The following is a 72,089-nucleotide window of genomic DNA, read 5'->3' as shown; positions in this document are numbered from 1 at the left end:
AATGCAAGCTATGCTGAATTCTTTCCCGCCAAGTTAAGGCTTGCAGATTGTACACAGAGATCCTTGTTCCTAGTTCATATACGCTAATCACTCCTCTTTCGCTGAGATCCATTGTATCACTTTCCTCGTTGCGAACGCAGTAGCCAAGAAGCTTGATAAATCCTGGATGGCTGAGTTGCTCCAACATAAGAATTTCCTTCATAAGTTTCATATTAGAGAACATGAAGCACTTAGCGCGGTGACTTAGGAACTCCGTATCCGAGTGGTTGAGTTTTTCGATACAATGCCGTACTTCTCTTTGGTGCCTCGTTACCATTTTAACGGCTACAGGCATCCCTCTAAAATCTCCCAAGAGAGTTTGTTTGGAAACGCCATGGCCTATTTTTCTCTTGAGATCTATTTCGTGGATATTTTTACAATTAATAATGTACTTACTAGTAGGTGTGTACACTCGTTTTTTAATTGGATACGCGCCACTTACAACATAGTCTTCATTCAACAATACTGGTTCTATATCTACTTCTGATTTGATATTATGCTCACGAAGCATTTTCAGTAAACTGTAATCACCTGAGTTTAGATTGTTTCTTTGGTGCAATAGCTTGTTGATAAGAAATGTGACATTTTCCAGTTGGATTTCAAATTTCCCGTCGAAGCGATAATTTTTAATCGACGCACCCGTTTGCGCAATATCCTGGAAAACATATTCCAACATGCGATATGTCAAGCAGGCGTACAGCAACAAGACAACGAGGATGTACGATTTGCTGATTCTCTTGACTAACACAAACCCAATCATACTTGACACTGAAAAAGACAGAGCGGAAAATTATAATTTTGAATACAACGTATTTGTCTCCCGTATTCGATGCTGAAATACAATACAATCAACACCATGCACAAATGAATTGATTTTTCTTTTTTCTGATTTAAGAGGATCAGCTTAAGCTCACTTTTTTCAAAATCAATTTACCTTAATTAAGACAAAATCATTGAAAATGTATAACACACTTTGAATGAAAATAAATTGATAATTAAAAACATAAATACAATTGTGAACACAATTATCAACTCTTAAACAGAACTGCGAATCATTCGAAACAGCGACCGAAGCCAGCTTTAACTTGGTAATATTATTCCTATATATCTAATGTTATGAGGCATGATATAATGTTTATATAAGGACAGTAAGCATTAATAGCAGCGAATGTAACATTATTCGGATTACCTTTGAAGTCAGTTTATTAGTTAGAGATGACAATGTAACAAAAAACATAATATAAATATGTAAATTGTAGACACAAATAGCAACAACACCAAACACAAATGTACAATTCCTCTTTTGTTGTTTTTTATTATAGTGTTTTACAAATTATTTGTGCTATGGAACATAACGGCACGCAAAAACACGTCGCACGTCACGCAACATATTAAAAGAACTATGTCTTTAAAATGGCCTAAACGGGTCAACTTCTCACAGAATCTCTATTTGAAAACAGTTATAACGGCATATAATCTCGCTAAGCAGTGTATATTTAATTAAGACAAGTTTATGAAAAAACAGATACAAGTTATTTTATAATATTGGACCTATTTGCTTTGCTCTTTGATGTGTACATTTTGTGAGTACTGTATACATCCCAGAAGGTAAAATTAATGTTTATGAGGTCGATACCCGTTAAGTCTCGGTATGAAATTTTCAAATTATTGTGTATCATATTTGATTATCTTATTAAATATGTTTTAATGAAGCGCATTTCTATAAAAAAATATATAATTTCAATTTCCTTGGTTCCTTCTTGCCGTAGCCCCTTAAATTATGTTAAGAATGCAGAGACGCAGTGATTATATATCATAAATGTGGATATAAAGGTATGATAAACAAAAAAAAGCCTCGCCGTTATTTGATACGAAATCTCGTCTGATATATAACAAAACGAAAGCGGAGTAACCTGTTTTTCTATACGCTCCATACATAATTTTATATCATTTGCGGTGTATTACACATATAAATAAAAAAGTATTTTGTCAAAGACACTTCGAAAGTTTATCAGGGGTTAATATATATATATATATATAATAAAGTTAATTACATAAGAATATATGACAATATTAATTGAAAGAACCTTTAAAGCTAAGGTTCAAAACAATTTTAGCACACCATATTTTATAATATACTTATACTACTACTTCTAATAATTATAATCATAATAATCATACAATAAATAATAATAATAATAATAACAATGATAATCATAATCATACAATAATAATAGTAATATTATTATTATTATTATCATTATTATAATAGTATTAATAATAACAATAATTAAAATAATTCTAATTAAAAAATATAAAACATAATAATAATAAAATAAATACCTATTCATAAAATCGTCCAGAATTCTATGAAGGACTAAACGACCACTTATGTCCAGGTTTACGAAACGATTGACCGTCGTATCCAGCTAAAGTTGTCCAATATTGAAATAGCTGAAAGGCTTCCTAAGGACAGAGCTATTTGTTCTCGTCCATTGCCGCAGCGCGGTAATATTGAATTAAAAGTGGAAGTATATGGCGAATACAAATGACTTCAATCTGTCTACAGAGACAGTTTCTGGTACTTGATGATGTGTCTGGCTTTACATTGTATGGATTGTATGGATTTTGTGAGAGAATGATAGGAAGAAAACATGAGCTGAGGAGTAACAACACTACTAAGTAGAAATGAGTAAATATATTATGTTGAACAGGTCGATCCATGAAAACATTATAACAATGTCCAGATAGGTATTGTCTTTTAAATGTAATCACCGAACAATATCTTGATATTTAAATATGTAATACGAAATGTTATGTCTTTTTATACCAACTTAAGCTAGTGATGCAACAGAACGTTCATGTTACGATATACGTTGTTTTTATTAAAACAAAATGTAAGAGTGTTATAAATGATTATGACCATAAATCTTATTTTCGGTTTATACACATTTTACAATCTATATATTAAAATATGTATGCATAGTTTACGAGTTACGGTAACATATTTATGTTGAACTTTAAGCTACTGATTTCTAAATTGTTTTTACTGCGTAGTTAATTCAAAAATAAAACAAAAAACACTTACTTTAAAGAAAACAACCACACACACACACAAACACACAAGAATGAATCTTTTTAATAAAATATGCAATAGCACGGTACCAATTTTGCACCAAGTCCACAACGCCACATCTTAAAAGTTAATTATGAAAAGCTTTCGCACCTATACAGTGTATAAACATGATTATTTCCCAACCTAGAAGGCATTACGTAAATGATTGTGAAATAAGTGTGTTTTAAATACGCAATATTTTACAAAGTTAAAACATAAAACGACTACTTCCAGTGAAGGGCCATACATTACATCTTGTGCCTGTGATCAATCGGTGACCTCTACGTAATAATAACGTTCAAACACAAACTGCATACGTATGGTTGAAATTTGATAACAATTGTTGCTTGCCTGCAAAAGTATTAAAATGTTTCAAATCGTTAATTCTTATATAAATATCACGATCTTACACAAACTGTGCATTTGGTAGTCAAGATTGAAAATAAAATGTATGTCCTTAATGCGATAATCGTGAAAGTGTTGACTGTTGCTGGATGCCGGGCAAATTTAATTCCACCAGGTTGAATACGTTTACGCATAAAATTTGTGATCAAATTGAAACACACACGCAGCCTCAAGTGTAGTACTTGAATCAATAAACAACAAAATTCAACAAAATTCAATTAAGTATTGCAACTGACTAGAATTCATGGAATCCAATTTAAAATGTGTCTATCATCCAAAATCTCATTTAGAGTTCCAAATCTAATTTGCAGCTGTATTTAATTATCCCAACCCAAGGAAATGCAATAAGACAACCCGACCGTATAGTTGAGGAAATGGAATATAAATTACAACATGTTAACAAGCCGGTTTAGGTTTTTTCTTGACCTTTTTAGATTCGAGTGTGTGTATTTTTCTGATTGTACTGCATTAAAAACGCTAGCATATCAATAAAAAACAAGTTGGTCATGATAAGCTATAGAGTGTGATCAAATACTACATAATGAGTCGAAAAGGGTATTTGTAACAATGAAGAAACAAGAGGTTTGTTTATTTACAAAGATTATAGGTGGTTCACTTGTTCATGCAAACTCAAAGTCAAACTCTTATGGTCATCCACAAGCTGCAGACGATTGGCCAAGATTAAATGTGAAATAAATCTTGCATGTTGCTTTAAGTCCATATTTATTTTTGTATCGTCCGTTAGGGGAACTACGCTGCTGTTCATATTTCGATCTTATCCATTAACAAAAGAGTACCGCATTTAACAGTCATACACAAACTTGTTGGTGTGGTGACGTTCGGTGACGAAGTCAAGACCGTATGGTCTTTATTTATTTTTGTTGTAAGACTGTTGCTTGTTGTTAGATTGTTAGCCAAAGACGAACGACATAAGCCACATTTTGAAAATGAAGATACCACTATTTGATAAGCAAATTTCTAAAGACACACCTGCACTTAACATACATATTCTTTTCAAACGGATTGGCAAACCTTCTCCTTAAAATACATCTTTGGTGGTTATACATATTAAGTTCAATGCGTGTATTAAAATTCCAATATTTTTAAGGTCGACTCCTAGAGAATGATTTCTCTCCGCAACACTGTTATACATCTCATGCACAAGTGTAACTTCTGTCTCAAGAGATCGGCTTCGCATCGATTGGACGTGGAAAGGTGACAAATCTCATTACTGTGAGTTTCGCCTGTCGAAAGTGGAGAACACTAATTCGCTTTTAATTCCTTATAAACGGTCGATGTTAAATTTTTCTTAAGGCATTTTGTTCAAATCGAATGAATCTTCTTTCAACATATACAAAATAAGCCCAATGAAGATGAATGTAGTACAATAGTTGTACAGCTTAATCATTCGCAGTTATTGTTCATCATTCTTGTTTACGTATTGCATATACACATCTACCATATCAAGTTGCAAATAATAACTATATATGCAAATGATTTGACAACTGTTTTGCGTGTAAATGCGATACGACACTAGAAGGTCACGACAGCTTTAAAAGTATGATTGGGTCATGGGACGGGGAGAGTTGCTCATGTACTTTTTGCCAATAAATCTCTGTTGTCTCTTTCTAGTCCTGAACTTCTTGTGATCCATGTCGTGCATGTACATTGCATTTATTATGTATTTATTTTGCTTACACTCCTGCAGTTGCTAGTCATGGCATGAGTTATGTCATTAGTTCAAAATCCTTTGTTTTTGCATGGCATTATTCCTTATTGCGTATAATTTGCTATATATGTCAAACTATGTTGCCTTTTTGTGACATGTATGATGTGATGTTGTTTCTTTATGGTGTGAAATCTGCTTTTGCTTTGCATGGCATTATCCGTATTGCATATACTTTGCTATATGTTTACAAACTATGTTGCCTCTTTGTGACATGTATGATGTGATGTTGTTTTTATGGTGTGAAAGCTGCTGATCAGTTCCCTTCAAATCTGATTTGAGGTGATAAGTTCTTTAAACCTATTTTAAGTGTCGCACTTTTGTGTCTTTTTTTCTTTGTCAGTTTTTTACCCTCTCTCCTTTTATGGCATTTTTTAGACCCTGGGTCAAGGGTCAAGATCAGCAGCTTTAACACAGCTCTTACATAAGCTAATTTATTACCCCCTTGAGGTATTTTTAGAATATTTCTTTTATGTATGCTTCTCACTGTGATTCTACAACGTGCTTTTATAAATTAACTTATAATTTGCATGTCCATGTAATTTCTTAACTTTGTGTTCATATGCTTATTTGTTATATTGTTATGTTTGTAATCTGTCGGTCAAAAGCTATTCATAGCTTATGTTATAATGTTTGTATACTATACCGACAATAAAAAAATATTGATTTGATTTGATGATGGCCTAAACAGCTACCTGAGTACTGAAAAAGTTGCAGAATAAACTATTGTGAAGAAAAACGTTGGACTGCAATTACCTTTATGATTGCACAAAAGCTATTATATTTCATAAGCTGCGTGACTTCTATTAAAATGCGATAAAAGTGAAAGTACCAAAGTCCTGTGTTTATGTTATTATTTATGCTACTGATGCAGACAAATGCTTGAAATAGGTTTAGTATTTAAACAATATAAATACATAGAAGTGACGAATTTGTGCAATAAATTTAATTACCACATTAAATAAGCATTGGCATACTGACATGACATGATCTCGCAGTTTAGAAGGAGTAGGGTATAACTTCTTAATTGTATAGGACAAATAATATATTATAAAATACACGACAATACACATAAGGATTTAAGATTAAACATTAAATGTTCTTGAAAAAGACAATAGGCGTTAAAGTGAGACTGCACGATTTTTATATGTGTTAAGTTGTAACATATTGATAAAAATATGTTACAATAACACAAACTAACCAAGAACAAATATACATTGAAGACGAATATCATAAAATGCAACAAATACAAATTAGCGCCCCGAGCCGATTGTGACGAAGATATTTCGTACATATTTTCCTACAATAACCGAAGCATTCGTCTTTAATTAGAATCGGGGTTAGTGTTCGTGTGTCGTACGAATAGATATCGTTGCAGGAAATTAAAATGATCCGTAAAACAAAATTGTGTCTTGGTATCGTATGAACGAATCTGCACTAAAACTTAATTTAGATACACATCGTACATTCATGATATACATGCTGGCGAATTCGACTGTACTGACATTTTCGATTTCAGAATTAAATTTCTGGCCTGTTTCGCATTTTTTCGACACATGTTCTTCTTAACTTTTATTTTAATTTATAATGAAATATATGTAATTAAATGTTTACACATTTTATATAAATTCATAAATATTTGACAAAATCGGGCAGTCTCACTTCAACATTACTATTTAGACTCAATCGGAGTTAAAGTGAAATTATGGGCATTTTTCACTGTTGAATTGAGCTGAAAAGAATTAACAGGTCAAAAGAGTTAGTTAAAATGTGGTAAGTGACCAATTATCTACAACTCATCTTGCTACCAGTTATTTTATAAAAAAGATATATTATATTCGATATTTTACATGACTCCCAGTCTTCTAAGCCGAGCGGAACTGTCTTTTTATGAGAATCGGAGTTAGTGTTCGTGTGAATAGATTTCGCTGCAGGAAATTAAAATGATCCGTAAGAAAAATTGTGTCATTGTGTCGTATGAACGAATCTGCACTTAAACAAAATTTAGATTCCCATCGTACATGCATAATATACATGCTGGCGAATGCGACTGTTGATATTCAAATGCATTATTTCGCTCTGTCCGGGATATTGTTTTAGTATGTTGATGCTGCATTAACAAATATAAGTGTATATAAAGTGAAAACACCAAAATTAAACAACGGTTGCAATTGACACCTATAAACATAGCATATACTGTTAGATGCGTCTAATGTCACTGTCAATGGCATATCAAAAACACTTATTTTTTTATCTCATTAAAACTAAATGGTTTTAATTTTATTGCGATGTGTATCCACGTTATTTCCCTTATATTGCAAGCTAGCAAAATGATCAGTTTCTTTTAACCGCATCAATAGTACAACTTAAGATAATCAGTGTTAAAACGCATCTGTTCCACTAAATAAAACGGCAATCGTGCACATTGTTTTTTAAACGAAAAGTGTAAAAGACCAAAACTAAACTTTTAGTGTTTTGCCTTACAGTCTTCCAAACGTCCGAACATAGAGATAGGCCAACCAAGACCAAAAAGGAAGGAGCGACTTGAACGAACACGAAGCAGACCCGTGTTCTTCACCAGGACGTCATTATGCTACCTGTTTGGTACAGGTGGTTCCACTCATGATATGAGAAATAGGCCATATTGATAACTATGTTTTGGCTGTTCTTGTACGGCACTTCTAGTAACTTACCATTTTATAGTTGCACATGTCAAAAAGACTTAATTCTACTGAAAGGCAATAATGAGCTCATCGTGCACATAAATTATGATCGACTTTGAGCTGCTGTGTCAACATAGTCAGTGTTATACGTGCCATGTATATCGACCAAATGAAACACTTACACGTTTGCAAATTATGTTCGGTTGAGTGCAGGTTACATATGTGCTTATAATTTTGCTTTAACCGCCTTAGTAAAACAAGTTTGCCCGTTTTAATGCTCAGAAAGTATGAACAATAATCATTGGTATATGTTGAACAAGTGTCAGTAAGTTTGCATTCCACACATTAATAGAATTTGATAAATTCGATTTGTATTTAATGTTCCCACTTCATACATTATCGCTTAAAATGAAGGTCAAACGTAAGCTTAGAAAAAAAAATAAAGCCTCTATAAAGACACCGTTCAATGGTTGACCGGCGAAGTTGGAAAAATACATGAGGAAAACAATAATACTATACAGAAAATATTCATACTGATGATACTGTAAAAAATGCATAAACCATAAAAACATGTTCGCTAAATAAAAGATACAGGACCAGTTTTGAAGCGTTTGAATCTCTATTCATTTGACATATTGGACTTACGCTTATCGTATAATTAAAACAAATTGTTTTATAATAATTTGTATGTTAACTTTTTTTAGCTTGTACGGCATGTGTTCATGGTCTGTAAAAATGACTTTGATTCCAAAAACAGTTAGCGAATTATTAACGCAAGCCAAAACAAAAGTAAGATAAATACTAAACATATCGTTTCGTTTCTGGTTTATCATCATCCGAAATAGAATGATGAATAATAAAGCGCTTTCAACGCTTCCCATCAATAATTTGGATTTTGTTTACACCTATTGATATCAGAGCGTGTAAAATACGTGTTTGCTAAAAGCAAGGGTGGTCATTTTGGAAACGCGGTATTTTTTGTTGGTTCTAAAATTCCGGGCTCAACACCGGTTAAGAATTTTTTATTTATCTTTCCTCTTTCAAATTTCATTCTTTAAGACTAAATCAAATAACATACATTTGCCATTAATATTATGTTTTGGCATAAAAAAAAGTTTAAAACAGAATCGGTGAACAAGTATTTCATTAAAGTGATATAAACAAAAATACATCAACCGTTGAATTTTTATTTAAACCAACTAACCATCCAGCATTACTAAAATAGTGATACACAGAAAACCGAAAATACCTTACATAATAATGATTATTAAATACCGTAATGGTTTAATCACTAAAGTTCACTAAGAGATGTAGATCTGCATTATTCACTTCAATAAACGTAATAGCAAACAATGTTATTAGAATTCTTGTATACATAAAAGCAACGAATACGACTTTAAATAATCACCACATTGTTCACAACAAACTGACACAATTTAAAGACAAGAACCGAAGCTGAAATATTCTTGTATGCCATTGGCACAATTGCACATGTAATTATTTTTAGATATATCAACATATATTAAACGTAAATCAAATCGCAGTGGTGTAGTGGATATGGTGTGCGCCTAGCGATCGGCGGGTCACGGGTTCGATCCCCATTGTGGGAGCGTTCTTCCGATTTCCCCCATAGACACCAAGTACTGGTTCTAGTCCCAGGAAACGGACTCGACAGCGTGTCAATCGAGCTTAATTAGATAGGTTGTAACTAAAGCTATGACTGCCATATATCATGCTTCCTAAAACTTAACGTAAATTTAATTTTAGGCAAAACTTCATTGATAAATGATCATCGTCATGCAAACATTTGTATTATGTCCTATGTTGCCAGTGAAGCTCCAGCACAGCATTGGCAATCAAGCAGTCTTGTATAAAGTCTCTCAGGGGTTCGTGGTCTCATTAGGGTTGCACCTGACCAGACTGCAAGGATGCACGTGCTGGTCTGGAGCTAGGCTGGCAACATACGACCCATTTCGTTTGACTCGCCTCATATATTGATCACTCAGGGGCAATATACAAGGGTGTGTATACTATAGGTACCTGTGTTGATACAACACTTGAAAGTTCAGAATAGAAACAGATTCTATTAGTAGACAAATGACATTGTCAGTAAATAAAACGCGTAAAAGACATTGCACACTTTATTGTGTAGGTCCGAAAGACTTTTTGTATATTATCACATATATACCAAAATTGATCAAATGATATACTTAAATTACGAGCAATATAGTAAGTAAAATATATTTAGGAAAAAAAATGAACAATAAGAAAAGATCATAATAAATTTATCTAGACGCATTCACAGTATACACATGATTCCCTTAGTAACAAGACTATTGCAAAGCAATATAAGTCCCCTACCGGTGAAACTCTACCATTTTCATTTTTTTATATTTGTTGCCATACCAACCGGAATTTTTAACGTAGGAACAAAATGAACTGACGTGCATGCTGTCCATATTGCCATATATTCTATTTTTCAAGTTCCATGAAAAAAATATGAAAAACTTTTAAAGTTATCGTAGGATCCAGAAAATTGTGACGGACTGACAGACATACTGATAAACAGAGCGCAAACCATAAGTCCCCTTCGGTTTCTCCGGTAGGGAACAATAATGCATTATATTGTATATTGACTTGACGTCTGAACTTTCTGATTATTGCACTTTCAACGTATAAATGATTCATGACCGCAGAACATATCACCAAGCTATGCCATTATAACATACAGAACAGAACATAATGTTTATTTACGACTTAAGCATATACAGCTCATCGTCACAACAATATGAACAGAAAAAAACAAATTCACATGCGTCAACAATACATGTCATTGTATACAGTACATCAGTTATATACTAGCATGGCTTAATGTGAGAATGCCAGAACAATATGAGATGGCTCTTAATTTGCAAAGAGTATTAAAATGTAATACTTAAACAATTCACATCTAAATAATTGAATATATATATATATATATATATATATATATATATATATATATATATATATATATATATATATATATATATATATATATATATATATATATACTTTTGAAAAGATCCTTTCACATCGAAAAATAATATAACATATTTATATATTGTCAGCCCTTAGTTTAAAAGCTTTGATGCAAAAATTTGCTAGACGAATTAATACCGTTTTTTTTTGTTTCAATAATTGCACAAATTTAAACATACTTGGTCTTCTTTTGTAAAAGTTAGGTAAATAAGTATTTCTCAAATTGTCATTAAGAACATATCAGTACCAAATGGTATTCATCTTCAATTTCGTACTTCTTTTAAAGGGTTTCGAAAGATTGGAATATAGGTGTTTATATGAACAAATTCTGGATATAACCAAACGTCGTTAAAACCAGTTTCTTGTAAAAGGTTACCAACTTTGCATGCCAAAGATTTATAACGTGTAATGCTTTTTGCTTCTTCACAATGTTTCAGGATAATATTGTTTAAAATAAAATTTGCAGATTCAAAGTCGAAAAGTCTAAAAAAATATTTTACTATTCGCAAATAACGGCAAATATACAACGGATATCTTTCAACTTCGGAACACAATGCCTTTGATTGTGTAGATGATTTTACATTAAGCAGCCATTTGCAGAATTTACGCTGTACGCGTTCAATATTAACCGCCTTAGTAAATCCCAAGTCTCGAAACGATAATTAAGAATCGAAGTAACATATGCATCAAACAAATTTAACATCATTTTGATCGGTATATTTAGCGATTTCGTAATACTAAATAATGAGTTCATCGCCCGAAGCGCTTTTGCCGACAGTGTTTGTGTAGCCTGTATATGGGCGCCGCTACTCGGCAGTACTATACAAAGGTAATTGAATTTTTTTACGACTTCAATTGGATTGTTATTATAAAACCAACTGTACCCGGCTGGCAAACGACCTTTATGAAAATTGAGAATTTTGTCTTGTCAACATTAACAGTTATATTCCACTTATTGCAATATTCGTTCAAATTATTCAACGACGATTGTAATCCCTCCGCTGATTCAGAGAATAATACTGCATCATCGGCAAATAACAAAAGATAAATTGAATTGATCAATGGTTATGCCGGCATTTGTATCACTTTGTAAATGCATTTCAATATCATTTAAGAACAGAGAAAACATAATTGGTGACCATGTTTCCCCTTGCAATAAACTTATGTCGGATTTAAAGAAATCTGAGATACTATTCAAGTGTTTTACACCTAATTTAATTTGGTCGCACGCAATACGTTAAATCTTAAGCCTTTAAGTAATCGACAAAACAGCAGAATAGTTTTTCCTTTCATCTAAGCGACTCTCAATCAATGATTGTAAAACAAATATTGCGTCCACTGTACTGTTTCCCGGTTTGAAAACGAACTGTGCATCTGTTAAAATATCATTTTCAAGAGCCCACTTTTGCAAACGCTCGTTCAAGATACTTGTGAATAACTTTGCAAAACAACTCACAAGAGTAATACCCCCGATAGTTCTTTGGGACTGAAGGGTCTCCCTTTTTATAAAGGGGGATAATCAGGCATGTGGACCAGCTAGTGTGAAATTTGCCGGAAACGAGTATGTAATTAAATAGCAGTTCCAATGCAGGTCCTATAACATGAACAATCTCTTTAAAATATTCATATATGATGTCATCCGACGAAAATGCCTTATTGTTACCCAAACGTGTGTTGGCAAATAAAATCTCTTCCATCGAAATATGTCTATCTGGTTCAGGATAAAAACTTGCCCTTTCGTTACAACTGTCAAAATTCTTAACAAAATTAAACTGTTTTCATTATCACGAAGAGTCCCACTATTTGCAAAAGTTCTAGAATGGTCGACAAACTCGTTAAAATTAATTGTTTAACCCTTTCTGATTCGTTGGAGGTTTACGAAACAATTTCCGAAATTCTTTAGGTGCTTTAGATTTCAAAGTACCCATATTGCGTCCAAATGTGCGATTATAATCTGCCTTGCATTTGCGACATAAATATTTGAAAGATTTTCTTTCCGCAAGTACAATTTGTCGGACGTTTTCGCCCTTGTTTAAATTAAAATTGTAGAGAACCTTTTTATATTCTTTACGTTTCTGTTTACAGTCCTCATTGTACCACTTTTGTTTGTTTTTATCATGTGTCTCAAATGTATATGTCTTGGAGTTTACAGTGTGCATGAAAAAAGGGTTGCCTTTTGTTGTTAAATACTCGGTAAACATTAACACCGAATCATCCGTGTTATTACTATTTTATAATACCATTCATTAACTGGGACTCGAGACTTGCAATGTCCATTGATATTTCTGAAATAAAAGCATTACAGTGTTCTGTATTCCATTTAAAAAAGGTTTTTGCCCTAGGGAAAGACACGCTATATTTTACATAAGTTTTGAGATTAAATGGATGTGGTGCGTGATTGGAAAATTCATTAAAATCGTTTATTTCAAAGTGCACAATATTTTCAAAATTTGTAATATGCGTTAAAGGTAATCTACTACACTTTGCCCGTTGTGAGTGAAACAGGTTAGTTTGCCAATGTTCTTATCGTTATGCAATCTACCGTTAACAACTCGAAAATTTGTAGCTATACATAAATCTAATATTGAGTCCCCAAAGCGGTTTGACTTCGTATCACAAGTTGCCCTAGGCAGTGGGTAATCAATATCAATATAATCATGATTATTTAAACAACGTGCTATATAATCCTTTTTTAAGCCTATTCTTGAATTCATATCCCCTGTTACAGAAACAATTCCAAGCTTTTTAAAGTCATTTATATCAGATTCTAGCATCTTTAAAATGTCACCATCAAGCCTGTTATGTATAGGTGAATTTTCGGGCGCTATATATGTAAATCCAATGTATGCATCATTTTCAATTTTAAACAAGGGACAAAATTGTCAAAAAGCCAGGTTTTCAATTAGAAAAAAAAGTATGATAAAGGGAGACAACTTAAAGGGACTGTCAACCGCAATTAACGAAAAAAGAAAAGTTCTAAAATACCGTATTTTTTTACAATTATTAGTTTATATTGATTAAAATATCACGACTGGTATATTACATTACCTTCAGTTACAGATCTTAAAACAGTCATGACATCTATTTAGTTGTTGTTAACACTTCTTTTCAGAACAGTTTTATTACTGTCACCATATTGATATCAAATGAAATAGTTCAACTCATGACATTAGCACCAAAAAAGTTATCAAAACCCTCTTTCCAAATACTTCAATGATCTTACTATTTACACACTAAATAAAATCTTCAATAGCTTCATAATCAATGTTTGTATCAAAAGTTGCCAACAACAATCCACCCAAAATACCATCAATGATCATAAAGGAACCCGGCCCCCGGAAGCTCCTGGATTCGACGCATTAAAAGGGTGTCTGTACCTGTTCTGGTGATTCTATTTTCTTAAAAAAAACAACATACACATATATTTGAAAATCTTCATGTATTTGATAAGGAACACACAAAATTTAGTCAAAAGGCAATTCATTCACATGCACCCACTGTCTGGCATGGACTCGACTACAGGTGTTGCTTTTGAAGAACCCGGTCAAACCTGTAACAGTCGTTACAAATTATTATATTTTTCACACATACTTTAAAAAGTCAATAATACATGTTTAATAAATGCAGAATCAAATGTTTGTCACCATTTATATTCACAGAATCATGCTTCCAGAAGCCTCCACATTCACCTAAGAAAATTTGGTATGGTGGCTTCTGCTCAACAGTTAAAATTGAAAATTTCAGCATGGGTTCCCCTAGTTTTTATCCCAATCGTTTTGTTTGAATGCTAAATAATTGTATCCCGGTGTGACCCAAATTCGACGATGTAATGGTTACATGAAGCAATATTTAGCAAATAATTAAAGAAATAATGAAATGTTAAATAGCACAAAATAATAATTTTAAACTCGGCTGTATTACTTTGAAATGATTCCAAGACAATAATCATCCATTTAATCGATAAAAATAGAACATCGTCGAATTTGGGTTACGGTAGGTTGCCCATATTTGTTTTACAAAAAGTAAAAAAAAACATTTCTTGCTGCTGGGCTCATATGTTGGGGACAATAAAACATTTTATTTAACTAAAAAAGACCTGTCCCAGTCAGCAAAAATGGCGTATTTGATCGTATTTTCAATTACTGTAAAAATTCTTTTCCTTTTTTATGCTTTATTCAAAGGTCAAAATATTTTAAAAGCTCACAATCAATGAATCAAACGTTATTAATAAAAAAAATTGGCAAATTTGCTAGATCTATCTTGCTGATTTTTGATGCAAAAAAACTAAACAATAAACTTTAGCAACAGAAAATACGACCAAATTCGGGGTGTTAGTTTAAAAAAAATAAAAACCCTACCTGGTTGGTCTTGAGGGTTCTTATATTCTTTATGTGATTAGGGTCCTCTGCGTGGAAACGAAATGCCTTCTTCCCACAAGACTGATAATTTAGGGTTTTCTTACAAACTTCTCAAATCGCTTTTTCACAAGCTTCCACTTTTATCAACCATTTCCCTCACGCCCGAAGACTACAGCGTAGTCGTTCTCGTGTAACCATTCCCAGCGCCACTTATTTTATGCACCTTCAAGATCTTTCACCTTATATCCAACAGGCAAGTATCTCGTTGCCATTTTTGTCAACTTGAGTCTAAACACAGCTTCCCATTCGGCATTAAATATATGCAAAAAGTACTCAAATTGATTTAAATCGGCAGCAATCTTTAATCTTTAATCAGATGTAATTGTTTATTTAAGCCGCTACGATGTACAATTTGTTTTCACATCAGTAATTTGTCTCGATGGCCGGTGTGTATGCCGACTGCGTATCAATTTTTCACCTCAATAACACGGCGATGTATTGAAGCACAGTCTACAGCTTAAAGCGGTTAATATCTGGGACTGCATGTCAGGAAAAAAATCAATACCGATAGTTCGCATTGTTCAATAATTAAACAACGATTAATAACACTTATCCTTTATGGATTTTCATGAAATAAAAACCATAATAAAGAAAATTTTATTCTCTTTAATCTGATTTTTAAATTATTATAATACACTTAGTGAAAAACAATTAATTATGCTGTTAAAGGTTTTTCTATTATTTGACCTTGTGACCTAGTTTTTGACCCCAGATGACCCATATACAATTTCAACTCAGATTTCATCAAGACAAACATTCTGACCAAATTTCATAAAGATTGGATGTAAAATGTAACCTCTATTGTCCACACAAGGTTTTTCTATTATTTGACCTAGTGATCTAGTTTTTGACCCCAGATGACCCAAATACAATCCCAACCCAGATTTCTTCAAGATAAACATTCTGACCAAATTTCATACAGATTGCATGAAAAATGTGGAAGATTTTTTAAAGTTTTCACAAAATAGGCAAAAACGAATAAACATGCAAAGTTCAACGAGCTCCTGCGGCCATGTTTTTTGACGAATCAAATTTCTTTGAACAACTTTTTCAGGGGAGCCTTCAAAGGTCATCCCTGTGAAATTTTTTGAAAATCTGATGAGCGGTTTCTGACAAGAAGATTTTTTAAGGCTTTTACCATATATGGTCATGGTGGCCATCTTGGTTATGTGATCAAATTTTTTTAAACAATTCTTTTGTCCCATGACCTAGGGATGCTCCACATGAAATTTAGTTGAAATTGGCTCAATGGTTTAGTAGAAGAAGATGTTTACAAATTGTTTACAGACAGACAGACAGACGGACGGACGCCGGACGCTGAGTGATCACAATAGCTCACGCCGAGCTATCGCTCAGGTGAGCTAAAAATAAATAAATAGAATTACATTCAATTCAAAATCCAACACCTAGATAACGACAAACAAACTGTAATGACAATCAACAGTATACCAATACAGGACAGTAACAAATATAAGCAAGGTATTTCTAAAGCACTTGACAAACAGTAACATGTAAAGAAAATGACATACACTAAAAGGCTTTGCCAATGCAACTTTTATAATTTTGCAAATTGTTGTTTGAATACATTTTCTAATAATGTGTATTACGATTTTTAATCTGGAACACTCAGACATCTCTTTTGGGAAATATTGATGTAAATTTTAAGGGAAATTTTCAGATATTTTCTTTTAGAAATCCAATAGTTTCTGCTTGGAAAAATCATGCAATCGTTGTCATTTATGCAATTTTTTAATCTCTTAAAACATTTAATATAAAAAAGCCTTAATACAAAATAGCCAGAGACTCCGGGAATGTTATCAACTGAAGGACTTTCCTTTAGTTCTTCCTATGGAGCCATGTCAATATGGGCAAAGGACCGTGTGCGGGTATGGTTTCTTCTTGCTGCACATCCAGATGGAAGTATGCATACAATAAATATGTTATTTCCATATAATTCTTTGTTTTAAAGAAAATATGATCCAATAAACATATATGTCACATACTTGATTAAAAAGTGTATGTGTGCGAATATGATTTTGCCTGGGCGATCAGCCATGTATTTGAAAGTAAGCTGGTATTGCACCTACCACACATGCAAACATCAGTTTCACATCACACATATTGAATGTTTGCTCTGAAATTTATATTACCCCATCATATAATTAGAAAAACATTTTGTTACAAGCTTAACATACATGTAGTTGTAAAGACACGACATTAAACCCTTTGTATCGTACGGGTATGAATGAACATTCAATCAACATTCAGCTGATATTATGGGTTCCCAATGAGATGAATGTGTCAGTCCGTCACCACAGCAATTAGTTGTCATAGATGATACTGAGCAACCATGAATGGACACTTAATTAATATATGTTTGATAGAGATTGGCTGTTTGATGATTTTCATTGAAAGTAACTATATTTTAATTGTGTCATTGTGTGGGATTTTATGTTAGAGTGATATATATCTCATTTAGTGATAATTTATCATGGATACATTCTTATATATTTTCCAACAGATTTTACAATATGGTTAATTTGTTTATATTAAAAACTTTGACAAAATCAGTTGCTAAATAATTGAGGAAAATGGGAAAATGTAAAGCATTCGAAGTGCCTTTAAAAGAACAACATCAATTTAAACATTAATTAAACAACACCTAATACCATACATAATCAGTAGCAAACAGTGCAATGCTGGTATAATAATGGATTGCTTTCTGACATAACAATACAATAATTAACAATAAAAGGTGACATCTTACAGTCCTGACGCTTAGTAAACTTTACAGCACGCTTCACACAGTATTCACTTCATGCATGACACACTTCAGAAAATTTGCCATTGAGACATAACACAAATCACACAATATTAGAACATATCCCTACTCTTTACACAGAAAGGTAACAACTTAAACGTCTAACATACTGAAAGCATAACAGTTTTTAATATAAACATGTTATACAAACATAACACACTTTTTGCATACCATATTATACATGCATTCTAACACTTCACACAAAACACAGTTGACATTTATATAAAATAATGCACATCACAATTGACTCACATAATCACTCTTCATTCCTAATACATTTCACTAAGAACAGCCTTAACAGAAATCGATGCAAATATCTACAGATCACCTTTTCTTCATTGACTTTGATAAAAATATTCCTTTAAGAATTGATTAGTCATATTCTCCATTGGTGTATGGTATGCTGGGGGAAAATAAAGCATAATTTGAAATAACGTCACATCGCTTTTGACAAATGAAAAACAATGTCATTGTTTGAGAACTCGTTTAAAGTTCATATCTGTTTGACGTGTTTAAATTCATATCTGCGCAAATCAATGTCATTGTTTGACAACTTGCATAAAAAAGTAGAATACACATGCATTTTTAAAATGCATACAATGAGGGTTCATCATGGAATAAAAAAATGTCATGCAGTCTGGTAATCCTATCAGAATGTAGTGTTGACATGAACAATAAGAAAGCTGCAATAATATTGAAGACATTGTAAACATTTGCTTAATTAATCTTTGTGATATAATAAATAGTGAAGTTCATTCTAATGTTACATGTGAGTTGTCAGTTTAACAAGATGTGTTTGAGAAACACAATGTCCCCTATATATGACCTTGACCTTGTGAAGGATGACCTTGACCTTGTGAAAGATGACCTTGACCTTTCACCACTCAAAATGTGCAGCTCCAGGAGATACACATGCACTCCATGAGATACACATGCATGCCAAATATCAAGTTGCTATCTTCAATATTGCAAAAGTATTCATAAAATAAGCGATTTGGGCCACATATATTTGACCTCTGACCTTGAAGCATGACCTTGACCTTTCAACACTCAAAATGTGCAGCTCCATAAGATACACATGCATGCCAAATATCAAGTTGCTATCTTCAATATTGCAAAAGTATTCATAAAATAAGCGATTTGGGCCACATATATTTGACCTCTGACCTTGAAGGATGACCTTGACCTTTCAACACTCAAAATGTGCAGCTCCATAAGATACACATGCATGCCAAATATCAAATTGCTATCTTCAATATTGCAAAAGTATTCATAAAATGAGCGATTTTGGCCACATATATTTGACCTCTGACCTTGAAGAATGACCTTGACCTTTCAACACTCAAAATGTGCAGCTTCATAAGATACACATGCATGCCAAATATGAAGTTGCTATCTTCAATATATCAAAAGTTATTGCAAAATGTTAAAGTTGGCGCAAACAGACCAACAGACCAACAGACAGGGCAAAAACAATATGTCCCCCACTACTATAGTGGGGGACATAAAAATCATTATGCTTCCAGTTTACAACATGCCAAATGATGAAAATGCATTCAATTTTTGAAAGTTAAAAGTTTACAAATATCTTGATTTTTTTAACTGAAGAAAATGTTTCCATTACTACAAAATTTATACAAATGGCACCTGGCTTTATGATAACAGTGAAAAAACCCTGAAATTTCATAGCAATAATGAAACAATTTTTTATACAAGAATGTTAAAAAGTGTACACCTCGACTTCATCGAGTTTTGCACCAACAATTATCCTTTGCCTTTCTGAATCAACAAACAAACAAGTTGCTTGCTTAACACCAGAAAGAAAGGCCCTATTAAAAAATGGTGGAATTTGAGAAACCATCACTTGTTGAACAACATCAGTGTATGCACTACAAACATAGACATTCCCATTTGTATCTACATCAACATATGGTGCTAGCTGATCTGTCGACAAAACCCATTTCTGCTTTCCAATCCAATCGTCCGACTGAGGATCGAAGTGATGACCTGCAATGACCCTACCTGCTGATATAAGGGTTGACCCAGAAACTAAAATAACCTTTGAATCTGAGAGGTTTAACTTTTTCTCCTTAATTAATTTCCCATTATGTCCACGCAAACTTATTACAACAGTATCTTCAGGTAATCCATCGGAATAATTGTGTCTTTTTCTGTCCGATGCCAGGACCAGTAAACTTTCATCAACCATTCTGATGCATATTGGATATAAACTAATAGAAAAGCTTCCTGCTTTTGTCATTGCCGTTGGTGTGACCTTATAATGTAAAATCTGTTTGCTATTTGCAAAGCTTATGAATATCTTTGAAGTGTCACCATCCATCTTTGATTGACTGCAAATACTAACTGGTCTGTCATTAAACTCTAACATCATTTTAATGACAAAATCTTGGGAACAAAGCTTTAGCGACTTATTATCATAGTCAAGAAATGCCATCTGTCCATCAGACAGCATAGTGCAATCAATTATGTAACATGTTCCAACATTTGTTTTATATCTTATATTGAAGGACTTCTTTTCAAGACACTTATTCATGAACAAATTTGGATCTGGAGATGTTTTCTCCGTAGGTTCTAAATCTCTAGGTATATATGAGGAAATGTTACCAGTACTTTTCTTATTGGTCTGAATGTGTGTGGTTTGTTGCTTTGAGGAACCTTGACTGCCAGCGCCTTTGTTCTTTTTTCTTGACACCTTTTTGGTGGGATTGGCTTTATTCTCTGTTTCTTCTTTTGGAACTTCATCATTTGTTTTATTGGGCTTCTTTTTGACATGCATACCTTCTTTTTTCTCTTTTTCTTTCTTTAGATGTTTGACATCAGGACCGCATGCATCAGGAAAAATATCACTACTGTTTTGCGTCTGCTCTAAAGATTCATTCATAAGTGTCAAAGTAGCCAAGGAAGTTATTTTTTTTTTGTCAAATGTTTGTGTCAGTTTTATATGTCTTTGTTCCTTACCATCTGATTGATCTAGTTCTTCAGCACATTTTTTTAGCCTGTCCTGGATGTACTTATTAACAATAATTACCTCTTTCTTACTGCCATGTCTTCCAACAGTTGCAACCAATCTATTTAGTTCATCCAAAGTCCTCTGATGTTCGGTAATCATGTCTGTCTCCTTCAATAATTTAAATATTTCAAAGCGAAACAGATTTCCAAGTTTTTTCTCAAATCGAGCTTCCAATCCCGCTAGATGTTCTCTTAGATCAGCTGCAAGAGCTCGCCCTTTGTCTTCCAATTCCTGACGCTCTTTAATGAGCACATTTTTGTCACATTCCTTTTTTTCAGCCAATATTCTGCACTTCGTTTTCAAAACCTCAAATTGATTTAATTGAGCTTGCATCATAAATTGTTTGGCATCTTCATTGGCTGCTATATCAAGCACATGTTCACATTTTCTATGATTCTCGGTAAAACATGACACACAGATCAAATTCCCATGATCTTTACATTCAAAAGAGATATCATTTTCAGCATGAAGTGGGCATTTCATTAAGTCCTTAATTTTAGCAAACTGTGTAGAATCTTCAGGCATTTCATCTCCCTTTAAAACCACATGATCTCGTGTGATTTTATTTCTTCGATGATCACGACTGCAGTCATTGCATATATATTCTAAACAGTTGACACAAAATCCACTAGCTTCCCGTTCTTCATCATCAAAAGAGCATGGTTGACATTGTTGATGTTTTATTGAAGTAGAACAGCTCGCATCAATAGCCTGATCACCTTTCAGATCACCTTGTTCAGCTTTGACTTGACCATCAATATCAGGGCACTTTTCAACCAGACGAATTTCCTCTGGTTTTGTTGTGTCGCTACTAGAACATATATCAGTAAAACTGGCAACTTTCACTTGAAAGGACCAACCATCTTCTTTTAAGGTATGATTGTTATATTCATTAGAAGCAGCAGCAGATATTTGTGTAATTGGACTTTCTGTAGTGCTGATTGATTCACTTTTATCAACCTCACTGGCCCCTTTCACATGACAAGACTGAACATAACACTCACCATCAGCTTCACTATTATCAGAACCAGCTACTTCCGGTATTGAACTTTTATTGGCTCTAGCTTCACTAATATAAGCACCAGCCACTTCCGATTGTGAACTTTTATTGGCACTTGCTTCACTATTATCAGCACCAGGTACTTCAGAGAGTGAACTTGTATTGGCTCTAGCTTCACTATTATCAGCACCAGCTACATCCGGTAGTGAACTTTTTTTGGCACAAGCTTCACTAATATCAGCCACAGGTACTTCCGGTAGTGAACTTGTATTGGCTCTATCTTCACTATTATCAGATCCAGCTACTTCCGCTAGTGAACTTTTATTGGCTCTATCTTCACTATTATCAGAACCAGCTACTTCCGGTAGTGAACTTTTATTGGCTCTAGCTTCACTATTATCAGCATCAGCTACTTCTTGTAGTGAACTTTTCCTGGCTGTAGCGTCAATAATATAAGCACCAGGAACTTCAGGCAGTGAACTTTTATTGGCTCTAGCTTCACTAATATCAGCACCACTAGCTGTGACTAGACTGGACATATCATCTTGTGCCACTGAATCTTTATAATTATCAGTATATACTTGAGTCAGTGTACTTTCATTGGCTTTTGTTAAATCAACAATTTCTGATAAAACTGCACTAACTTCATGAGCCTCTGATATTCTTATCTCACCTGAATTCAAACCATTTTCAAAATTCACAGTAGACTGTTGATCTCCTCCCTGACCTTCAGCATTTACGGGTGTTGTGTCTGACTCTGTATTCCCCATGTCCATTTTAAGGGACAATTGGCAATTATCTGTGAAGGTAATCTGAAAAATATAAACAATGAGTTGATTTTGTTTACTATCATATTCTATTGTTTAAGTTTATTTTTTATTAATGATATAAATAGTAGTTTCCAGACTGGCACTGTCAAGAATGAAAACATCTTCTTTATCATGATCATAATGAAAAGAAATACTAAGTTACAACAAGAATCAATAACATTCTTTACTATTATGTTTTACTGTTTCAAATTAATTTACTTGCTATCCTTTGGGAACTCATCTGGATAAAAAACATTATCATATCCTAACAAGTCATTCAAAATGTTAAACAAAAGAACCTATTTCTATAAATTGCAACCTACATGTAAGAATTTTTATCTTTACGTTTAATCAATATAACTTTTTTCTTCAAAATGAACACAAAATTGCTATTCCCAAATATAACTCAGATTTAATAACTGTTATCTTCATGGAATGCACTGCATATTAGAATGTGTATTGCCTAAGAGTAAAGACTTTAAAACCGCAGCTGATAAGATAATGTAAACTTGAAATGCAGTCAAATGTAGTCTCATTAGATGAGCATATCTATAGCAATTGTGTATGAATACAAGGGACACCAGATAAGTCACAAGTAAAGTATTCTTGCTTTGAAAACAAGGCATGTAATTATAATTAATTTAATTGTTCAATTATTCGCATAATTTTGTAACTACTTCAGCTATGAAAAGTTGAACACAATTTACAAAGCAGTCATAAAAGAGTCGAAAACACAACATTTTAGGACTATAATTTTATAGTTAAAACAAATATAAATGGTCATAATTCTTCCAAAACTTGTCACAAACAAGTTCGCTCTTTATTTAATCTTCATTAAAATCATATACCTGTGAAAGTTTTAGTGCAATCCCCTTTGCCGTTGTTGTTAAATAGGATAAATCACAGAATTTGGGACTATATATTCTATAGTGGAACACATGTGCCTAAAGGCCTTCAGTAAGTCACCACAGATATGTAGAAACTAAGCTACTTGTAATAAATACAGATTTTGCAAGTTTTTTTCTCTGTAGGAAACAATGGTTTTGATACAGATTTGATATGGGCTGAGACACTATTAGAACAAATTTAAGTATTTACAATAAGCATATTGGACGCCGAGCTGGCTATGACAATATCTCGGGTTTTCTCTTAAAACAGCCGAGCTAAAAATTTTGACTCTTATCAATTACTTGGTACTTAATAAATAGAGGATGTTTGTTGGATTTAGTGGAATATTTATTTTGAATTCATGAGTGATCATAGAAAATGATATTTTCACCAGTGGTGCATCCATGAGTGAACATATATTTTGTATGATCACCAGTGAATTAAAATCAATATTCCACCAAATCCAAAACATTTTTTTTATTGTATGCTTATAAAAATAAATATTTTTGTATTTTTTCCATTCCAGACAATATCATTTCCAGTTGGGCGCCCCGAATGCTATAACATGTATGTTAAAGGGAAGCTTTTCCGTATGTTTTTATAAACACTCAATGCATCTAGTTATCGCCTTTGGTAACATTGAGGGATCACAATGGGGAAACCAAAGATATCTAAAAATAGTTGCGGTCAAATAATGAAAATTATTGATAATTCTCACTGATATTTCTCTAAGTATAAACCATCAGAGCATAAAATAAAACTTGATAAAAATAACAAAATCTAATAAACTAACAAGAGGGCCATGATGGCCCTGAATCGCTCACCTGACTATTATACAATCCCAACCCAGATTTCATCAAGATAAACATTCTGACCAAATTTCATAAAGATTAGATGAAAACTGTGACCTCTATTGTCAACACAAGGTTTTTCTATTATTTGACCTAGTGACCTAGTTTTTGACCCCAGGTGACCCAAATACTATCCTGAACCAGATTTCATCAAAATAAACATTCTGATCGAATTTGATAAAGATTGGATGAAAACTGCGACCTCTATTTTCTATACAAGGTATTTCTTTTATTTGACCTGGTGACCTAGTTTTTGACCTAGTGACCTAGTTTTTGGCCTATTGACCTAGTTTTTGACCCCAGATGACCCAAATACAATCCCAACTCAGATTTTATCAAGATAAACATTATGACCAAATTTCATAAAGATTGGATGAAAACTGTGACCTCTACTGTCTACACAAGGTTTTTCTATTATTTGACCTAGTTTTTGACCTTGTGACCTAGTTTTTTACCCCAGATGACCCAAAAACAATCCCAACCCAGATTTCATCAAGGTAAACATTCTGACTAATTTCATAAAGATTGGATGAAAACTGTGACCTCTACTGTCTACACAAATTGTTGACGGACGCACGCATGCATACACGCACATACGGACATCACACGGTCACATAAGCTCACCATGTCACTTCGTGACAGTTGAGCTAAAAAAAATCAATAACTTATTGTTTTTCATCTCTCACAAAATAATGTCTCTCTGTTGTATGCAAATTTCAATAAACTTTGATTTGTGTTGTTCACTGAGGTGTTTACAACCCTATCTGCACAGAAGAATTAAACCTGCTAATGTGAAGTGGGAAAGACGGTTCTTCTTTTTTGTACACAGATTGTTCGTGAAGCCATTCTTGGTCGATTGGCACATTCCTGTGACTGATGACCTCGCTTTATTTGTTTGTGTAATATTATCTATTTTGACTCAATTCAGTTAAAAACAACAATCAGGTTAAAAAACAAACACAATCTATGGAAAAATACACCGGAAATGACACTATTTATTGAATGCGATGTGTTGTAAAACCGGATTTAATTGAGCGCAAGGTTACACTAAACTAACTGCTTTCATTTGTTGTTATAAATTTTTAAGTATTTTTAGCAAATTTAACAACACTTATTTCAAAATTTTGGTCAAACGACTAGATTTTCCCAATGGAAAGGGACACTGCCCCATTGAAAACACTGATAGTACTTTATAACAAAGGAAGGCTATAAAATTATTTGCTATATTATTTTACATAAATATTGTAATACCTGGGCATGGCCAGTTTTCATCCCAGGGACATGTTATTAACAAACTAGGTAGAGGACCATGACACAATGTTACATGCCAAAAACCAAACTTCTCCTTTTGCAGTTTCAGATATTTTAAAAGATTTCACTATAACTATGCATGTAAATGGAAAAAAAGAGGGCCTAAAAGGTGTAAAGTCGCTCACCTGAGATACAAAAAACTGACCTATCCTGTGCAGCCCATGATATCATTAGAAAAATGTTCTGACCAAATTCCATGAAGTCAGTGAACTATAAATGTAACTTTTAGAGAGCTATCACAGTTTTAATATAGCCATATAAGGATAAATTCTCTGCCCCCCTGGTGGCCATGTTTTTCAACAGACTAGAACCATTTTTGAACTCATCCAACAAATGTTCTGACCCAGTTTCATGAAGATTGGACACTCAATGTGACTTTAAGAGTGTTAACAAGTTTTTACTGTAGCCAGATAACAAAAAATGTTGGACAATAAATGTAACCTGAAGAGTGTTAACAAGGTGGTACTATAATAATTAGCCATATATATAGCCATTTAAAGAAAAATGACCCGCACCATGACAGCCACGTTTTTCAAGCAACTGGAACGATTTTTAAACTTGTCTAAGATATCATTAGGACAAATCTTTTGGCAAGGTTTCATGATGATTGGACGAAAGATGTATGTGGTCTCTAGAGTGTTAACAAGGTTTTTCTATAGCCATACCCTTGTCAAAAAAGTGGGCAAAACCCGGTTTTAATCCGTGTTAAAACCGTGTTAAACCCTGCGGTATTGGCACCGAGTTAAAGCGTGTCTTTTAAACACACTTTTTGCTTACCGACTTGGTTTTTTGTAGGTAAAACCTGGATTTCACTCACATAAACCAACACGCTTATACCTTCTTATACCAACTTAAACCAACTAAAACTAACTTAAACCAACTTAAGTGGGTTAAAAGTGAGTGTGTTTTCCTTCTCTATGTTGGCTTTTAAACCCGCTTCTACACATCAAGTCGGTTTTTCCTGTTCTTAAGCGAGTTAAAAAGTGGGTTTTTGTTTGAGTGTTAAGTGAGCTAAATGTGTGCTTAACTCAGATTTAACCCAGTTAAAACACGCTTTAAAACCGAGTTTTACCAACTTAAGTTGGTTAAAAGTTAGTGTGTTTTCCTTCTTTATGTTGGCTTTTACACCCGCTTCTACACATCAAGTCGGTTTTTCCTGTTCTTAAGCGAGTTAAAAGTGGGTTTTTATTTGAGCATTAAGTGAGCTAAATGTATGCTTTTCACAGATTAAACGCAGTTAAAACTAGCTTTAAAACCTGTTAAATGCTCAGTAAAAACCCACTTTTCACCCACTTGAAAACTGAAAAACTTTTTTATAAGAACAAAAATATCATGAATAAATTCTAATTACTTTTTTAAACGATATAAACATAAAACTTTACATATATATCCATATACACAGCATGATAAAACTATTTTGACAGACATGGCATTGTTATAATAAAATATAATAGTGTTATAACATAACATTGAACACAAAGAAAGAACTGAAAAAAGTAAGATTGTATGGAATAAATACAAACAAGAGATGTGTTTGTCAGAAACACAATGCCCCCTACTGCGCCGCTTTGAAATAAAATTTCTATTTATCATTTGGCAGGTTTAGAAATTATCTCTCTTTGCTTATGTCTTCCATTGGATTTTGACCTCTGACCTTGAAGGATGACCTTGACCTTGCACCACTCAAAATGTGCAGTTCAATGAGATACACATGCATGCTAAATATCAAGTTGCTTTCTTCAATATTGCAAAAGTTATGACCAATGCTGAAGTTTTCGGACGGATAGACAGACAGACGGACAGTTCAACTGCTATATGAGACCCTACCGGGAGCATAAAAATAAGTTAATGTTGTTGAAACAGGCGCAAATCAATATAACAAAGTGAAAACAATGGTTAAATAATCATTTTAACAGCACATTTTATTTACAAAGACTTCAGTCTACTTGTGCATCAGCCGCAGATGCCTTAAACAACCTCTCATCTTTTCTTCAACATCAACCAGGGGCTTGTCAAAGGTTTTGGCTATGACATCTGAAAAAATATAATAGACTATTCATTTTAAAAACATGCAAAAAAAACAACAAAATCTGTTCTTAAATAGAAAATACTCTAGCCAGAAAAAGAGGTTAAATATTTGCATATTAAGTAAGTCAACACAAATGAGTTTATTACTGATTGTCCTGGAGACAGTGACTAGAGACACGGACAAAGTTTTTCAATCCCTGTCTTCATGAATAAAAAAAAAACTATTGTTAACTGTCACTTGGATTATAAAAACTCTCCCTTTTCACAAATGATGTAATAAAATGATCATTTATGCGACTGTAAACAGTAAGTGATCTGAAAAATATTTGTAGAATGTGTATTGAATTTCTATATGGATAACTGGTACTTCAAATTTTTATGATGAAGAAAAAGTACCAATGATTGCATTTCTCTCAGCAGCGGGGAGGCTTGGTCTTGGTGACCCAGTTGTAGTTGTTGCTCCCTTCATGGAGCAAGTTACAAGCTGGTGGAAAGTGAATAGTCGGCACATGGCCTGTGCGATGGCCATCACCTCCCTTGTTTCATGCTGGATTTCAGCTTAAATGATACTCTGGAACCAAAAAAAGAAAAGGAGTTTTGACAAAATATTTACAATTGGTAATTTTCCAAAGCTTGTAATTTACTTTCATCACATTTCAAACTCTAAAAATATTTGTCACATTGGTCAGAATTGTGACGCTTTTAAAATGCAATAACCTGTATAGTTTTACCTCTCAACAAATCCAGCTTTCTTGTTCAAGGACAGGGCGAGGTTTGCCCACTTCAGTTCCCCTCAAGTTGGCCAGCTCGTGCAGGGTAAAAGCCTGGTGTAAAAGTCCATACATCAGGTAGTATGATTACCCCTTTTGCTCTTGGGGCAAGAGTTTAACCTTCAAAATTAAAATATGAGGGAAAGAAATCTGTTCAGTAATAACCAGAAATATCTATAAATAACAATAAAGATGACAATAATCATAAAACACAACCACAATAATTCACTGTACACAACATTTACACTTTGTCATGTGTATGTTCATCTATTTTTGCTTCAAATTGTGTTGTTTTTCCTTTAAGTTGCAATACATTAACTTATCAATTTACATTTCCCAGTGACAATACATAATATAATAATGATCATAATTAATTCAGTAAACTAAATAACAAAAAGGATGAAGAAATGACAATACAAACCTGTTAAAACTGTTCTTCAATATTCACAAAAAACACAGTTGAACTTGATTTCCAACAAACTTATTGTTGATTTCCAAATTGTAGTAAAATACACATTGTTTTCATCACACAATACTTCATGCTGACAGTATTTCAATACATTTTATAAGTCTTAATGTTAATTTAATTTAGCTCAATTTAATTGCTGAAACCAGCTTGTTTTTCAAAAGTTGTTGTTTTCAAATAATTTCCTGTGCAAAAAATTGAACCAATCAAAAGTCTTATACCTCATTCCAGCCTTATGTCTGGGCAAACCCTATCAGTAGCCTTATCTGCCCCTGATAATCAGTACCCTGTTTAGCTCTGAATGCCTGACAGATTGTTATCTGTTTATTGTTAGTGGTGTGAAAAGGGGTGTTTTTAGGTATTGTCTTGTTATTTTGTTGACTGTTTATGTAACACAGGTCATGTTTGGCATCTTATTATTTTATTGCAAATTAAGAAAATGGATATAATGGTATCATATGAAAATATCAAAATCTTGCATAACTTATGTACACAAATTAATAGATTATTTCCAAAATAATGTTTCCAATACCAAAATTATTTAAATATGCAGATTTAACAAGTAAATACTGTTTTAAACAAATATAAACAATCATATAAGATTGTTTTAAAATTAAAAAAAATAAAATAATTTTAAGACATAAAACAATCATAAGATATTGTTTATAATAAAAACAAATATAAAGAAAAAAAAATCTAAGTGAAACACAAACTCTTTCATTTTCAGGTATTAAACTAAGTTTTATCATTTTTATAGTTTTTGGCAGTGATACTTGTTGCATACATGCCATACGTCCCGATCTCGGCGGGACAGTCCCGCTTTTGGGTCCTTTGTCCCGCCGTCCCGATATGAGACGATTTGTCCCGACATTCGTAAAAAACGATGTAAGGTCTATAGGTTCCCAATAAAATTTGCTATTCAAGCTCTGTTTCGCTAACACTTACCCCCGCTAATCCCTTTATTGCCCCCAATTAACAGTCCGATTCTACTTATCGTGTGTACCAGTGTTGTTTATGACACCTTATCAGCGATTTATCGGCTAATTATTGATTTCATCAGGCATTTACACCATGGTGGTCTTCAAGATAGTGGTCGCTTATTGCTATCGATAGTTGTATTATAATGAAATAAATGTTGAAAATGTGTTTAATTTTGTATTTGTTTGAAACGGTTTACAAAACAATTGTTTTGTAAAATTAACTCTACGTCATTAATGAGTCTTTTACATTCAATGTTTAGTTCATAAATAGCGGGATAATCCGAATGTGCAATATACCAAAATCGCAACAAACAGTCCAATAAGTGATACCCATCCTGTCTAGTGTAATTGGGTGTAATTGTAATAAAAACAACGAGGTGCTATGCATGACAGTTTGACCCTACTCCAATTAAGCTAAAAACCACGAGGTGCTATGCATGACAGTTTGACCCTACTCCAATAAAGCCGCGACAATTGACAAGTAACAAACGGCGCATGGATACATGCTTAAAAAAAAACATCGCAACAAACAGTAAAAGTGGTACCCATCTTGTCTTATGTTATTGTAATAAAAACAACGTGTTGTTATTCATGACAGTTTGACACTACCCCAATACAGCGCCTGACAATTCACAATTCAGTTTAATCTGTGTATATAAGAAGAAAACAAAATATGATTATTAACATTAGAGAAAAATAATTCGAGTAAAGCAACCATAGACTTCTTTTGTCATTTTGTTTTTGTTGGTGTAAAAACGGTTGAGGCGTTGTTGAGAGTTAAAATGAACACAAAGACGGTTTGCTTCCACCAAAAACCTACCTCTGTAATGTGTACAGCCGCGCATTCCGTGTGTAACTGATGTAACTGTTCGGTAGATAGTTTACTGTAACCCGTACTTTCAGTGTACTGGATAGCCTCCCCTGCGTTAATGTTTGCCATTGAAAGTAATATTATGAGTATTGTTGTCGTAATGTTCTAGATTTTGTACTCTAAAAAGATGAATATTATCCTCGTTGTTTGCTATTGTCTTATTTTATAAAACTGTTATTGTTATGTTTTAGATTCCATGCTTCATATCAGATTTTTTATGTCTTAAATAAAAGTATCAAGAGTATTTGTTAGTACTATACTGAGTACAGTAAAGGTGGAATGATAAATCGTTTTAGGTGTCCCGCTTTTGGGTCAAATGTCCCGACAATTTTTTTTTATGGAATGTCCCGCTTTGGTCCTAAAAAATTATGGCATGTATGCTTGTTGTCCATCTGTGAACCTGTGATGTTCTGAAAGAGCCATTTTCATCCAATATTCACTAAAAAATTATGGGGAGCACACACATTTACAATAGGGACAATGGCAAACAAGCTGTAAAAAAGCCCCTTTACAATTGACTTGTATTATATATGGCTATAAACATGAAACAAAGACCTAGTTGAAGAATTATTGTTTCATTGATGAGTATTATTTATAAACAAAATACCAACTTATTGAAAAGTGTGTTAAAGTGAGTCTTTTAGCCTGGTTTCAGCTCTCAAATTATTTACAAAAAGACCAATTTAAACTCGCTTAAACCCACTTCTGTTTAAAAGGATCAACTTCTGTTGTGAAAGACTCGCTTATAAAACAAAAAGACACACTTAAACACACATAAACCAACTCATAAATAAAAAGGCTCACTTTTGACACACAAAAAACTGACTCCTTACAGAAAAAACTCGCTTAAACACACATCTTCTTAAAATAATCAACTTTAAACTTAGTTAAGCACAGTTTAGCGCACATAAAACTCGCTTTTAATAGCAAAAACCAACTTCCGCTGAGAAAAACTCAGAAAAAACACAGTTTTATGTTGGTTTAAGTGTGTTTTGGTATGAAAGTGGGTTATTTTTTTGACAAGGGCTAGGAAATATGCCCTGCCCCCTGGTGGCCGGTTTTTCAACAGACCAGAACCATTTTCGAAATAATCCAAGATATCATTAGAACGAATGTTCTTACCAAGTTTCATGAAGATTGGACAATAAATAAGACTTCATAGTGTTAACAAGGTTTTATTAAAGCCATATACATGTAAAGAAAAAAAGCCCCGCCCCCCGGGTGGCCATGTTTTTCAATCAACTGGCATCATTTTCAAACTCGACAAAGATATCATAATGACAAAATCATCCAACACAGTTTCATGAAGAATGGACAATAAATGTGGCCTCTAGAGTGTTAACAAGGTTTTACTATTGCCATATACATGTATAGCCATATAAAGCAAAAGGCCCGCCCCCTAGCGACCATGTTTTTCAAGCAACCGGAACCATTTTCTAACTCGTCCAATATATCACAAGGACAAATCTTCTCACCAAGTTTCATGAACAGAAAATAAATGTGGCCACTAGAGTGTTAACAAGGTTTTACTATAGCCATAATTATAGAGACAAAATGCCCTGCTCCCTGGTGGCCATTTTTTTCAACAAACCAGAACCATTTTCAAACTCATCCAAGATATCATTGGGAAAAATCTTGTGACCATGTTTCATGATGATTGGATAATAAATGTGGCCTAAAACAGTGTTAACAAGGTTTTACTATAGCTATATTAGGAAAATTGCCTACCCCTAGGGCCCTGGCGACCATGTTTTTCAACAATTAAACCGGAACCATTTTTGAACTAATCCAAGATACACTGTGAATGAACAAAAAATGCCACGTGACCACAAAAAAATGTCAGTAGTCATTTTTTGACAACCAACAGCCGCGCAAGGTAAGTTTTTTTCCAATATCTTTGCTGATCATCCTCTGACTTTCATACAACCTAGTGCAGGCAATATGGTATGCATATAGCTTTCGATCGGTATGTCATGCGTTTTGTGTGTTGCTCTGGTTTTCAAGAGCACTTCGACACAAATTTCCATTAAAGAAGCAAACGTCAGAAGTAAAATTACAAAGAGTCAGTGTTCTCGAAAATTAACGATCACAGAACTGTCTATCGTAGGTTTCCACGTATAGCGCGCTCCCATGTATAGCGCGCAGGCTGTTTTTTAAATGCAAAAATGGAGAAAAAAATATTTAAAGACAATAAAACCACCAAATCCGACAGAAAATGGCCGCCATTTTACTATTGCACAATCCAATAATCTGGGGCATTGGAAAGCTTAATTAAGCATTCAAAATAGGAAGCGTCATTATGATTAGGAGCATGGGTTGCATAGCACTATACTTTTCTGACAATTGATGTTGTAATGATATGTTGTACATGCTTCGTAAATGAACAAGTTATGTAAGTCAACGTCAAATACACTACAAAACCTCCCCGTATCAAGAAATCAACTCTTGTTTAAGTCAATTATCTGGACAGCTGTCACCCAATATGTGTGTCAGTTTTGGTATATATTGCTGCCTGCATTGTATGAAAGAACAGTAGAGAACATTACATACCAGAGAACAGGCATATCATTGTTGAAGTTTTTAGGAGCCTCTGCGCTTCTTATGCAGGTTCCGGATATGTTATGACATGTTATTAGGTTATAAGAGATATTGTGTTGACTTAAAAAACGCTATAATCATGATAAAACACGAAACCGTCGGAGACGGGTGATGCTCCCCAAAGGTTTTTTTGGTCACAATATTGCACTATATATTCAGATAAAAGGAAACGTCTTGAGGGGCATAAACTTTGGACAAATAATACCATGGATGGTTATGCAACTTAAAAATGTCAAAGGGCCATAACTCTCTAAATAAATCATCTAACCAGAACCCACAAATAACATCTACTCAAGGTAGTTAAGCTTCCCATAAAGCTTCATTGAATTCCAGTAAGTAGTTGGGGAGAAATAGCCCAGACAAGAATTGCACTATATGTACAGTTTATAGAAAATTTCAAAGGGCCATAAGTCTGTGAAAAATCATCCGACGAGAACCGGCTGAATATATGCACATGTCCTCTTGGTAGTGTAGCTTCCCATAAAGTTTCATTGAATTCCGGTCATTAGTTGCTGAGAAATAGCCCGGACAAGAATTGCACTATATGTACAGTTTATAGAAAATTTCAAAGGGCCATAAGTCTGTGAAAAATCATCCGACCAGAACCGGCTGATAATATGCACATCTCCTCTTGGTAGTGAAGCTTCCCATAAAGTTTAATTCAATTCCGTCATAAATTGCTGAGAAATAGCCCGGTGCACGGACGGATGGACAAACAGACGGACGACCAGATGAAGCGGCGACTATATGCTCCCCCCAAAAAATTTAGGGGGAGCATAATAAAATGCAAAGAACAATTATTTGCGTTATCATGTTTATTACGGTACAAAGGCAAATGTTGACGCTGCACAACGGACACAAGGCGATCTAAGGCTAAAAAGCAACTTACAGGGCAGGGCAAATTTGTACCCATGGGGCATTAATTGAATAAAACTTGGTAGAGCACATATGATGCTACACACCAAATATAAACCCCATGACCATAGGGGTTTGATAGAAGATAATTTGTAACTGTAAAGAGTGATACATGAAGCCAAGACTTTATTGAACACAGATTCACAAAACTTTTTATTGACATTGAATATATTACTGTACATTGATGATAACTTTAGTGGAAACTATTATTGACATTGATTAAATATTACATGTACTTGCCATATTCAGTTTGTTTACTTAGATTTTTATTTTTGACATCGATATTTGTTTGTGTTCACCAAGATGGACCTGAATAATTATTCAAAATGTGGTTTGAAAAGAAAGTGTGTTTATTTTTGGGATAATAAAGTTGAATTAACTATGTCTCCCCAGTTCCACCACCAGGGATCACGATAAGAACAAACACAAATTACCTTACATAACAGCAACTTGTTGAAAATAAACATATATACTCTTTAATTCCACTTTCCAGTGATTTAACATACATATACAGAATAATTTTAATATAAACATTAGACATATAAACATATATATTATATATATATATATATATATATAAATATACATAGACACATTTAAATAAATACATCAGACATATAAACGTTAAGGCATGTAGTATTTACACAAGTAATATTTACATCTGAATGCAATCTAACTTGAAATACATTAAACATCTGTTTGTCGAAACACGATTACTTAGACTTTATACTCATATGAATAAAAGTACATATACGTCTGGTTGTCTCATTATTGAAAGAGTTGGCCGCTAAAAGGAGTAATGTCACTTTATCATATGGATTTGTGTCGGGGAGTATGTGGCACTCTTGTAGTACTGTAAGTCTTTGTGCACTCAGTCTTGGACAGGAGGCGACAGCATGAATGTCGCTGTCTATAACTATGAGACCACAGTGTCTGCAATGATGTCCAGAAGTTTGTATCCGTGTGTTCACAAGGACACGCACCGCTGTGGAGGCTTCCGTTGTTTCATAGGGGGTCCTCGCCGCGGCCAAGATGCGAGCGGCCCGGATGTGACGGTGAACAACGCTAAATCGCACAAATTATGGATCCCCTGTTACGCGTCTTGTCCATTGCTCGGTGTGATATTGGCGTATCGCATCATTTGCTATACATCTCCATGTCAGTTTAGGAGGAATCACGGTGGATTCACAATACGCTGTATAATAGTTCACAAGGTTATATTTTTCCATTAATGCATATATGTCTGGTATGAACCCTTTCTGTGATGATTTGCCTCGGATATTAAAAAGCACTAGTCTATACTCGAATAGTTGTTTTGTACGGTATTCAGTGTTCATAGAGCATAGTTTATGAAAGAACATCAGTTTTCTTGCGTCGACTTTAGCAAGCATTGGTAGCCGACCGATAAGGCTTAATGACATGTCAGTTCTTGTGTGAGTTGGCAGATTTTGACAAATTTTTGCTGTAAATCTGATGAATCATTCTAGTTTTAGGATATCATCGTTCGTCAGTGATGACCAGAGTTCTGATCCGTACAGGGCTGTGGGGATGGATATCTTTTCGACGAGATCAGCTATTTTAAACAGATTAATATCGTACGTTGTTTCTTTTATTGTCTTTAGAGAAAATACCGATGAGCGACCCTTTTGTATTTGTTCGTCGACTGCTTGTGACGACTTAATCGATCTGTGAAGAATTATTCCTACATGTTTTGCTGACTCTGCAGGGAGCAGTATTTTATTGTAGATTTTTACTTTAGTCTGAGGCAACACTCTACTTTTACCGCAGACCATATAAATGCATTTGTCTTCATTAAGGCGGTACCCCCATGTATTAACATATGTCGTCACAATATTTAGTTGGCACTGTAATGATTGAGCGCTGCATGAAATTAGCGTGAGATCATCTGCTAGAGTTGGATTCCCGGTGTGAAGGTGGCCCGTAGTAGTTCCGTATCCAGATGACTCCAGATCACACAGAAGCTTGTCTATGAAAAGCAAATACAACCAAGTTGATAGGACTCCCTCTTGTCTGACTCCCTGTCGAACAAGAAATGGCTTGGATAGAACCCTGTTAGCGCATACTGCACTTTTGATGTCTGTGTAGCAGTTTATTAGCGTCCACAGCGTTGTTCCTTTTATTCCTAATTCTAGTAGTTTTATAAATAGCGCGTTGTGAAGGACATTGTCGAATGCGCCGGAAGTGTCGAGCAGTGCAACGTGCGAGGAGGAGTCGTATTCTATATTAGAATATATGCATTCCTGTAGGTTGAACGACACGGTAATGGAACCTAGTTCTGTTTGGTAGGCATTTTGTTGGGGGTTTGGAAATGTTTTCTCATTGTCGATGCACCATTTGCTTATCCTAGTGTGGAGTAGTTTTTCGAAGAATTTGTATAAAACCGGAAGAAGTGTAATTGGACGATAGCTGCTGCATTTAGTTTTCGGTTTCCCTTCCTTGTGAATAGGGATGATAATTCCGATCTTGCATTCAGATGGGACATACGTCGCCTGTAATATCAGGGTGAACAGTGTTTTAACATAATGCAGAAGACACTCTCCACCATATATAAGGTGCTTGTTTACGATTTTATCATGTCCAGGTGCTTTTTTCAATTTGAGCGTTTTCATTATTTCTGCGATTTCTTTAATTGATACGTCTTTGGCTTAGCACTTATCTTTGGAGAAGTTGTTTGATTGTAAGAACAGTTGTACTTTATTGTCTAATTTGGTATGAAGATTAGCATTATACATGTTCGAGTATTTTGGGGTAAACACGTTTTCGTAGTATGTACTGAATGTGCATGAAATATCATTTGGGTTCCGGAGGGTACCACTGTCGCCTTCTATTTCATTTATAGTCTCTTTTGTTTATTTTGTTTCAAGCAAACCATTCTCCAGAAAGGACGCATGTCCATATTGTCGGCAGCCGCGTTTAGTTTACTGTAGAACAATTCATTCGTATCAGCGATGGCTTTTTTTTGCATATTTATAAATTTGCGTTTAGAGTCTTTGTATTGTTTGAAATACAGATTGTTTCTACCTGGTAACTTTCCGTTTTCAATCCAGTGTGATCTCGCTCGGCGTTGTTCATTATGAGTTTCCTTTACAGAGCTATTCCAATACGGTTTGACGTTTTTGTTGACTTTGCTTTTCGGTAAAGCTTTAGATGCGCTTTTAATACACTTGACTATGCGCTCGTACAGATTTTCTATGTCAGTTGTATGAGGCTGTAGCTGGCATGTATTGATGCATGAAAGATATGCCTTTAACAATTCTTCATAGTTATTAAGATCTATGCGGGTGCATTTATTCCATGCAATGACGTCATCACTTTAAATGTCAAAGTTTGTAACAGTTATTTTCAGCACAGTTTTGAGAGGGAAGTGGTCCGACACGGAGCAACATTCATCTGTCACTATATTATTATAATCTATTATGTCGGTTTGCCAATCGCCAATTATCACATAGTCTAGCGTTTTCTGCATTGGCTTGAATGTGAAGTCGCTTTTGCTCATTGTTTTGGTAGCTGATAATTTGTTTTTGTTCAGGAATTTGTGTAATAGGCATGAGCGTTGATCAGTACTTATCGGATATTCACTAGTTATATCGACTTTCATGTCACCGCATATGATAATGATCCCTTCATTAGAAAATCTGTTTATTAATCCTTGCATACAATCAATGTATTCACTGTACTCTTCAATTATGTAATTCACAGGAGGCATATATACTGCAAACACGAAGATTGGTAATGAATTTTGAGTACACAATTTAGTTCCACATATGTTTTTATGTTCAGTCAAGCTAATGTTTTTAGTGGAGAAACACAATGTCTTTTTAAATAATATTCCGACACCCCCTTTGCCGCATCTAGATAGTGGGATCACTTCCGTTTCGCAGATCGAATGTGCCGTGTAGTTTGCATGTATAGTTTCAAGAAAGCGTTGTGAATTTTGCATCAGCTTGTGTTCAGTCACGATTGCAATATCTATACTATGTTCATCAAGTAGGTGACTGAGGCTGCCTGCCGACGACATGATGCCTCGGACGTTGCATGTGAGAATATTGCACGTATGAGTTATCAATTGTATTGTGGTCATTATTTAGATGTCGTTGGTTGCATTTGAGTTCGATGTTTGGAACAACTTGTCAGCATAACTTCTTTTTGCGTTGTATGCTCTATTCTGCGTTTCACTTTCCGTATGGAGTATGGCGCCCCATTGTTGCTCTGAGTACCAACGTCTACAAAATATTTTCTTTGGCCAGAAGTCTCTTTTCTCTACACAATGCCAATCTTTCTGATAGATTTTTGCAGCTAATGTTCCGCGATTAGTGTTTATCAATTTGATTTTCTCAGGTTCAACTCCTTTTTATGTTCCCCACTATAGTAGTGGGGGACATATTGTTTTTGCCCTGTCTGTTGGTTGGTCTGTTGGTTGGTTGGTCTGTTTGCGCCAACTTTAACATTTTGCAATAACTTTTGCTATATTGAATATAGCAACTTGATATTTGGCATGCATGTGTATCTCATGGAGCTGCACATTTCGAGTGGTGAAAGGTCAAGGTCAAGGTCATCCTTCAAGGTCAGAGGTCAAATATATGTGGCCAAAATCGCTCATTTTATGAATACTTTTGCAATATTGAAGATAGCAACTTCATATTTGGCATGCATGTGTATCTCATGGAGCTGCACATTTCGAGTGGTGAAAGGTCAAGGTCAAGGTCATCCTTCAAGGTCAGAGGTCAAATATATGTGGCCCAAATCGCTTATTTTATAAGTACTTTTGCAATATTGAAGATAGCAACTTGATATTTGGCATGCATGTGTATCTCATGGAGCTGCACATTTTGAGTGGTGAAAGGTCAAGGTCATCCTTCAAGGTCAGAGGTCAAATATATGTGGCCCAAATCGCTTATTTTATGAATACTTTTGCAATATTGAAGATAGCAACTTGATATTTGGCATGCATGTGTATCTCATGGAGCTGCACATTTTGAGTGGTGAAAGGTCAAGGTCAAGGTCATCCTTCAAGGTCAAATATATGGGTCAAAATTGCTCATGTAATGTCACATCTGCAATATTGAAGCTAGCAATTTAATATTCGAAATGCATGTGTATCTCATGGAGCTGCACATTTTGAGTGGTGAAGGGTCAAGGTCAAGGTAATCCTTCAAGGTCAAACGTCATATAGGGGGACATTGTGTTTCACAAACACATCTTGTTTTTTTTTAAACATCTAATAAATTACCACACCCCACATTATACCCCCCTCTCACTCACCCCAACCCCCCTACCACCCCCCCCCCACCCCCAATTTTTTTTTAAACATCTAATAAATTACCACACCCCACATTATACCCCCCTCTCACTCCCCCCCTACCCCCCCCCACCCCCCAATTTTCTTTTAAAACATCTTATAATATACCACACCCCACATTGTACCCCCCTCTCACTCCCCAACCCCCTACCCCCCCCCACCCCCCCAATTTTTTTAAAACATCTAATAAATTACCACACCCCACATTATACCCCCCTCTCACTCCTTCCTACCCCCCTACCCCCCACCCCCCCAATTTTTTTTAAACATCTTATAAATTACCGAACACCCCACATTATACCCCCCTCTCACCCCCCTAACCCCCCACCCTCCTCCTAATTTTTTTTAAACATCTAATAAATTAACCACCCCCAAAACAAACCCCAACCCCCCCTCTCAAGCCCCCCCCCTACCCCCTTTCCCCCAAAACTCCCCCACCCCACCCCAATGTTTTTTTAAACATCTTATATAATTACCACACCCAACATTATACCCCCCTCGGCAACCCCACCACCCCCTACCTACTCCCCCAACCCCCTCATTTTTTTTAACAATTTAATAAATTTACACAACCCACCAACATTATACACCCTCTCACCTCCCCCCTTCCCCCACCTACCCCCCAACACACCCCCCCCCCCCCCCCAAAAAAATAAATATATTTTTTTTTTAAACTCTAATAAATTACCCCACCCCACATATACCCCCCCTCCTCTCCCCCCTAACCAAAACCCCCACCCAAAAAAAAACAAACTTTTTTTTAACTCTTATAAATTACCACACCCCACATTATACCCCCCTCTCACCCCCCCCCCCCACCTCCCCTACCCCCCCCATTTTTTTTTAAACATCTAATAAATTACCACACACCCCACATTATACCCCCCTCTCACTCCCCACCCCCCCCCCCCCTACCCCCCCCCCCCGCCCACCCCATTTTTTTTTTAAACATCTAATTAATTACCACACCCCACATTATACCCCCCCTCTCACTCTCCCCTACCCCCCCCCCCCCCCCCCCCAATTTTTTTAAACATCTAATTAATTACCCCACCCCACATTATACCCCCCTCTCACTCCCCCCTGGATCATGACTGGCAGATGACCCCTATTGATTTTCAGGTCACTATGTCAAAGGTCAAGGTCACAGTGACTCGAAATAGTACAATTGTTTCCGGATGATAACTTACATTAGGTCAAAGGTCAAGATCACAGTGACAAAAAACGTATTCACACAATGGCTGCCACTACAACTGACAGCCCATATGGGGGGCATGCATGTTTTACAAACAGCCCATGTTCAATCAGAAATGCTTTGAGGCCAGCGTAGTTAAGAGTTTTCTGAGATGCCACCAATGTAGTAATGGCGTGTGCGGCTTTGGCGAACACTTTAAAATATAGGTGATTCCAGATTTTCTTGATTGGCTTCAACTGTATACAGCTTGGCGCTATGTCCGCTATGTATATTCCTGTTTTCAGCCGTGAGGGGTATTTTGTTCGCGACTTTTGGGTTAAGCACATTTGTCTTTTGATAAAGTAACACGTTTTCAGTTGTTGTATCATCAACACTTGTTGTGGTGTATTGGTAAGGTATTCTAGTAACAATTACGGATATAGCACTTCCCTTTGGCGGTGATGATTTTAATATATCTGCGTAAGTCTGCTTTTACTTGTATGCTTGCGTTTGGTCGCTTTTGATTGCTACTTGTGATTGGCATGGCATTTCTTGTTCTACGACATCAGCATAAATGTTTTCTTCTGTTTGTACCAACGTCTGATGATGGGTTAGCTGCTTATTGATTGTACGTGTATTTTGTGTTATCTCTTGTCGAAGTGTTTCCATTTCAGTTTTTAGCGTTTGTATTATGTTTACGTGATAACTTGTTGTACAGTTTGTTGCTTTGGAAAGCTCTCTGCAGTACTGTTTCATTTCAATCAATTCTGATGATAATTGATTTATGAACTCCAGGTCTTTAAGTCGCATGTGTTTCATTTCTATAATTGTTTGTTGCATAATACTGTGCTTAGATTGTAGCGAGGCTATCTCCATTTGCATTTGTGTTTGAGTTGTGTCAGCTGTACATGTACTTATTATTTTACTACGTTGTTTGTGAGTTTTTTTCAGTGTGTCGTACAAACATTTTGGGTCATTGTTGTTGATGAATTGTTGGAGAGCATAGCAGTTATTTGCATATTTTGTATAGCTTTTCTCTTGATCAGTTGTTCGTCTTTGCATAAGTGATCCAGCAGGACAGAGAGGCAATGTTTGTGCACGTTTATATAGCATATTTCGATAGACACATATATCATCATCTTTTTTGTTGCACAGTTGCACTAATTTGCTGATGTAAAGCGTTTTTGGGAGATTTGAAAGTACGTTGTCAAGAAATGTATAGTATTCAGGTTTACATACTGTCAGCGATGGCTCGAAGTCAGTTTCCTGATCCGGTGAGGTTACCTCTTGATTGGTTTGCATGATTTCTCTAGGCGTATAATTGATGGGGCAATCTTCGGTAGCATTACTGTAGCTAAGCGTGACTTGCTTGAGCTCCGTGAATGATTGTTGCGACAGCGCATCATGTATAATTATCACATTTATCACCGCCCCAATGCACGTGGGTGGCCATCGGATGCGAAGGGCTTAGCAAAATGTCCATGTAACTACTTGCCATTGTCTGTGAGCGATGTTCGCATAATCCTATATCCTATGCTTTAATGCAACAGGAACAACAGGTAATTTTCCCGTCATGTACGAGGCTATTGTTTATGTGAAAATCTTAATTTGCGATCTAATGAATTTCGATAACATACAATTAAGTCTTAATCACTATATAAAAAGTTCACAATTGTTTAATCCATTTTCTAAGCGAATTTCGTATTTTCCCGTCCACGACAAAAACACGTCTTCACACCTTCACAAATCAAATCATCGCAATATTTTTACAGATGATACCCAAGTGTGACCAGGTTGGAACCCAGAGACATGATTTAAACATGTTTTTTAGAGGACAAACGTACAATCTGACAAATATTTAAGCTTTGGGACTTAAATTTAAAGATTTAAAATATCTTCCTAAGATATTTTCATAATTAATAGCGATGTTCACAGTTCTGACAACTAATGGAGGTGTTTTCTTTCTAAGCAAATCTAAAAAAATATCTTATCAGACCCCTTGAAAACAAGGGCTGTTTGTAAAACATGCATGCCCCCCATATGGGCTCTCCGTTGTAGCGAGAGCCATTGTGTGAATATGTTTTTTGTCACTGTGACCTTGACCTTTGACCTAGTGACCTGAAAATCAATAGGGGTCATCTGCCAAACATGATCAATGTACTTATGAAGTTTAATGATCCTAGCCATAAGAATTCTTGAGTTATCATCCGGACACCATTTTACTATTTCGGGTCACCGTGACCGTGACCTTTGACCTAGTGACCTGAAAATCAATAGGGGTCATCTGCGAGTCATGATCATTCTACCTATCAAGTTTCATGATCCTAGGAATAAGCGTTCTTCAGTTATCATCCGGAAACCATTTTACTATTTCGGGTCATCGTGACCTTGACCTTTGACCTAGTGACCTGAAAATCAATAGGGGTCATCTGCGAGTCATGATCAATCAAGTTTCATGATCCTAGGCCTAAGCATTCTTGAGTTATCATCCGGAAACCATTTTACTATTTCGGGTCACTGTGACCTTGACCTTTGACCTAGTGATCTGAAAATCAATAGGGGTCATCTGCGAGTCATGATCAATCTACCTATCAAGTTTCATGATCCTAGGCCTAAGCGTTCTTGAGTTATCATCCGGAAACCATTTTACTATTTCGGGTCACTGTGACCTTGACCTTTGACCTACTGACCTGAAAATCAATAGGGGTCATCAGTGAGTCATGATCAATCTACCTATCAAGTTTCATGATCCTAGGCCTAAGCGTTCTTGAGTTATCATCCCGAAACCATTTTACTATTTCTGGTCACCGTGACCTTGACCTTTGACCTAGTGACCTGAAAATCGATAGGGGTCATCTGCAAGTCATGATCAATCTACCTACGAAGTTTCATGATCCTAGGCCTAAGCGTTCTTGAGTTATAATTTGGAAACCATTTTACTATTTTGGGTCACTGTGACCTTGACCTTTGACCTGAAAATCAATAGGGGTCATCTGCGAGTCATGATCAATCTACCTATCAAGTTTCATGATCCTAGGCCTAAGCGTTCTTGAGTTATCATCCGGAAACCATTTGACTATTTCGGGTCACCGTGACCTTGACCTTTGACCTAGTGACCTGAAAATCAATAGGGGTCATCTGTGAGTCATGATCAATCTACCTATCAAGTTTCATGGTCCTAGGCCTAAGCGTTCTTGAGTTATTATCCGGAAACCATTTTACTATTTTGGGTCACCATGACCTTGACCTTTGACCTAGTGACCTCAAAATCAATAGGGGTCATCTGCGAGTCATGATCAATGTACCTGTGAAGTGTCATGATTCTAGGCCTAAGCGTTCTTGAGTTATCATCCGGAAACCACCTGGTGGACGGACCGACCGACAGACATGTGCAAAGCAATATAACCCCTCTTCTTCGAAGGGGGGCATAATAATTATATTTTGGAATAATATTTTTTTTTCTTACTTTCCAAACTACAATTCTTCTTTCTTGAAGATTTTTTTATTTTATAAATTCATTCTGCAAGCCTTAAAATTCATGTAAATTCTTATAAATAACTATAGAAAAACACAGAGTTTCTCAAACAACTTCATTCATTTTCAAAATCAATTGTATTATTTCTTATAAAATTCTTACAATACTTGGTATTTTTATTACATTAATTCACCAAATGATTTATAAACATTTATAGATACCGGTAACAATTTAATTGGATGTTGCATAATGTGCCATGAATATTCATATAATCAATTTGCATTTTGCATTTTATTACTGATCGAAATCCGGCAATGTCGGCGTCTTCAATAAGTCTTCAGTTCGTGTATTTATTTGCAAAATTCCAATTTTAGGTGGCTACTTTATTATCAAATGCTCCAGTTTATAATCTGATCACCGACATATAACTTTATAACCCAGAAGTCGCCGACAAAACCGTGTATTCGTATACCAAATTACAAAACGCCGAGGTAACATGGCACGCATGCCAACGTCATCTGAAGACTACTGCTGCGTCCGGTAAACATGTTTATTCAAAGTGTCTAGAACCCGTGTTTCTTATCCCTAAATGTTAGATTAGCACGTGCGCTATTAATTATTATGTTGGTCAGTTCAAAGGCATGTTGAAGACCACCGACCGCGTCTTTGTTTTATTGCCCAATCAAGCACCGATAATCCAATATCCTGTGTATTACGAAACACAAACTTAAGATAAGCACGTGTCGTTTGTAAAAACATTTGAGTGTACATGCCATGTAACATATCGATGTAATTCTCGTATATGATCTCGGAAACAAACTTTTACGATATAATGGAATCAAACATCAATAAGAATGAAATCGATTTACACCCAAATTATATTATATCCCTATGGAACGTGTTTATTTTTGCGGCATTTTTAACGAGTTATTAATACGTTTTCGGAAAATGTCCAAATTAAATAAGGTTCGAGAATAGCAGTTATTTTAGGACATTACGAATGCCCGAAGCGCGCACATCCCCGAACGTGATTCACGCATGTCAAATGGTAAACCCTCGTCTTGATTGGTCGCCAATTGCATCATAACTTTAAATAGCAACATTACCAGATGTTTACTCGACAGTTTAGAAAAATTATGAACGTAGGTGTAATATAATTTTCCTAGTTTGAGCGCAGCGAATTAGAGGAAAATTATTTTCCTATGCATAAGAAAGTCTCCTGTAGGGGTCGCTCAGTGTATTGTTTTGGCGGGCAAATATGCTCGTGGAATAGCCATTCGGCTTTGCGATACGAACCAGAGAACACGTAAATTTTCTTAATATTTTATTGGATATAAAATATTGACAAGTTTTTCTCATGAAAATGATTTTCAGCATGAATATATTTTTGTTGTTGTTTTAAACTATATGAGCGTTAATTCATGTATGAGTTATGAAATCTATATCAAAATGTGAATTGTTCACATTTGTTTATTGTCATATGTTATAAATGTGTCATCTGGTCGTACGCATAGATACCAAAATACAAGCTGTATTTTCAATTTATATCGTTGTGTTTGTTGTTTATTTAGGAGACGTATAAAATAAGGAATATGCATTTCTGTTACACTTAAAACGTCATTTTAAGCATTTAAATAGCAAATTAAATCGTGCCTCGTAAAAACGCGTATATATCAGGTAATAGATAGGGTAGTAGAAATGCGTAGATAACAGGGAATCGATACAGGCGTAGATACGCGTATTTGACAGGGAATCGATAGGGTCGTAGAAACGCGTACCTGTCAAAGAAAGGGTTAATATGTAAGGATTTATTGAATTTGAAAATATTATTTGATTGTCATTGATGATGATACTAAGGCTTGGTGTAATGAGGGGTATAAAACAAGCGAAGATTTTATTAAACGCCGAACAGAAATCACTTCTCTTTCTAGTGGCCTCACTTCTCCCTTATTTCAGCTCAGGGAGAAGTCACTTTTCCCTCAAGTTTGAACCTAGGCTGAGCCCTGGTGTGGCATGTAGAACTCATCAAGGTGCAACTACATACATGTATGAAGTTTCAAAGATGTAGGTGGAAGCACTTTGATTTTAGAGCCTATGTTAAAGATTCATATTAGAGGTCACAGTGACCTTGACCTTTGACCTAGTGACCCAAAAATGGGTTTGGCTTGTAGAACTCATCAAGGTGCATCAACATATAAAGTTTCAAAGTTGTAGGTGGAAGCACTTTGATTTTAGAGCCAATGTTAAGGTTTTAGCACGACGCCTACGGCGTACAAGCTGGCTATGACAATAGCTCGGGTTTTCTCCGAAAACAGCCTCGCTAATAAAATGTAATTAAACTGTAATGAAAAAGTAATTTCCAGACATATTAACATATTTAGGATCCAGTTTGTTATTTTGTGTTGTGTTCATGAAATTGAGTTATTATCAAAGCGTGGGGATATTGTGGTTATCTCCGCCGTCCATCTGTCTATTCGTCCTGGCCACTATCTCCTCCTACACTATAAGCACTAGAACCTTGAAACTTACACACATGGTAGCTATGAGCATATGTGCGACCCTGCACTATTTGGAATTTTGATCTGACCCCTGGGTCAAAAGTTATGGGGGTTGGGGCGGGGCCGGGTCAGAGATTTTCACTCATTTTTTATGTAATTTTACATTTACTTCTTCATTTCTGCAACGATTTACTTCAAATTGATACTGAACCTCTCTTTTGACAATACGGTCAATCTCAACTATGCATGGCCCCATTACCAACCCTGGGGCGCCCCGCCCACATAGACCACACCCACCAAAAATTGCCTTTTACTATAATTTCTTCATTTCTACATCGATTCACTTCAAATTGATACTGAAATTCTCTTATGACAATACAGTCAATCTCAACTATGCATGACAATAAGGTCAATCTTAACTATGCATGGCCCCATTACCAACCCTGAGGCACCCCACCCACATAGGCCACACCCACCCAAAATAGCCTTTTACTACAACTTCTTCATTTCTACACCGACTCACTTCTAATTGATACTGAACTTCTCTTATGACAATACGGTCAATCTAAACTATGCATGGCCCAATTACCAACCCTGGGGCGACCCTTCCAAATAAGCCACACCCACACAAAATTGCCTTTTACTATAATTTTTTCATATCTACACCGATTCACTTCTAATTGATACTGAACTATTCTTATGAAAATACGGTCAATCTCAACTATGCATAGCCCCATTACCAACCCTGGGGTGCCCTGCCCACAAAGGCCACACCCACTCAAAATTGCCTTTTACTTAACTTCTTCATTTCTACACCGATTCATTTTTAATTGATACTGAACTTCTTTTATGACAATACGGTCAATCTCAACTATGCATGGCCCCATTACCAACCCTGGGACGCCCCTGGGTCAAACACAATCTTGTTTCTATGAAAGTATGATCAATATAATCGAAATTAACTTTCCTGTGTCTTTTACTAGGGCTGTAACGAATACACTAGGTGACGAATACAATACGTATCATGAATACAGGGTGGCGAATACAAATATTTATTCGCAAATATGAATTTCAATGAACAAAAGTAATACTGACAACTTGACATGACATTATGTAGTATGAAACTATGAGTAGTGGTCAATTTTATTAATTGAGTATCATTGCATACTGAAAATATGAAATATAACACTTTGAAATAACAAAACACTGACTAGAACTGCTTAAACTTTGAACACAGATTTGAAACGTTTGAGAAAACATGACTATAAGTACCAATAAAATCCATGAGTAGAACAAATAAGAGTCAACAGTGTTGACAGACCCGCGATATCAATAGAATTCCCTTTGCTAGGCCCCATGTTTGTTGATAAGTTGCACAATCATTGTCGTAAAGATAAACAAAATAGAAATTCCATCTGCTAATCCTTTGTGTGTATGTTTGAGCATCAAATCACTCGTATTTACCTAAATATACATTTAACAACCATCAAAAGATTTTTCAATTCAATGTCGTAAATATTCAACCGGTGCCCACCATTTTTTGTTGATAATCTCACTGTGTAACAGAGTTGGTGGGGTAAACATGATGAAAAACGCCGGCATAAGGAGAACATTTAAATATAGGGGTTTATTTTATGAACCTGTATTTGTAAGATAAGATGATTAAATTTTCAAACTCGAAACCACGTTGTTTGTATTCATCAAATATTCGGTTCGGGAGGTGGCGAATAACGAATACAATTCGTCCACAGCCGTATTCGAGTAATTCGAATATTCGAATGTATCGTTACAGCCCTATCTTTTACCATAATTATGAGTGTCATCTCGAACAGTAAATTTACTCTTTATTAAAAAATGTAATGTATATTTATGTAGTTAGGTACAAAAGTGTTAAAATACATTTTACAAATAAATACATTTAATAAAATCAAACCAATTTGTTTAATTTATATCCCTACCAAATACATTTTATGTATAGACGGCTAAAACACGGTATTGGTGCTGAAAGTAGTCTCACTTACTCAAAAAAATGAAATTGTAGATACAGCATTTCCTTGGTGTTATTTTTAAAGCTCAAGGTATCCCCTACTCAAATCAAGTTGAATTTTATTTGATCATGCATGCATTATTTTTTTATCTAACATTTTCATCCTATGGTATAATACAAGTTAGACACTACACTAGTCATATAACATGCAAGAAAAACATAGCAGAACTATAAAACTTCAGATAATTTCACTTTAACATCAACTACAGGTTATAAACTGTTGAAATAAAGCAAAAACCAAAAGTGATTACTATCTTAACAAAAAAAAATCAAAGCATTAATTAATCAGGTATCAGACCAAAAGAGAACCAAGCAAGAAACTTTTCTATAACTTTTATTATAGACCCACAAGATAGCTAATTAGGCAGTTGTCTGAAACCAGGAAGTATATTCAAACAAAATAAATCGAAAGATTGGTTTTGAAAAAGCATAAGTTTTCATAAAAGGTAGAATTGCATGCTCATAAGTTTGTTTACAGACACTACCAAAATATGATTCCAAAAACAGTTGCAGAATGGCATAAAGCATTAAAAAATGCACTATAAAAGCAAGTTTACATAAAGACAGTGACTTGAACATTATATCAAATGATTTTTGATCTGTTAGAATTTTAGTTAAAACACATTTTTTGTGTACATGATCTGAGTTGGTTACAGACACTACACATGGGGTAACAATAGCTGTCCAGGAGACGTGTAGCTTGACAATTCTCAGTGTTGGGCACATACAAGTCAAAGAAGACTAATCTGACTTTATGAGTTTGGCATCTCATATAAATTGGCACACCTGTATAGAGTTTCAAATTAATATAATATAGAATTTCATTATGCAGCAATATGCATTACCAAATAATGTGCGGAAAACTTTCCAAACATTTCAGTGTAAAAAAAAATGTTATTTTGCAAGCAGCAAATCAGTAATGTATTTATAACCCTTTGTTACTCTAGCTATCAAGATAATCACAGACAAGTTTAAGCTTTAAGTAATGTTTGCCCTGATTTTGAATTTGCGAAGTCCACTTTCAATAATATCTCTGGATCTTGTGCGCTATAAACAAGATGACATCTATTGATTCCTGTAAACAGTCATCTCTTCCAGGCCAAATTTGCTTAACTTACAAAATAAATGTATTTCAATCTGATTTCTGTTCCAAAGCAAACACTAAAATGTCCTTTGATTCCATTCTTTTGCTCTAGCCTAGCAGCATCATAGTTGTATTTTAGCTTCTCATATTTTTGTTTGTTCTCCCAATGCTTAACCTTCATGCAGCCAAACCTAGTCTTATTTTATCTTTTCTTTTTTGCTTGATTTATCTTTGCTTCCTGAAACAAGAACGGAAACAAAATTCATTTTCCTTTCTTCAAAGTTTCTGCTACTAATTAAAGTTTAAGAATGTAAATTTATATACATGTAGTGTAAAGCATACAGTGCGCATGTCTTCATCGATCCATTCATAAGCAAAGGAAATGATTAAATGCAGCCATTTGGATCAAAGTAAAAAACAGAAGTTACTTCAGACATGGTTAAAACTCATCACTTTAGCTTTAAAAATGATTTAATATGCTCTTTAATAGCATGAACAATAATAAGTTAAATGTGTAGGCATTGTAGAGTCTGTAACCATATGACCATCAAAACAAACTGTTTGATATTGTGTCTGATCTCAGTAAATTCTCAAATGGTTTTGTTTGGATTTACTGTTTTCATGATATTTAATGCAAAAAACTATGTTTCCACTTGCATATTCTAGGAGATAATTGAAAAAATGCCAGTTTATAGAAAGCTACACTATGAAGACAATTTATTTACATTATTATGATAAATATTTCAAATTTCAGACAGAAAATGTCTAAATAATGCACCTTAGACATCAGCAATGTAATACAAAATACAATTTTGTTTCATTTTACTCACATATAACAAAAAAGGTTTAAGGCTTACAGAAGGAAGTTAGTGGTTACAGACACTATGAATTTTAGCGTAGCATAATCAAAATGGTAGACACATACCTGAGTCATTACAAGAGGTTTGTTCTTGTTTTCTCTCCATATTAAAGGGTTGTACCATCGTAAAGAACTCAGACATATTTAGATAAATCATTTTAGAAAAAGAAAAAAAGGTTATATTGTTCCTAAATAAATTGTTCATAAAATAATTTCACAAGAATGCTTACAATATTTCATCCCAAGAGGTCTTGCATTACCTTTTTTTGCACATTAATCTATTGCACAATGTACATGTAACATTCCAACATCAAAGATGGAACTTTGTCATGAGTAAAACAAAATATTTATGAGAAATAGAACAGGGATTTTTTTCCTTCATTTTTTACACATTTTTGTAGTGTCTGTAACTTTTTCTAAGTAGTATTTTTTCGATAAATAAATGATAATATTTTAGCAAGGCAAATTTCAGCCAACTTAGACATGACATGAATACACATTGGCAAATGTAGTATTTATACTTTTGCATGGAAAAACTTCTAAACTATTGCCACATAAAACTTTCAATGGTTACAGACACTACAGAATTTTAAATAAAAAGATTTACCAATGAACTATCATTATTGCTAAAACCCCGGCTTATCTAGTAGTTTGAATGGGTTTTGTACTTATCCTAATACATAACTGAATTTTTTATGTTAATACAAGTTTAATTTACTGAAATTTTGTTCCATTTTATTGGAGTATAACAATAAGTATATGTTTGAATTTTAGTGTTGAAACAAAATCCCTGCTGGTATATAGTATTTTACTTATAAAATCCATAATATTTTACCTATTTCATTAATTCAAGCAGCAAATCGTACCGGATACAAGTCTGTGTAAGATTATACCAATGTTTGCATCATTTGTTGGTGATATCAAGAGCATTTCTCATTTAAATCAATAGATTTTTTCAAGTGAGACTGCATAACGCTAAAAAAGGCCATTTTTAGAGCATGTTTCAAGGTATATCTCAAGAACGTGTAGCACTAGCCTCTTAAAATTTTCAGGAAAGTAAGATGGGTATATGCCAGTGTAGTGGACCTTTAGAATGAATTCCTATCTTGTATATTTTTTCTTAGCCATGGATATAACATAAAAAATGCAAATCAGCACCAATACCGTGTTTTAGCCAAGATTAAAAGAAGCAAGGGAAATAACTCTTATATAAGAAAGTGTGTGGTTTATATTTTCTCATGCATGGCATTTCTCTTCATTGATATATACATGTATATCGTCATGAAGTTTCATGATCAAATCTTAAATAGTATCTGAGATTTAGCTCTGACTAGTTACATCTTAAAACAACAATGCAGGGCAAAAACTCTTATTTAAGAAAGTATGGGGTAATGGTTCTTGTACATTGCACTTCTTCTTATTGATATACATACATCCATGAAGTTTCATGTTAAATCTTGCATGATCATATCTATCTAAGATAGTCATGCAAAGTTACATCATGCAAATAATGAAGGGCAATAACTCTCCCTTTAAAAGTGTAGGTTTTGGTTCTCGTGCATAGCTTTTTTCATTGAAATCTTGTACATGTATCTTATCTGGAATATGCTTTTTATAGCCCTGAAAAGTAACATCATACAAACATGACAACACATAGCAATAACTCTTATTTAGGACAGTGGTACAGTACACTCCACGCGTTTTCCCCAAAAAACGCGCTCCCTCCGCGGGTTTTTTCTGCTAGTGAGTGTTCTCCGCGGCATGTATTACTTAAGCCTATTCGATAAATGCAGACAATTTCCGTTCTTATCAGTAACCGCCGCGCAACGCCGCGTTAGCAGTGTGCTAATGGGCATGCCAAAAATTTAAACATTGTAATAATAAATTGTGTAAATACTGTAGTACATGTATGAAAAGATAATTGTATAGAAAATTAATACGTATAAAAATTATGTTTTTTAATTCACAGGTACGTCTACAATTTGAATGAATATAAGATATTTGACAAATTAATATTTAAATCATAACACATATAACACAAGGATAAATGTTCCATGAAATTTCAAAATGAGAATAATAATAAGTAATCCGAAACACACTACGATTTTTAATGTTAACACGACGTTTACAAATGCTTCAAATATACAGTCATCATGAATATTTCCCGACAAAAGCGCGCGAAAACAAGAGGGCCTGAAAGGCCCAAGGTATCCCCCGCAACATATGCTTTGTTTGAGGATGGGTGCAAATTGGACGGATGAACATAATGATAGATGGACGGACGGAGGACAATAACACAAAACTAAGACAAAGGAAGGTTCTTAAGCCTTCACAATTTATTTAGGTGAATTAATAAGTCGTGCGTTTTCCACAAAAACATTCAACGTTTACATACGCTCAATTTTCAGAGTGTACAAAAATGCATATAGTAAAAAGCATTTTTTCAAGATACAAAGGGCCATAAGTCTGTTTTTAACAGATGGTGTACAATGCCATTTGGCGTGCATCATCCTCTTATGCATATATATATACTCATACCAAGTTTAAATGAAATCCGCCAAAGCACTTCCAAGATATGGCTCCGGACACAAAAGTGCCTATAGTAAAAAGCATTTTTTCAAGATACAAAGGGCCATAAGTCTGTTTTTAACAGATGGTGTACAATGCCATTTGGCGTGCATCATCCTCTTATGCATATATATACTCATACCAAGTTTCAATGAAATCCGCCAAAGAACTTCCAAGATATGGCTCCGGACACTAAAAAGCATTTTTTCAAGATACAAAGGGCCATAAGTCTGTTTTTAACAGATGGTGTACAATGCAATTTGGCGTACATCATCCTCTTATGCATATATATACTCATACCAAGTTTAAATGAAATCCACCAAAGAACTTCCAAGATATGGCTCCGGACACAAAAGTGCCGGACGGACGGACAGCCGGACGGACGGACAACGCCAAAACAATATCCCTCCGCCTCTGGCGGGGGATAATTATGCTGCAATGTACATGGTCAAGGAATACTCCTGCAAAGCGTGCGTGTATTGATTTTTTATACAAACTTTGTAGCGCAGAGAACACTTAATTCTGTTGATTTCGGTTAAAAGTTTCTTTGGTATTTTTTAACAAAATTATATTGCGAATAAGTTGATATTTCCTCCAAAATAATTTCAAATCGAACACGCAGAATCTTTATCGTTACGGTATTTAAGTAGAGTAATTATTTTAACAGTAATTGTACTGTAAACTGGTTAAAGAAGACATCTGGGTGGAACTGGATTAAGTGTTTGACGTTATGAAAACACGCAAAGCTTGTCTACTGACCTATTGTGTAGACTGCTGTCTGCGGTGTTTTGACAAAAGGGATTAACATGTGTGAATGTCACTCTGCAGATTTGGTCCATAATTACTTGTAAACATTGTTTTGAATGTCGACGCAATTAGAATACAACTGTGAATATTTAATGCAACTATCAACTCAATAGTTACCACTTTCTTTTAGCAATCAATGGAACAACCTACCTACAAAGAGAAAACAAATGCATCAGTGAGCAGAGAATAGACTTTGTTCCGACAATTAAAACCATCCCTTTTGCATTCGTTGAACGTGTTTACTTGATTAAGTTATGCCTTCAGACAGGAAGCGGCTTTCCTTTGATAACGTCAAACTGTCAATTCACACAGATTTGCGGTACTTTAAGGGTCCTTGGTCATTTGTTTACATGTTCAGTATAGAAAAAAACACCTGCTTACATGAAAACTTTGGATTAAATTATAAAAATAAAAACAATGTTGCAAACTGTGATTATATTAATTGGTAAGTATCAGTTTAAAGAGGACGTTTTGTTTGTCGTAAATCAACGAGTTTTCTATACAACTACTTCTACAACCACATGGGGATCGATCTATCTTGGTTGTTTTTTAATGGTATATTATATATATATATAAATTAATATATATATATGTACTTGTAATAAATGTTATTTTATTTGAAAATCAGGAAGTCAAACAAAGTTAAATTGATCGTTATCTCGTAAAACGCGTTGTCAACGCCAAGGGCCGTCGCGTCGGCTTATCAATTTTGCCGATCGTTCAACGTCGCGTCCAAAATCATGCAAACGCCGCGTATTGCGAAATTTTCCTAATCTCCCTCCGCGTTACTGCACGCGGCGTATGGAGGGAAATTGGGGAAAACGTGTGGAGTGTACTGTATGTTACACAGTAAGATTATCAACAAAAATGGCGGGCACCGGTTGAATATTTACGACATTGAATTAAAAATCTTTTGATGGTTGTTTAATGTTTATTTAGGTAAAGACGAGTGATTTGATGCTCAAACATACACACAAAGGATTAGCAGATGGAATTTCTTTTTTGTTTATCTTTACGACAATGATTGTGCAACTTATCAACAAACATGGAGCCTAGCAAAGGGAATGCTATTGATATCGTTGACCCGCCTGCCAAATACATGTCGTTTGTCTGGTTACCTTAATTGTTTTACTCAAGGATTTTATTGGTACTAGTCATGTTTTCAAAACTGTGTTCAAAGTTTGTTTAAGCAGTTCTAGTCAGTGTTTTGTTATTTCGAAGTGTTATATTTCATATTTTCAGTATGCTATGATACTCAATTAATCAAATTGACAAATACTCATAGTTTCATACTATATAATGTAATGTCAAGTTGTCAGTATTACTTTTGTTCATTGAAATTCATATTCGTATTCACCACCCTGACTGTATTTGTGATACGTATCGTATTGTTCACCTAGTGTATTCATTACAGCCCTAGTATTACTATTACAAATAATCATGATTTTGATTTAAAAATAAAGAAAATTAAATGCAGTCAAATGATTTTTTGATCATGCAAATACATTTAAAAACTCAATTATCTTTAATTAGAATTAAGAATTATACAATAGAAGCTGCTAACGTTTGCCAACATAACTCACACCTGTAAGTAAAGGTGCATGCTATATTTTACTATTGGATCGCACCCAATACATGTACCTCTTCTTGGGAGGCAGTCTACAGTTTTGTAGCCATATTTGCACATTGGCCCCGGTCAAGTTCCTGAATATAAGTTGTCTGGTCTAAACTCAGTTTGAAAGCATTTGCTGTGATAGTGAAAAGCATGTTGTCCACTGTGCGTGTATTCCTACCCGGAAAGGTAAATGGGATTGCCGGGTTTATCTGAAAATGGGGTTTTTACGGGCAAGTTCCGAGACCTCCGAAAAGGTCTATTTTACCCCAGATATCAGTTTAAAGTGCATTTTCTGCATTGTTTTGTGCTTTTTTTGCAAGCTGTTGATGAGCTGCACTTAATATTGTCTGAATCTATTTTCAGGTTGTGACTGAAGGCCTTGTTTTGAGGGTGTTTTGCAGACCAATGGTTGTCGGCCTGGGGATTTTCAAGAAAAACTGTAGACTGCCCCCTTATATGCACAATTCAGTGGAACCAAACTAGTTGCAATAATTCAACTCTCAGCTTAGGCTGAGAGTTGCAATGCGCTCTCTCTTGTCCATGGGTGCAAAATGTTATCAACAATTCAAAGGTTAATGAACACTGAAACTGCAAGAGCTTATTAAAATTTACCTATCTAAACCACAAACTCATCCAAATGGTACCATTAAAGCAAGAAATAATTGATTTGCATTGACTAAGGTTTTGTTTTGTACGCTGTATCTGCCATATTGGAAAATTGACCCAATATAGGTCAGGTCGCATTACACCAATATTTTGTACGTCGCGTCATGTGTTGGAGCCAAAAAGTTGATAACGATGTGGTATTCGATACAGAATACACTGTTTTAAATTTAAACATAACAATGTCAGCGAGAAAAGTGTGTTGAAACATCGTTGTGTTTTTATCGGATGCATGCAAAGGATAACATCCGTAGGTTTCCATTCAGGTAAATTTAACATGGTTATGAAGTTTATTCATTATTTTCCTCAATTTGTCTCGACAACGTCTGTAACTCTGTTTAGTGAAGCGCACGGATTCGCTGCGCTGAACTGCACCCATGTTTATGAAGGGGTGCATATGGACTGCCAGAGCCGCCATAGCAAAAATTATCAAAGGTTCTGGGAGTCCGTTTATATGGACTAGAACGAAATTGCAATGGGGCGAAACATCAATAATTGTATTAAACATAAAATTGCGAAATGTAGAGATAAATTCCACAAATCAGCAATTCGTACATAACTGTCACTACCATATCACTTGAATAAAATAAATAATGACTGGAAATCAGTAAGCCTATGAGTAGAACATGTAACAATACGAACCAAATCAGAACATCGCCATCCTTGGATTCTTCGGAACAAAACGGTCCAAATCCAAGACGGACAGCACATAACGGTATTAAGGAATCGACAGTGAGAACAATCACCAACAGGGATAATGTGTACATTTTGAGCAGATGCAACATGGTTGGAATATCAAGTCCACAAAAACTATAAAGTGCAGAAGACATAGCACTGTAAACAGTACCAATAGCCTGTTGAATGGTATGATAAACATTTTCTTACTAGACTTGCGACACCTTAAGGGTTTCGCGGGATGGAATGAGTGGAGAGATCAAATCAAATTGAAAACGATTATTTCTAAAAAAAAACAATTGGTACGAAAAAATATGTAGGCAGTGGGTACGAAAAAAAAAAAATTTGGGTACGAAAACAAATTTGAGTACGAAAAAAAGGGTACGAACAAAATAAAGGTACGAAAGCTATTTGGGTACGAATAAAAAATTAGGTACAAACATATTTGTGTACGAAATAAATTTGAGTACGAACAAATGGGTACGAAAAAAATTTAGGTACGAACAAATTTGTGTACGAAAAAATAATGGGTACGAACATAATATGGGCAGGAAAAAAAAATAATTTGGTTACAAAAAACAAATAAGAGTACGAAAAATTAAAGGAAACGAAATAAAATAGGGTACAAAAAACTATTTGGGTACCAAAAAAATGGGTACAAATAAAAATTTGGGTACGAAAAAATGGGTATGATTTTTTTTATTTGGGTACAAAAAAAATGGGTATAAAAAAAAAATGGGTACGAACAAATTTGGGTACGAAATAGATTGGTACGAAAAAAAATGGGTAAGAACAAATTTGGGTACGAAAAACATTTGGGTACGAAAAAAATGGGTACGAAAAAAAATTGGGTACGAAAACAATTGGGAACAAAAAACATTTGGGTACGAAAAAAATGGGTTTTGAAAAAAAACAAATTTGGTACGAAAAAATTTAGTACGAACACAAATTTAGGTACGAAAAAATGGGTACAAAAAAATTGGGTAAGAAAAAAATGGGTACGAAAAAAAATGGGTACACAAAAAATTGGGTATGACAAATTTGGGTACAAAAACATCTGGGTACGAAAATAATGGGTACGAATTTTTTTTTAGGTACGAACAAATTTGGGTACGAAAAACATTTGGGTACGAAAAAAAATGATTACGAAAATCGAAAAATTGGGGTATGAAAAATCTAATTTGAATTGTCTAGCCCATGAATTGTCTCCTGGGGGTGAATTGTCTTGGGGTTGTTATTAAAGCTACATGTACTTCCGGCCAAGCCACGTGTTTATAGCGATTGCGCAATAAAAAACACCACTTTTTGGTGATTTAATCAAAAACTAGATTTTTCCAAGTTATAACAAATACGCCAACAGGTAGATCGCGTTATATGTACAGTTAATGGAAATTTTCAAAGGGCCATACATTGTAACTCTGTGAAAAATCATCCGACCAGAACCGGCTGATAATATGCATGTCTCCTCTTGGTAGTGAAGCTTCCCATTAAGTTTAATTGAATTCCAGTCATTAGTAGCTGAGAAATAGCCCAGACAAAAATTATGCACGGACGGACAGACAAAGCGGCGACTATATGCTCCCCCCTTAAAAGTTGGGGGGAGCATAATAAAGAAGTTGTGGCAATTTAAAGGTGGTACGCAAACTTTAAAATAGATTTATCAATTATATGCTTATTCTTAGTGAAAAAAAGGCCATAATTGTTACAAAATGCTTGATACAGTTATCTGCTCTTGTTTATACATTGGGGTCATGTTGGTTAATAAGCAAAATACATGGTGTATGAACGCACTATGTCAAGGTACATAAAAAATATTTGAGGTCATATGCAAACTTTAACATAGATTTATCAATAATATGCATATTATTCTAAGTGAAAAAGGGCCTAATTCTGTTCAAATGCTTGATACAGTAAATGAGTTGTCTGCTCTTGTTTATAGATTGGGGTTATGTCGGTTATGAAGTATGCAAAATATAAAAGCAATATGTCAATGGACATAGGAAATATATTTGAGGTGGTACGCAAACATTCCAATGCGCACGCCGACGCCGGGTTGAGTAGGATAGCTTGACTATATATATTTCATATATAACAGTCAAGCTAAAATGTAAATATACCATAAACAACAAGCTAACCTCAATCACAACTTTAATGCAATGCTTATAACAATAGAGATACAATGATATGCCAGGGATTGAAACTAACTGTTTACTATTGTGGGAAACCATCTTTAGTATTTTGGTTGCCCAGATAAAGAATAACGAGCCCAGAAATATGAACATGTGAATATTATACATTCTTTTAATAAAATAATAGATAATTAAATACATTTGCTGACAACACATGTTCAATGCATGATGTTTTATTATGAGCCTGAATTGAATCATGTCCTATTCCTAAATAATGAATGTTATTTAACTAGTATTGATCCATGGTGATCAATTGTTTTTCAATTTTTATTGCACTGAATTGATTAAAACTTTAAAAAAAAGAAGTTTACCAACTTTTGAAAATGAGTTGCCCAGGCCAAAATCTACTTGCCCCGGGTTCACGGGAAACCACTTATTTCCATCCTTGTATGCTCTTCATTTTCTGTTTTTCCATCCCATTCTCAAAATTAATATTTAAAGCACAATATTTTTTAATAACATTTGTATGAATTGCTAACCATTATCACCCAAAAAACAATTTTACAAAGCTGTAATCCTGTCGTAGAGATTTAGTTTACTATTATCAGCGTTCTCTTTAAATACCGGCAGCCAGTGATTTTGCCGGTTACATTTACTCTTGATGCCGGCTACTTTTCCCAAATATATTATCAAGTAAATGTCACAAATGCTTTCGTTTTACTGCATAGTTGCCGGACATATAACTGGCTACTCAAATTTGTCTGGAAAACACTGAATTGTGCATGACAAACACACAATACTTACATGTAAATACATCTTAGATTCGTTTTTAAAATAAATTGACACTTCCAGTTTGTCGTCATTAAAATCCAAAGATTCAAATAATTTTCCACGAGATACGTCAACAATTGCGTAATCAAATGAATGAAAAATAAAAGTAAAGAAAGTCAGATTTTACATAAATTTCAGGTTGATAAACACAACAAGGTAAAGGTAGTCGGTGAGATATAATAACAATACAGTTAGTAAGGCCCAAACCCTGTGTACAGTAAATATACTAAAACGTACCCGGGAATTTTAACACTAAATCTGTTGTTGTCGGCTATTTTGTAAAAATTAATTATGTTCACATTTATGTCAATTTTCTGTTAATTGGCATTTATATTATCAAAACTCATTGTTAAAGTCATTAATGTGATTTAATTTTAAATCTTAAATTGTTTTAAGTCGCGTCATTTTATGACGTCGTCAAGTATAATATTTTCCGCGACGTCGCACGTTCACTTTTTACCGGTCCGTTAAATGGGGAACACCATATTCTGTCTTTATATTATGTTTTAACAATTAATTAATGCTGTGTAATAAATATTGTATAAGATATTTCGATATTTATTGAAAATGTTTCAAATTGTTATGTCAATTTTCTGTTAAATGGCATTTATATTATCAAAACTCATTGTTAAAATCAATAATGTGATTTAATTTTAAATCTTAAATTGTTTAAAGTCGCGTCATTGTATGACGTCGTCAAGTATAATATTTTCCGCAACATCGCACGTTCACTTTTTACCGTCATAGATTTTTTAAAAGAAACATTATTTGGTTTGCAAGGTCCCTTAAATGGGGAACACCATATTCTGTCTTTATATTATGTTTTAACAATTAATTAATGCTGTGTAATAAATATTGTATAAGATATTTCGATATTTATTGAAAATTTTTCAAATTGTTATGTCAATTTTCTGTTAAATGGCATTTATATTATCAAAACTCATTGTTAAAATCAATAATGTGATTTAATTTTAAATCTTAAATTGTTTAAAGTCGCGTCATTGTATGACGTCGTTAAGTATAATATTTTCCGCAACATCGCACGTTCACTTTTTACCGTCATAGATTTTTTAAAAGAAACATTATTTGGTTTGCAAGGTCCGTTAAATGGGGAACACCATATTCTGTCTTTATATTATGTTTTAACAATTAATTAATGCTGTGTAATAAATATTGTATAAGATATTTCGATATTTATTGAAAATGTTTCAAATTGTTATTTATGAAACCTTTTATTCTAATGAGTGTATGCTATTATATTATACTTTGAATAGCATATCTGTTGTACTATAATCTTATTACTCATTTTTTATTGTTAATTTCATTTATTGTAGAGAATGGTCAATGTTACATCTAGTTGCCAATGCTTGTCGTCAACGTTAGTCGTCAATGCTTGTAATCATTGTCGTCAATGTTAGTCGTCAATCCTTATCGTCATTATACATGAAGGAAATAAAAACAGAAACAGAGACGTATTCTTGATTACTTGCTTATTCCTACGGCGTCCTCTCAACACTCATACTAAAAAGCATGTTGATGCTGATTTTTTAAAAGAGAAGTTTGTTTAAGGTAAACAATATTGTTTTACGTTAATCGGTAGCATGTTTAACGCAGTGTTCTCCAGAAACATCTGAGAAGCCAGTTATATTTTCAAAGTAGCCGGCGATTAAGCAATAAAACATGTGCATTTGCACCATTTCAATTGATATTTTGGGGAAAAGTAGCCTGCATCTAGATTGAATGTAACCGGTGAAATCGCCGGCTGCCGGTGCTTCCAGAGACCACTGTTAACGACATCGGATTTTTGGCGGATATACAAATCAGATACAATCTAATAATTGCGGGTATGTTTAAGTTTATTTACCGTACCCGGGGTACATGTAAGTAAAATTAAGAGTACCCAGGGTACATGTACCGGTAAGTAGTACCCAAGCCGAGTATGATCAATCGAGCCTTAGTAAGTGAGTGATGGTGTATGGGATAACATGCACTGAGGGTGTATATTTTTCACGAACAAGTCAATTGAAGGTGTTAGAGATGCATTGATCCATAAGATTAAAAAGGGTAATTAACCACGAGCTTATAAAAATTAAAATGATGACATTACATTGTACCAGCTGTTTATTGTTGTATACTGTAAGCTTGCAATATTTTAAATAATGTAAACAACTTACCTTGTATTAAGTTGGCACATTGTTGTCAGGTGTAGAAACTTTTTATACTTATTTCTGTTAAGTTGCACTGGCTGAACCAAAAGAATTATGTAGTCGTTTCTAAATAATCACGAAACAACCTACTAATGCTTATATGCTTGCCAGTTACTGAGTTTGTGCATTTCCATTCATTATCGGCCTTGGCAAACAGCGTAGAATCAGATGAGACACCGTGTGATGTCTGCTATTTCGTTACGCTGAAGATTTCCATATCCACTGGCGTTTTTTTATGTCAAATGTTAGTGTTTTCCAATAGATCGTATACTTATCTACAAAACAGCGAATTAGCGTTCACTTTACATCATTTCTGATGATCTTATTTTGTAAATAATTTCTGAGCGTTAATTCCTACGTTGCTATGTCGTCAGCCATTTTGACGGTTGGTTTGTTTACTTTCGGTTTCCACTACAAACGAAATTAATTGATTTGCTGCTTGCGTTTATTTATTGATTAAATAATAAATTATTAAACCCTAATAATGTAATTGTCTGAATATCATTTATATTCAAGATATTATCGGATAAATAGAATACCATTCTAATACCAGTGTGTACTTACATTTATCTCAGAAAGCCTAGCCGTGTAAACCTTTCTTTAACTCGTCGCACTCAATACGTTGAATAACACATAGATTTATGTCATGTTCATTAAAAAACCACAATGTGCACAAAAGACATGCATGTGTACTACCGATTGATATTCAAACACAATTATTACGCCTTTGTTTATCGATTAAACGCCTAACTGAATTAATAACGCGTAACGTCAGTTTCTTTGTTTCGTAGCAAGATGGAAGCTAGCCTAAGCGCTTTTCATGACGTCACGCGCGCGTGCCCTTTCCCATAAAAATATTTAAACGCAAAATACTCGAAAACTTGATTTTTCCCAGGTATAACGCCTACGCCAACAGGTAGATCGCATTCTGGTACATATACATGTCAAATTTCAGCAAACGTGTTCGGCCAGTTTTCAAGGCGCTCAAATCGCAGTGATTTGCACCAACTTAACGAAACTTAGCCCCCTTTATCATTCGTTCGATTGAACGTCATCAATGATGACGTCCAATACATCACTCATTCCATATGTTTATTAACTTAAGTGATTCTGATTGTACTAGAGATGCGACACCTTAAGGGTTTCGCGGGATGGAATGAGTGGTGAAATGAAATAAAATTAAGAACCTATTTCTTTTTGTGCATTTAATGATGGTAACCAAAGTTCTCGCAAAAATTTAATATACACATCACATGACATTAACCATAATACTCGCAGACATGTTTATTGTTTCGAAGCCGTTCGATTAGCTACCTTAAAAAGTAGAACTTCAATTCCCATTACTATAATATTAAAAACGTGAAAAGAGCAAACCACTGCATTGTGTCGGACATCCCCATCTTAAACACTATCGACTAGCATTAAGCCTTTTTCTGTGTTGACAAAATTCTGTGTATTTTATTGAAACATCATTATAGCTTTGCGTTCAAGATAGTGTTGAATTCATTTTGCAATGCAATCAGCGCTTTGATTTTATATTACGAAATGTACTACGCAGTACATTGTGTGACGTCATTTCGGTGACGAAACACAACAGTTTTATTTACACTCTCTGGAATTTAAGGACATGTCGCGGACGTTGTGTTTTTTATCTGTAAACTATTTGTTTAAAGCATCGAACGAATGCAAAACGTGTTTCGGATTGTGTGTTCATCATGCATAAATGTAAACATAGATAGAAATACAATACAATTGTGTGGTTTGAACTAAATTTCGACAAAGACATGGATTAATAAAGGTGGAAGTGCATATCGTTTCAAGGTGTTTGTTATAAACTTTGGATTAAAGTAGTCAACTTATTGTTACAAACATTGGATTAACGATGTCATTTAGATACGCGTGACGTTTATACTTAATTAAGTATTTTTATAACTCTTGTTAAAGCTGAAATTGAGTCATCAAATTTCGCTACAAAACGGTGTCAGTTGCAATAGATATTTAAATGTGCTACGTTAAATTATTATTATGTTTGATTATTTTGTTTATTTGTTACGCACTTTATGCTGCTAATGATGTGTTGCTCACGGCAAGCCTCGCCGTGTAAACCTTTCTTCAACTCGTCGGACAAATTCAAGTACACGTGATACTTGCATTGTATTTTATTTTTTCTGTGAATTTGATGATGGTCACCAAAGATATCGCAGGGATTTTAATATACATGAAACTATTTCAATTAGTGCTATTTTGAGAAGTCCGTCCCCGCTCTGCCGGTTGTTATTGTTTATATCATACTATTTTGCTTATCTATATAAACATTTCTCAAAACCGGCTTTCCGTACTTTTATTTTGCATGCAGCTGATTGCGCAATTATGACGTATGTTGTGTGACGTAATTTATTTGTCAAAACAAACAATTTTAAGTTAAATTCTCTGGATGTTTAAACAGTTATATATTTGTTTAAAGCATCGAACGAATGCAAAAACGTATTTCGGATTGTGTGTTTATCATACATAATTGTAATTGTTATAAATATTGGATTATCGTCGTCATTAAGGTAAGCGTGTTGTTTATACTAAATTGATTTGCTGCTCACGTTTATTTATTGATTCAATAATTAAATCCTAAATTAATATTGTATTTGTCTCATGATTATCATGTATATTAAAGATATTATCGGATAAATAGAATACCATGTTAATACCAGTGTGTACTTACATTTATCCGACACGTCTCGGAAAGCCTCGCCGTGTAAACCTTTCTTCAACTCGTCGCTCACAATAACACATAGATTTATGTCATTTATATATATATCTAAACAACCACACTCGATCTGCACAAAAGACATGCATGTGTACTTCGTATTGATATTCAAACACAATTATTACGTCGTTGTTTATCGATTTAACGCCTAAATGTATATTGCATTAATAACGCGTAACGTCAGTTACTTAATTTCTTAACAAGATGGAAGCTAGCCTAAGCGCTTTCATGACGTGACGTCACAGTGTTTATCTTTGCGCGTGTGGTTTCCCATACAAAATATTTAAACACAAAATACTCGAAAAGTTGTTTTTTCCCAGATATGACGACAACGCCAACAGGTAGATCGCATTCTGGTTCATATACATGTCCAATTTCAGCAAACGTGTTGGGCCAGTTTTCAATTGACTCAAATCGCGACTATATGCCTCAACTTAACGGAACTTAGCCCCCTTTATCATTCGTTCGATTGAACGTCATCAATGATGACGTCCAATACATCACTCATTCCATATTGATTCCGATATAGTGCTTAACTAACATATTTTCGCATTGTTGAAAAACATATAATTACATGTATTATCCAACGAAGCTATAATATTTGTAACAACAAAAAAAACATACAATAATTACAAGTGAAAAAGTAGATAGAGAATACTAGGTTAGCGTTTAATACAGAGAAGTTTATGTTGCGAGGCTTAGAACGCCGGGAGCGCGAGCCTTGGCGAGCGCTTTCGGTGTTCGAGCCGAGCAACATAAACTTCTCTGTAGACTATTCAACGCTAATCCTAGTATTCTATTTATCCCATTTGATTTTTATTCAACGTGACTTTTAACATAAATAGATCTAATAACCTTAACAATAATTTTAATTCATTCTTAAAAGCTCTTAAAATCTAACGAATGTAACCATGCGTTGTGATATAGGAATGTATGTGTTCTGGTACGCAAAATAGTCTTTAAAAAAATCACACATAAACTGTTAAACGAGAAAGAATATCACCATATGCCTCGATTCAATTTTACACAGCATGCGAATTGTAACACATTACGACCGCGAAAAGAAGTTTTTACTTTAAAATTATTTTTAAAAAATTCGAAAGAAAATGATCAAAATCCAATATGGCGGCAATTGCTCCTGACAAAAAGATGTCGATGTCAACATACATGTACATGAAGATTTACACACAGAGTCGTTTTAAACATAAATTATCAAAAGAACTATACTCGCCTTATTTTTTCTTGGAAGCTGTAGATTTTGATGGCGTCTAGCTAGATCTAGCCGTCACATCCTGTTGTTTGTTACCCAACACAAGACAATCCGTCATAATTCTATTAATTTTTGAAACACTTGTTGCAAACAGGTTATTCTTACTGAATAGATTTTCTTTGATAAAATCACAAAGACAAAATTTATCCATCAAAGAAAATACCCTTACGTTTACTTACTTTCAAAAGCAAAACATTTCGAATAGTCTACTGAACCAAAATACACACCCATCAGTATTCTCTACATACACAAATTCACATCCAAATTGCACGCTTATTCTGAAAATCAATAACACGAATAAGCTAGATCTACCTGTAGATCTAAATCCTTCTTCTCAACGGTTTTGTCCGAGGTAAGAAGTCCATAGAATATGCACTTTTCATAATTACATCCACGATACATAAACACGAAAAAATGCGTGTCTTCACTGTTTTATTCCCAGACATCGCATTCTTGTTTCGTGTACACCTAAAGATAACATCACACATTTTATGACGCAATCAATCAGCTGATTCATTTTACGGGTGGAGAAAAATTATGTCCCGCGACTAGATCTAAAAGTCATAGGTTGTATTTATAATTGTAAAGCTAAAGTTTTCGCGACTCTAGAGATTTCTTTTGAAAAATCATTCAGTGGTTGAATAAAAAGTAGTCCGTGCACGCGACAGGTATATCCCACAGTGTTGGATACAGGTTAGTATATTCCATAAGGTGTTATACCGTCAATGTCGCGGTGAAAATGGGATAAGATACAGTATTTGCTATCGCCGGGATTCGGGATAGCAAAATATAACGTACTGCCACTAGGCCATTAAGGCATGCGATTTTTAACGCGATCTTAAAAAACTTGAATACTTCCGAACTTTTCAGCAAAAAACCTTACACACGCTTTATAAAAAATCGATTTAGATTGACGGTTGCTAATAAACGAAACTATATTTTAAATAATTGTATTGGTCGTTATTAGCAGTAAACGTGTTGATTAGTATGCACACATACTCTTTTAAATATATGGCGATTATTTTGAAATGAGTAATTTGTTAATCTGTGAATACCGGAGCCCGACCAAGTAGAAGTCGACCTCGGGTGATGATGCTGATATGACCATCACATAAGTTTGTTTTACCTTCGTGACAGACCAGTAAAGCGATCGAGAAGGAACGCACCGTGAACACGTACAATAAAATGGTTGTTGATTAGGTTAGTTCGAGCGGAAAACCGCCCACATGTTCTTGCAAACGGAGCATATGCCATCTGTATCCAAAGAGGATGTTGCGATGGTAAATGAATGGCACAGTGGACAGTAAGTAGCATTGGGACACTATTTACAAAAAGCAAAACAATAAGTATAAACAGTACACCCCGCTAATATGAGCACGCAAGGGACTTCATAAAAGTGATCGTAATAACGGGCTGGTCTTTATACTGCCAGTACATGTTGGGTCTTTCCCCGTGATATTGTAAGCATAAGCCTTATCATATTGCTGAATTTCCTAATTGTATATATAATGCTTGCAACAGCTCTGAAGATATTGTGTTTGTTTTATGGCGTTCTTTGTCCCACCTGTAAATAAATTGTCAATTAGCTAGAAATTAGAGAAACCTATAACACATATATATTAAACAATCCTCCTGTATCAGCATCAAAGCGTTGAAGGCACTGCAAGTGTTTGCTATTGTGTAAACAGAGCGCACTGTAGTACTACACTTTGGTGTCCATCAAACTTCGGTATTGAAAACCCACTAGCGAAACAAGTGCCTTTAAGAGGTACATAATATTGTGAAACAAAACGCACTTTGTTGTGCTTAGTACATCGTTATTTCGTTAGTTTCATCATCATCATCATCATCATCATCATCATCATCATCATCATCATCATCATCATCATAATAATAATCATCATCATCATCATCATCATCATCATCATCATCATCATCATCATTATCATCATCATCATCATCATCATCATCATCATCATCATCATCATCATCATCATCATCATCATCATCATCATCATCATCATCGTCGCCGTCGTCGTCGTCATCATCATCCTCATCATCATCATCATCATTATCATATCATCATCTTCATCACCATCGTTAAATTCATAATTGAACATCATTATCTTGACACAAGCGGACAGTGGTTTCTACTTTTTTTGATAATCGCATAACGGTCCCAAATTAATATTGACATCTCAGACATTGCTACCTACGACCTCAAACTTGACTGTGAACTATAAATCGCATGCATAGAAAAACGTTCAAAATGTTTTTTGCGTTTTGAATAAAAAGAAAGTTTCGTTAGGGCCATTTACAGGTAAATCTTCGCAAAACATGTGTTCAAAATGTTAACACTTCATTTAAACACAAGCAATTTACCTAAAAGGAGCGAGGCTGTGTTCCAATACAACATGCGTTTAAATGTTGACACAAAGACCCATGGCTTTAAATGCGAGAAGAGATACTGCTGAAACATATGGACGTACCTGTTCCGGACCTAAACCCGCATTGTGTCTGCATGAAATGTGAAGGGCAACATTTTTAAGTTAAGTTTTATTAAGTTAAATGTGGATCAGAATATCAATGCACAGTTGTTTTACATAATTAACAATATTGGATATCAGGATCTTTCAATACTTGGTAAAGTAATTGAGAGTGCACAGTATGAACAAAGTTTTTTTTCAAATGCAATCAAGGACATGCAAATCGAGAAAAAATATTCGGGGTTGCGCACACAAATACATTACACCAAATAAACTTTATCATGAAGAAATTCAAAGTTAAAGAATAATATTACATTTACCTTCACTTGTTTTTTAATGGAAACAGGCGTTTGAAAGCAAAGTTGTTCTATGTCATTATATATTGTTTAGATAAGTCAACAGTAAAATAAACATTTTTTTATATATAAATAATATTTGTATATCTTTTGCAAGAACACTTAACAAGAAGAAAACCAAACTTACACTTGTTGAAGGAAATGACAAATAAATATGCAAACATGTTAAAAAACATAAACAAAACAAAACAAGTTGTAACAGTAATGTCGTATTACACTCATTGTAGAATTTATTAACCTAATTTCGAATTGCTTACATAAAAATCAGATTGTAAACATCTGTGAATATTGCAATTTCAGACAACAAACACAACAAGCTCATTTATGGCCATTTTTGACCTTTGAACTTTTAGTGTGACCTTGACCTTGGAGATATTGACGTTATTCTTTCGCGCAACACACCGTCCAATGATGGTGAACAAATGTGCCAAATGGTTTTAAAATCTTACAAAGAATGACATAGGTATGGCCCGGACAAGCTCATTTATGATCGTTGTAGAGTTTATTAACCTAATTTCGAATTGCTTACATAAAAATCTGATTGTAAACATCTGTGAATATTGCAATTTCAGACAACAAACACAACAAGCTCATTTATGGCCATTTTTGACCTTTGAACTCAAAGTGTGACCTTGACCTTGGAGATATCGACGTAATTCTTTCGCGCGACACACCTTCAAATGATGGTGAACAAATTTGCCAAATTATGTTAAAATATCTCAATAAATTACAAAGTTATGGCCCGGACAAGCATTTGACCTTCGAACTCAGAGTGTGAAATTGACCTTTGAGATATCGACATACTTTTTTCGCACCACACACCGTCCCATGATCGTGAACAAATGTACCAAGTCATTGTAAAATCTAACGAAAAATGACATAGTTATGGTCCGGACAAACTTTTAGTTTAAAACACACTAAGTGACCCCATGACCTAGTTTTTGACCGGGCATGACCCATATTCAAACTTGACCTAAACATCATCTACATACAACCTCTGACCAGGTTTGGTGAAGATCGGATGAAATTTCGGGACAGACCGACATACAGACCGACCGACCGACCGACGGACCGACCAACCGACAAAGTGACTCCAATATAGCCCCCATTACAAATGGTAATGGGGGTATAAAAACAAATGCGTACACATAAACATAATGGTTATAATATGGCACAATGAGATACTATGTATACAGGATAGTAAATTGTTTTCAAGAACACTAAGCATTTTATAAACAAGAGGATATTCATACAATCAGAAATATAATATTTACAGTATTAAAGTTATTCTTTTTTTCTAACAATATCTTTCAATATAATGGACTGGAATTATATTATGGATGTTATTTAAGCACTTTACATATTTAACACACTTAACTCATTGTTCTCATTATACACTTAAAGAAGCAAACGATACTTTGGTTTATCATATCATGCACACATTTGGTATGATGAATACTATCTTTACTAAAGAACAATTATTTGTGTTTGACGGCTTTCACATGATGAATTGAGGAAAGTAAATGATGAATTTGTTTTATTTCTATTGAGCCCATATAATTACCAGAGCGACCATTACGAAGGTGAAATATGACAAATAACATCGTATTTAATCGAACCTCTGCCCGGAAAAACTACTCCGCCAAAAAGAGGTGTTTAAATTTACATAACACATGAAGCCGTGTTTACATTATGAATCATGTTTGTTAACAAGAAACGTAACCATGTTAAAAGAACATATCCAATTCATGTGCGTAGCCTGATAATGTATAAGTCTTGACAAAAAGCGACAGTGTTTTATTTACCTATGACACATACTGTTTTTCTCTGTAGTTCTATTTATATTATTTGTGCGGAAATACATTTTATTTTAGACAACAATACATTAAGAAATAACTTCAAAGACAGAAAGACAGCATGGGACTAAAATCGTAACATGGACCTGCACACACATTGTTTTAATGGGTCACTGTTTAATACCATCACCATTTTGTTACATATCAAGGTTTCTCTTCACACTTTGTCCGCCACGGCTTTTTCTAACCAGTTTTTGAATGTGTTTTTTCGCAGCATGTCGGTCGCTATGTTTGTATGCTTCAAGCGCCCAAACGTCAGAACCAACTAATGCATAAAAAGTCAATCATAGTTTTGTCGTCTAACAAAATCCACTATTACCGACCGATTGTTTTTTAAATTTCCCTAGCTTGTGGGTTATTTCAACATTATTTGACTGAACTTCAAGATGCGCATTTACAAGTGTGACGATCTGTTTCTCACCGACATCGAGGAGTGACGGTCCTTGTCCTCTATACTTTTCGGTGTTGTTCGCATATTTTTATCAGTGTTTACTTTAATTGACTTCATCTTTATTCTAGTTAATTTTTATGAACATTTCTAAACATTTATTTGTATTTTGTATTTTTTTATAATACTGTACAAGTTGTTGAAAGCACCCATTAATTTCTCTTTGTGATCGTTACAGAAAAGAGTACACATATACAAAGTTTTTATTGCGACATCCGATAATTAAATTGGCTC

General features: G+C 34.5%; 3 protein-coding genes and 1 long non-coding RNA gene across 5 annotated transcripts in view; all 4 read right to left on the bottom strand.

The window, feature by feature from the left end:
* LOC127835585 (extracellular tyrosine-protein kinase PKDCC-like) overlaps nucleotides 1-799 on the bottom strand; it is a 1,230-nt gene extending 431 nt beyond the window's left edge. The window contains exon 1 of the mRNA XM_052362021.1: nucleotides 1-799. This exon is cut by the window's left edge and continues 431 nt beyond it. Coding sequence (XP_052217981.1) covers nucleotides 1-799 — 799 coding nt within the window.
* Nucleotides 800-19,131: 18,332 nt separating this feature from the next.
* LOC127835024 (uncharacterized) lies at nucleotides 19,132-57,504 on the bottom strand. The gene is made up of 2 exons (XM_052361206.1): nucleotides 57,479-57,504; nucleotides 19,132-23,051 (listed from the first exon to the last, which is right to left on the bottom strand). The coding sequence occupies exon 2, from the start codon at nucleotides 23,013-23,015 to the stop codon at nucleotides 19,929-19,931; it is 3,087 nt and encodes a 1,028-aa protein (XP_052217166.1). The 5' UTR covers nucleotides 23,016-23,051; nucleotides 57,479-57,504; the 3' UTR covers nucleotides 19,132-19,928.
* Nucleotides 27,487-29,228, bottom strand: LOC127835035 (uncharacterized). Its single transcript, XR_008028314.1, has 3 exons — nucleotides 28,858-29,228; nucleotides 28,523-28,697; nucleotides 27,487-28,132 (listed from the first exon to the last, which is right to left on the bottom strand). It is a non-coding gene; the product is annotated as an uncharacterized LOC127835035 (long non-coding RNA).
* A 12,252-nt stretch (nucleotides 57,505-69,756) lies between the features above and the next one.
* The window catches only part of LOC127835027 (uncharacterized), an 8,567-nt gene continuing 6,234 nt past the window's right edge, over nucleotides 69,757-72,089 (bottom strand). Inside the window, exons 2-3 of one of the 2 annotated variants that reach the window (XR_008028312.1) lie at nucleotides 70,062-72,089; nucleotides 69,757-69,789 (exon numbers count right to left, since the gene is read on the bottom strand). The exon at nucleotides 70,062-72,089 is cut by the window's right edge and continues 2,502 nt beyond it. Coding sequence is in view for 1 of the 2 variants with exons in the window: in XM_052361214.1 (XP_052217174.1) it covers nucleotides 72,028-72,089 (62 nt within the window). In the remaining variant the exon portion in view is untranslated. The other variant, XM_052361214.1, reaches the window with a different exon arrangement.

This window comes from Dreissena polymorpha, chromosome 6, assembly GCF_020536995.1.
Source record: "Dreissena polymorpha isolate Duluth1 chromosome 6, UMN_Dpol_1.0, whole genome shotgun sequence".
Classification (NCBI taxonomy): Eukaryota; Metazoa; Mollusca; class Bivalvia; order Myida; family Dreissenidae; genus Dreissena; species Dreissena polymorpha.
This window is presented reverse-complemented; position numbering and strand designations above follow the sequence as displayed.

Excerpts from the sequence above, each read along its gene's own strand:
- LOC127835024 (XM_052361206.1), bottom strand. The coding sequence starts at position 23,015 with ATGGACATGGGGAATACAGAGTCAGACACAACACCCGTAAATGCTGAA.